This window comes from Nothobranchius furzeri, chromosome 7 (genome assembly GCF_043380555.1).
Source record: "Nothobranchius furzeri strain GRZ-AD chromosome 7, NfurGRZ-RIMD1, whole genome shotgun sequence".
Lineage (NCBI taxonomy): Eukaryota > Metazoa > Chordata > Actinopteri > Cyprinodontiformes > Nothobranchiidae > Nothobranchius > Nothobranchius furzeri.
The window spans coordinates 73,477,289-73,542,536 of NC_091747.1; the positions used below are offsets into that span (position 1 = coordinate 73,477,289).

Here is a 65,248-nt window from a genome sequence, read left to right on the forward strand (position 1 = left end):
CTCCACCACTGCACCTCCGCCATCTGCTACCGCTTGTGACAGACAGTCCTTTTCCACGCAGTGGGTGGAGCCTTACCCGTCCTTTTATTCTGACATGAGTTCATTCATTATAACTTACACCTGTAGACACTCAATCCAACACCCCCACTTGTATACAGGTTAAGAAAAGGCAAGGAAACCGAAATGTGTACCGATTCAATTTCACATTCCAAACATGAATACAGAGAACTTTTCCAACTTATACTTTGTTACTGGTTTTGTCATCATATCTGCGACCATTGATTCAGTTGGACAAAACTCAATAAGTACTCTTCCTTCATGTACTGCTGACCGTATGAAATGGTACTTTACATCTATATGTTTGCATCTTTGCCTGTTCACTGGATTTTTTGACAAAGCTATTGTCCCCTGATTGTCCTCAAATATCGTAGGTGTTTCATACTCAAACACATCAATGTCTTCAATCAAATAAGTACATGCATTCCTGAATTGTTGCCGCTAATGCCATGTATTCAGCTTCACAAGTTGATAGCGCTGTAGTAGTCTGCTTTTTGGATTTCCATGATATTAAAGGGCCATTTCCACTTAGGCTTATACAGTACCCTGTCATACTACGTCTATCAGAAGCGTCAGATGCCCAATCCGCATCACTGTATGCTTGAAGACCTAGTTTTCCACTTGAACATTTTCTGAAACACAGTTCTTTTTCTTGACTACCCTTTAAGTACCTCAGAACATGCTTTACTGCTGTCCAATCATCAAAAGTTGGCGCATTAAAATGTTGTGACAGTTTACTAACAACATAGCATAGATCAGGTCTGGTACCGTAACTCAGATAAATAAGACATCCAACAGCTTCACGATACTTTCTCGGATCTGCTAACGTCTCACATGCATCAGAATGAACCCATTTCTGCTCACAAGGTGTTGACCTCGGCTTACAGTTTTGCATATCAAATCTTTTTAGAATGTTCTCCACATATGTTTTCTGTGACATCTTAATACACCCCGCTTCCTGAAGGAAATCTATTCCTAAAAAATTATTAAGCTTTCCCAAGTCTTTCATTTGGAACCTAGAAGAGAGCGTTTCCTTTACATCCGAGAGCACTTTTTCATTGTTAGCTGCAATAAGTAAGTCATCCACCCACACCAAAATGATTACTTTTTGGCTTTCAGTTTCCCTTGTATAAACACAATTATCAGCACGATTTTGTCTGAATCCACAACTGTGTAAATAATCATGCAATGTTTGATTCCAATTACGTCCCGATTGTTTCAATCCATATAGTGATTTCTTCAATCTATAAACCAGTTTATGTTTCTCACTAGACTCTGTTTCAAAACCTTCTGGCTGTTCAATGTATACATCTTCATCTATTCGTGCGTGTAGATAAGCCATTTTTACATCCATTTGAGACAACAACATGCCTTCCTGGACGGCTTTTTGCATCAGGATTCTCACACTAGCTAAATCGGCAGTAGGTGAAAAAGTCTCTCCATAATCAACTCCCATTGTTTGACTAAAACCTTTTACAACAAATCGAGCTTTGAATCTGTTTGAGCCATCGGAGTTTCTCTTAACGGTGTAAACCCACTTACCCCCCACTGCCTTTTTACCCTCTGGTAGAGTGGTTACAGAGAACGTGTCATTTTCCTTGAGTGATTGAATTTCTTCTTCCATTGCTTTTTCCCACTGTTTTGACTCGCTTGACACAATAGCTTCAGAAAACGACTTTGGTATATCACACAACAGTTTATAACAATAATCCAGGTTAGTTAGAATTTGCTCGCTTCCGCACTCTTTTGCATCCGAGACATAATCACTTAAATAATCAGGTCTCTTTCTAACTCTGGATGGATAACGCTTTGCTCCATCGTCAACGGTTTCCTCAGTTTTGACTTCAGAATCCGTTTGACTGCTTTCCATCGGCTCTGGAATTTCCACATGCGAAGTGGTTTTTTGTTCTTCTGTCTGTTCAGATTCACTTTGCTTCATAGATTCAAAGATCTCGTTTTCAAAAATGTGGTCACTCTGCGTTTGTTGATCTGTTGTGGATTGATTTAATATCTTAATTAACCTGTGTTTTTCGACTTTGCCAGATTTCGGAAAATAGACGAAATATGCAGGACTATTTCGATCATATCCCAAGAAAACCCCTTTATCACATCTAGAGTCCAGCTTTCCTCTGTTCTGTTTATAGGCATAACACAATGACCCAAATTTTTTCATCCTGGAAAGATTGGGTCTTTTCCCAGTCAGCATCGTGTACGGTGTCAGCCCTGTACGTTTATTAAAACATCGATTTCTGATCACTCCCGCTGTTTGGACGGCATATGGCCATAAAGACTTTGGCAACTCGCTCTCAATTAACATGCATCTTGCCATATCAAAGAGCGTGCGCCAGTTCCTCTCTGCCGTTCCGTTTTGATGCGGTGAATACGGCGCCGGCGTTTCATGTCTAATACCGCTTCTGCTTAATAAATCTCGGAACTGCCGGCTTGTAAATTCCGTTCCATTATCAGAGCGAATGCATTTGATTTTCCCATATGAAGCCATGTCTGCAATAAACTTTTCGGTTGCTTGAGTTGTATCGCTTTTTTGTTTCAAATTAAACACAAATGTCGCACCCGAAAAATCATCAACAAAGGACAAAACAAATTTGAACCCTTCTTTAGAGTTTGGTGTAATCGGACCAGCTAAGTCCGTGTGCACCAGCTCTAAAGCTGCGCTGGCTTTTTCATCTGGTTCTCGATTCCTGGTTTGCGTAAACTTTCCTTGAATGCACGCTTCACATTGTAAATTTTTGTTCGTTTTACCCGTAATTTTCATCCCGTCAACAACATTTTGTAGGTTTTGAACGTCATCATAATTACAGTGGCCTAAAATTTCATGCCATGTTTGCATATCAAAACAACCATTGCATTTGTCTTCGCACTCTTTCACAGTGTTCATAAAGAACAGTCTCTCTTGTTCATAAATTGGAAACTTTGTTCCGTCGACATGTTTAAGAAAACTGTCCCCATGTTTGAAAACCACCGTGGCTCCGTTACCAGTCGCTGCTTTAACTGACAGAATGTCTTGAGGAAACGATGGGATGTACAGTGCTTGTTTCAGTGTTACCTTGTGACTGCGTCCTCTGCTGTCCAGCATACTTATCTCGGCATCTCCACGCCGTTGCGCAGCTCCTCTGCTCCTCTTCCCGTCAGCCAACTCCACGCAGTGAGCCTCCGGTCTAAAAGTCTCATCAAAAGTCTTAAAGCTTTCAATCTTGGTGATGATGTGCGATGTCGCTCCCGTGTCCACCAGAAGCTGTGTAGTCATCATCTCTGGTCCGTCGTCCCGGATCCTCTGGAGTCTGGAACCGATCTGGAACGCGTAGTCCTTCTCCTTGTCCTCCGCGACTCCTCTTGCTTCATCTCTTTTCACTCTCCTTCTGCAGGTTGCGTCTTTGTGTGTATTACTGCAGCAATAACTGCACCACACTTTGGATCGGCACATTCTTGCTGTGTGCCCCTTCAGTCCACATTTAAAACACACAATCTTTGATCTTCCATCCACTGTTCGCCATGAAGCGGATTCCTGGTCAGGATGCACTTTTGTCCTCATTACGTTGTCATCAGTTACCGCTGCACGCATTCTCTCGGTGTCTTCATAGCTTCTCAGTTTTACTTTAAATTCTGGAAATGTGATTTTTGCATCACTCTGGGTAATGTGCACAATAAGGGGTTTAAATGTCTCTGGTAGGCCTTTCATTATCATTGCGATCAGAAGCCCGTCACTCAGTGACTCTCCAGCATTTTTTAGCGCTGTAATGATTGCCTCTGCTCGGATAATATAATCCGTCACACTCTCGTTCCTTTCATTCGTGAGAGAAGTCAATTCTGTGTACAGACTTATGATCCGTGGCTTGCCCGCTCCAGCATAATAATCTCTTAATATCTTCAGTGCTTTCCGACCGTCATCAACTGCATCTCTCATGATTAACGATAAACTTTTATCATCCAAAAATTGGATCAACTCCGCATACGTTTCGGCGTTCTTATCAGCGTCTTCGTCATCTTCTTCCTCACCTTCAGGCACCTCCGACTTTAAGATGACATCCTTCAAGCCTTGCAATCGGAGATGACCGAGGAACTTAGTTTCCCATAGTTCATACTTTCTTTCATCTCCATCAAATTGCAAACGGGAATATCGACTCCCCGACTCTGCTGCATGTCTCCTCATGGTGCGTAAAGATGCTCACTCACTCAATCTGTGTCAAACTCCTCACACCTGCTGGTGACTCGCTGATTCAGGTACGCCGCCCTTCCTCCTCTGGTCGCAGATTCCTTCCGCCGCTCATCTGGGCCCATAACCTGTTAGCAGAGTCGCTTTCGGGCTGCGCCCTTGTACTGGAATTTGAGTGGTAATAAATGAGAGAATCATACAGTCTTCTTTCATGACGGGGGACTCCACCACTGCACCTCCGCCATCTGCTACCGCTTGTGACAGACAGTCCTTTTCCACGCAGTGGGTGGAGCCTTACCCGTCCTTTTATTCTGACATGAGTTCATTCATTATAACTTACACCTGTAGACACTCAATCCAACAATTTCCTAACTTTTTCAGAAAGTATTTCCAAAGAGCTCTCTTAACAAAAGTTAAGAAATAGTGAAAAAACAAAATAATTTGCTGGGTTAAATTTTACTGCTGGCGGGCTGGTTCTGGCTGACAGAGATGATTTGGGTGTCGGTTGTCTTTTTTGTTGGGCTGCACATTTTGGATCTGTTCTGTTAATGTGGGCTTTACCTCAAAAGAACCTTGAAATCTCATCTCTAAACAAGTCCTATTTCACAAACCAGGAATATATATATTGCTATAGATAGATCTATATAATATAATAGGCTATGTATACTTTAATTTACTGTAACTTACAATTAAATGTGTTATCTATGAAAGATTAAATGCTTTGTGGAGTGAAATAACAGGCATTTTGGGGTCAACCCCATCCTATTTCATAGACACATCTCTGGCGTTTATAACAAATCAAACGTTTTGAAAATCAGTTCAAAAATTGAGCAAGTTAGAGTCGTTTAAATAGTACATGCACCATACACCCCAATGTCAAGAAAGGGGACAGCTGACTGAGGTAAGATGGCCGCCACGTTCCTACGTCGCATCCCATTGGTGAACAGCGGGGACGAGGCATCTAGTGTTTACAGAGCTATAGACAGAGCATTGTTTATTTCTATAGTTCTGAGTATTTATATACATATTTAAGGTTACACTCTCTCTGGGGCGTCTACGTACGCTTGAACCTTGGACGCTTTCTGGACCACAACCCCGCACATGCTTCGTCTTAATGAACCGCGCAGCTCTCTTGCGCATACCCGGAAAAATAGAACTCCTCGTGCGGAGTAACACGTGCTGCGTTCACTTCATCACCATTAGAAATTCCTATGTAGCGGAAGACTCTCCTGCTTTCAAAATAAAAGATTTCAAACACTTGGCTCGGCTTGGACTCGGTTGAAAGGGGAGGTTTGGATCAAAAACTTTTCTTTTAAATCTCTGTCCTCTTTGTAGTATAGTAAAAACTGTATTTCAAAAAAATGTGATACTATAGCATGTTTTGGGTCAATAAAAATAACCTAATATTTTTACCTTGACTGTGTTAGAATGCTTTAAAATAAAAATTGTGAACTGAGCTACACTGGGCTGTAGTGATATTTGACGATATTAGTACAGCTTAAACTAAAGAACAAAAAACTTTATTTGGACACCGATTTCACAGTTGATTACGTCTAGATTAAGTCCACAAATTGAAGTCCGCTTTGCGTTAAGCTTTTATTTTGAAAGAAAGTTAAGGAAGTGTCCTGTGATTCTACGGAAGCCGTAGGAGTTTTCAAGGGTTCTTCCGGAAATTCACTCATCAAACAGGTAATGCTAAAGTTTTTCTTACACGTTTAAACTGCTTTTGGTGACGTTAACTGCGTGTTCGTGCTCGCTCAGCATTAGCCATTCGTCGCTCGAGCTAAACGTGGATGCTAGCGTGTTTGTCGTGTTCCTTTATGTGAGGTTGCTGGCTTTTCGGCCAGATTTTTAGAGAAGTCTCAGACGTCTAGGTTTAAGTATTATTTAGATGTTGTTGATTTCGCTGTTGGTTAGCTTTCATGGTTGCTTCCGAGTGTCAGAATTACTTTTTTTTAATGAACCGACGGTGATCGCTTTATGATGCAGCATAATGATATCTGTTTATTATTCTGTTTGTGTGTGTTCTTAATTATCTGGTTGTGACAGTTTAACATAGCTAAGATGGACCAAAGCCATGCAGAACAGCATGAGCAGAAACCAGCACTGGGAGAGCAGGAGGAGATGGACATCACCATGGCAACACAGTTAGAAAGCCTCATCGTGTCTCCACATGTTGCAATGGCAGCAGGAACTCACATGTGCAGAGAGGACACTGCATCAGCAGCACTGCCTGTGGAAAGCGTGTGTGAGACAGCAGGACCAGGTCCCGCTCACACTCAGTTAAGTGTGTGTGAGACTCCTGGACAAAGTTTCGCTCACACTCAGGAAAGTGTGTGTGAGACAGCAGGACCAGGTCCCGCTCACACTCAGTTAAGTGTGTGTGAGACTCCTGGACAAAGTTTCGCTCACACTCAGGAAAGTGTGTGTGAGACACCTGGACAAATTTCCGCTCACACTCAGGAAAGTGTGTGTGAGACGTGGGTAAATAGTCCTGTGACCCCAGATGACCCCATAGCAGCCAGCATTCAAACCCATGAAGAAGAAGCAGGAGGTGACCAAACCCAGGAGCCAGTGGGTGCTGTTTGTGAGTCTAGAGACTGTGATGAAGATTCAGACAGGTGCGCGCACACAAACACACACATCACTCGTTTAGCATCATTCCCTCTGTGTACTACATAACGCAACAGTAAACAGATGTGCTGATGCTCCTTATTTCCTTTGTTTGGTGACAGTTCCTCCTCCTCTTCATCTTCGTCTTCCTCTGCCCTTTCTGCCCTGGTGGTTGATGTTGATGTGGAAGAAGATGGAGGTTTCAGCCAACCAGTGCCTCTCAGAACCAGAGATGAGGTCTTGCTGGAGGTTGGTTTGTTTGTTTTGGTCCAGCTGAGGTCTTCTGTCCCACATTGTTGAAGTCTCATTAAGCCCAGTTTATGCTTCTGCTTCAGCTCCACGAGGCAGAGACGCACCCACAATCGATGTGTTTACACTACAAGAACTTCAGGGTAGATTTACAGGAACCTGCCGACGTGCGCGCGGCTCCACCTGACCGGGCCGTCCGAACGGCCATTTTTCGGACCGTTTTCAGGAACCATCTGAGTACCTGCTCTGGAGTAGGTACCTCGAACGGCCCGGTGGAGTAGCTGAGCGGAACCTCCGGTTAACTCACACTGATTGGTTGTAACTCATTTGGAAATGATATCAGCAGACGTCCAAAACAACCGGCAGCAGTAAAATTAGAAAAGCAGCTGGTGAAGCAAAATGGAAGCAAAAAAGAGCACCGATCGCATTTAAAATCTAACTCCCGACACCGGAGAACTCGGTGGAATTCCCCCACAGACTTAGTTAACGGGGCTTGTCTCACAAAACTCAGAGCTGCTCTCGTCCTCTGAATGGATTAAATTATGATGTATTCTATAAAATAAATGCTTTCAATATTATTCATGTTACTTTGGGCGCTTTTTGGGGCTGATCAGTGACATCACTCACTGCCAAACAGTGATACGCTGACGTCTGTGCGACTTCTGAAAGGGCTGGATTTGAATAGAGACACAACAGCTGAGAGGACTGGGACGTCCTGTCCCCTGGTCAAGTTCCCCGTCTCAGGAACTAGCCTGGACTTCTGGTAATGGAAACATGCCTATTGATGGAGACATTTTGCCTTCGGACTTCTCCGTCTCCCGGGGAGCGTTACAAAGCAATTCCCCGCCAGGACAACAGAGGGTGTAGCGCTGTTCTGGGGTATCCTGTCATGTATAGACCCTTTTACTGTTTGTAAACAATATGACATCAGCGCGAATGCGCGCGCAGCTTGGCAACAGAGAATGGCGTTGTTTCAGGCTTTATCAAGCTACGCTGCGGGGTAATCACCGGCAAATCTTGAATGTTATATTATTAAACTCACTTTAACGAATGGCAACAGACTCCCGGATCCCTGTGGCATTACGGAATGGGTGGAAGATGTAGGTGCGTGGCCAGAAATCCAGTGGCCCGATATGTATACATTTTTAGTGGAGAGGCCCAGTAAGTACACACGTGAGAAGCTACAGGCATACAAATCGTTAGATGCATACAACTATGTTGTCTGTGGCCACGTACAGAAAGTAAAATATCACGACATAGACTCTGAGTTTTGCATCTTGAAGGCAGAAGTCCTTCCTAGCCAAAGACAAGGACACAAGACTGCTATGTACGAGGCTTGGGTCATAGTAAACAAACCAGAGAACTACGTCTTCACAGCCAACTGTACCTGCATGGCAGGGTGAGTATAGCATAGGTTTCTTTTTTTAGCGTGCTCAGAGTACAATCGTGTTAATTTTAGAGAAATACAGTTTATACTAATATGCAGTGGGAAAATACAGATGAATTAGAATGAAATGTTAATTTGAAGCATGAAATAAAGCGTATAAATTTGTTTAATTCTGTCATTTTGATGTTCCAGACTTGGGTCATGCTGCAGCCACGCAGCAGCAATTTTATTCAAAGTTGAGTTTTGTGTTAGGATGGGAAAAACAGAAAAGGCTGCAGCTACATCTCAGACATGTGCATGGAAAGACCTGAGCAGGAAAAATGTAGAACTTCGGAATTCTGTAAAGTTTCAGTCCACCGCTTGAAGAGAAGCGATTCTGGCATCCATACACGCAACAACCCGACATTTTTATGTGCTCAGAACTTCAAAACAAAGGGTTTAAAAAGCTGTTTTAGTATCGAGTGTGAATGAGGAAGCCTTCACTCTCGTTGCCAGGCTGCGCGCGCAACTTTTGATGACGTAGGTAGTAAAAGGGTCTATATGGCCCAAGATTTACAATAGGGAGCCTAAATCACACCCATCTACTTCCGGACCATGGGTCTCCAGAAGAATGAAACAATGAATGCAAGTCAACGGGGCTAAAAACGCTATTTTCTAACTCCGCTTGTTTTGTTCCATGGATTTCACACATGATGTCCGTGAATTTTAAGGAAGTATTTTATACCAAGAAAGCGCTTACTATAGAACGGGGGGAAACGCTCTTTTAGGGTTTGTGTGAAAATAAGTCCAGGACTACAAATGCGCTTCACCAAAGTGACGTCATCGAACCAGACATGGAGGAAACAGGGAAAAGGGCTGTAAGTTCAGCAAACCTCGAGTCCTTCCTTCAGGAGGGAAGAGCCACCATAAATCTGGTCATGTGGTAAGCAGCAGCCACGCTAGAGGAGATTATGTGGTGAAGTCGCAAATGCGACGTGCCGAGGTAGTCACACCAATTACGAACTTTTACAAGCTGATAAATCTCCAAGTACGTGACTGGCGTGGTCGAAGCACCGTCAGTAGTTTTCATTTAAATTGTGGTACAACCAGTGTTGGGAGTAATGCGGTACAAAAGTAATTAATTACTGTAATGCATTGCTTTTTGCTGTAATGTGGTAATGTAAGGCATTACAGGGAAAGAAAATGGTAATATTTACTCGGTACAATTGTCAGTAACGCGGTAATTACAATGCATTTTTAAACCCAGAATCAAGATGTGTTCCTTAAAAATTCAAATTGCGGGAAACCCGAAGAAAGATCCAATATCTGCATATATTACGTCATTTATGGACTCAGCTTTGCGGGCAGAGAGGACGCCGCGGTAACGGCTTCAGCTGCATCCTGCACGCGGCCGCTGCAACATTCGCAAAATCGCTCCACTAAAACAAAATAATTCACTTGAGATCGTTCATATCAGCGCATATTCTCTGGTATTTTGTGCTTTTCGGACGTATTTTGCCTCAGCTGAGTTCATAATCTGGGCCCCGGTGATTTCAACTCATTGCTGCTGGAGCGCCGTGCATGTGAAGATCCCTTTGGCTGATAGTTAGAAAGTAGGAAGTCTAGGAAACAGTTTTTTCTGGAAGACGGAGAAAAGATGCAGCATGCAGGAAGGTTAGAGAGAGAAAGGGCAGGAAATTATTCAAATAAAATCAAGAAAAAAATAAAAAAGTAGGTAGATTTACCCCCATTACACATTTTTACCAGTGAAAAGCAATAATATATAAGCATTTAATATTTATACATGTGATAGAATCAGATCACCCCAGAAGTCAGTCCCACATCCAGGGCCGTATCAAGGCATTTGGGGACCAAAGCAAATATGGGCTTGGAGCCCCCACACTCCCTGCTCAGTTAATCTAAGATGGCAGCATGCTGAGAGTACAGATTGTTGTTGCTTTTATTTAATAAAGCACTGTTATTATATCTGACTGTTTTTAACAGAAACCCTAGCTCAGACACCACATCACCTTCCACATATATGTCATGAGCTCACTGAGCGTCACCTTACCAGATTCATACTGAAGTTGTATTGGTGAAAGTAACTTAAAGTAATGCAAAAGTAGTGTAATGCCTTACAATTTAAAATCAGTAATATTGTAATGTAATGAATTACTTTAAAATGAGGGTAACAAGTAATAAATAATGCATTACAGTTTTGAAGTAACTTGCCCAACACTGGGTACAACACGTGTGTGATCCCTAAGGCTAAGCGGATCAGAAAATAACGTTTTCAGCCTCGTTCAGGGACCCTCGAGCCGGCAGGGAGGAGACTTGCGCTCCCTGTTGTGTCCATATTCTGTTCATGTATTTAAGAGACGTTCTAACACACATTTGTCTCTCGTTCTCCTCCACCTCTTCATGCGCTCGCCCCCTCTAAACCCACGTTTCCCATCATTTGCATCCATCAAAAATAAGCTTGCTGCATATTTTTTACTGCTCTAGTCAGGGGTGAGTAACGACTTTGTATTTTTCCACGAGGTATTCTTTAAGCAGCGCCATGTCTGTCGCTAGACATCTTTGGCTACCTTTGCGTTTTTGAGGGCACAATGGCAGTGCTGTTGACAAAAGCGACCCCCCTGACCAATCACAAGCTTGCGTTCTCCGTCTTGTTTGACGGTTGCTTAGAAAAGCGGGCTCGACTTCATCCGCCCCTAGCAAGGAGGGATAATGGCGTTGCCACGGCGACGCAGAAGCATAAACTAGGCTTTGGTCATCACACACTGGCGAAACTACATCTCTGCTTGTGACCCGTTCCTGTTGTGGTCATCGCTGCTAGCTGGTTTAACCCCCAATCCAACCCCTGACGGCGGAGTGTGAAACAGGGAGTCACTGGGTCCCATTTCTAAAGTCTTTGGTATGACCCGACCGGGATTAGAACCCCGACCTCTCAGGCCCACGGCGGACACTGAGAAGGTTGTGGTGGAGGAAGTTGTGGGCAGAGACAAAGATCAAGTCTTTTCTTTAAGCCGTTTTTGAGTGTATGTGGCTTTAGACTCTCAAACGTAGAAACACAAAGGTTTTATTTCTATTGTTTCAGGAAGCACGCGGTGCTTGCTGAAACCGGTTAGTAGTCATTGTATCTCCTAAAGATGAAAACTTGCCTTCAGTTATTGAAACATCTGGATGTGTGTGAGCAGGAGCTTCCCCCTGCAGAGGAACTGTGTGTGACCCTACCGGACGAAGCAGAGCTGCAGCCAGTGGGGACCATCTCCAGTATTCTACAGCAGCTCGGTACACACACACACACACACACACACACACACACACACACACACACACACACACACACACACACACAACCTCATTCTCATCAGAGGTCATTTACCTTTGACCTCTGTGTTGGGTAATTTTATCAATCCAAGATTACCTTAGGGAAAGTTTAAAACACGGGGGGTTACAGTAACCAATCAATCAACACCAATACCAATCATAAACAATCAATTTAGACTTTGCAAAGTGGAGAGAAAAATCAGTACACACCAAGACTGAAACCAGTTCGTTCTCTCATCAGACTGACGTCCTCCGAAAGCATTTATTGAAAACACCAGCACACACACAAAAATGAAGCACACACACACACATTCCTTAGACTCTCAGGCGGGAAAGCTGTGGAGGGAGTCTAAACTTCTAAAGCTCCAGGTGCACCCAAAATCAACAGAAGCAATCGCTAGACTTTCTCAAGGGAGTTTTACTGATAAAGGTCGGTTCCGAGGCGAGGTCAATCCTCCGTGTAGGAACTGGTGGAGCCTGGTATCTGTCAACAGGATGAAGCTGCGGTTTAATAAGGAGCAGCCAAGACATTAACTCACTCACTGCCATTGACGACTAAAGTCGTCATTTGCATTTTTTTACTGTTTGAGCATCGGAACGAGCCCCCGCGCTGAGAGAACAAACATCTCAGCCCTGAAGCCGATCTTCATCCGCATACGTCACAGATCACATGATCAGGAAGCAACACATCCATGTGTTTGGAGATCGTTTTGGGCCGTTCCTGTAAAAAAAGTCAGGCGCGAACCGGAAAAGCGTCTGCCGATCACAATTCGACAACGGATTATGAAAGAACGGATAACGCTCGAAACACGCGGCTTCTTCCTGATGTAAGAGGTGAGTCTCCGCTTTGTTTTGGTTGTTTTGGCGTCGACATCATGCTAGCGCGCAACGTTCTGTGACTCTTAAAAAACAGTAAAAACAGTGAGAAACGCTGGCAGCGAAGGCCGTTAGGGATCAGGAAACGGCTGGCAGTGAATGAGTTAATATTAGTTCAATAATAATAATATCAGTTTTTATCTAACACTCTGTGTCCTTTGCTCAGTGATCATCCAGTCTCTGAAAGACACGCCTCCTCTCAACGACAACAGCATCCTCTTCACGTCTGATCGGCAGGCCGTGGCGAAGGTGAGTTCGCCTGCACTGACCTCACGTTAGAGGCGTCTGGTAACTTCCTGGGCAATAACAATGTTCTCTTTGTGTTGGAGGTGTTCGAGGTGTTCGGCCCAGTCTCCAGTCCTCTGTACATTTTACATTTTAACTCTGCAAAGCAGATCAGCAGCAAGGGGCTGACAGAGGGCCTAATGCTTTACTACGCGCCAGCCATGGCAGAATACACAGAGTACATCCTCACACAGCAGCTGAAACAGTAAGAACACACTCCTCCTGTCCACAGGCAGGGACGCACCCGTACCGTTGCTTTTGAGTACTGCCAATACCGATACGAGTACTAATAAATGTCAGTACAGTAATCCCTCGCTACTTCGCGGTTCGTTCATCGCGGATTCGCTGCTTCGCAGATTTTTTCTTTGGAGCATTTTTCAGGGGAAATTCGCAGATTCGCGGTATTTTTCTATGCGAAATATCAAGAAATTCTTGGGGTTTTTTTCATCAAAAAATGCACTTTTTGTAATAAAACTAAAAAAAACCAAGTAAAAAAAATTTTTTATTGAGTTTTACCCACAAAAAGAGAACGTGATCATACGATAATTCAATATACAGGGTGTCCGCGGGGTTTTAAAAAGTATTAAAAAGTGATAAATAAAAATAGTCAAATTTAAGGCCATTAAAAGTGTTAAATTTGGTCACAGAGGTATTATTTTTTCCAAATTAGGTATTAATTTTTTCGGACTATCAGGTGTCGTATTCTGAACATCGACATAAAAATATATTCCGAATGAAATGTTATGAACGATTATAAAAACAAAACAAGCCGATTATGTGCTCCTCCCACTTACGCTGCCCTGAGTTGCAAATGAAGCGCTCCTCACAGTGTTGCCAACTTAGCGACTTTGACGCTATTTCCAACAGCTTTTCAGACCCCCTTCTTGACTTTTTAAATCTTAAAAGTACCTAGCGAACACCTCAGAAACATCTCTGGTAACCCTTAGCTACTTTCTGGATAACTGTGGTCGACATTTCCTGCAGGTTAGCTAAACACTCCGCCTGCGCTGCGGACCGTTCTTCAGGACATTAGGAAAGGGAATGATGTAGTGATGTGTCAGTCGCTAAAGACAGCTCTCGGAGCCGGCTTCTTGTTGGATTAACCAGAGCGAGTGACACACACACCGTACCTGCGGACTCCTGAGCCGCTAAAAACGGCTAAATGTGCACGTGCGGCGCGTGCAGCTTGCCCCTGATAGCTGTGAGACCGGGTTGGGGGGTGGGGGGTGCAGCTGTGGTTGTGACAATTATTACATTAACTGATGGACGACTTGTAAATAAATAGTTTATAAATAAGGTAGAAATGAGTTCATCACGCTGATAACTAATAACTAATCTCTCTGAGGACATGGTGCTAGTGCACGCTCCTAGAGCACCTTGACAGGACTCAATAAATGTTATGCAAAATTTTGTGAACATCAATTTGCATGTATTTGTTATAAATGCCATTGTATAATTCTTGTTGTCAGTATTTGCAAGATATTGGTATTTGGGTCTGTACTGGTTAGACTTAAATGAGTTAAACCAAGGTCTATAGCCCTTGGATCATAAACTATGAGCTATAAGTATGTGGCAGTGTGTGTCCTGTCACAGTGTCCCGATAGATTATGCGTCCTGGCTACTTGGCCAAGGGGATGTCTCTTTGGCTGACTGGTTAGAGAGTATGACTCTCACCTGGGAGTCTGGGGATCGAATCCTGCCTGGGCTCTCGTTTATCCACCTTGCCACAAGTACATTGGTCTTTTTATACTGGGAATCGGGAGTTATTTTAGTGATCATCTTGCTTCTTGTTTATTTTTGCCCTGATTGTGCCCTGAGCAGTTTTATGACTGAATAAAAACAAAAACAAAAATCTACATGAATTGAAAAATCGTCTTAAAAAATCGAGATCTCAATTTCAGTCACAATAATCGTGATTATTGTTTTTGCCATAATCGAGCAGCCCTACTTTAGCATATCCGGTCACATAATGATGACGTCATATTCAGTGGTCGTTCTGCATCATTTCAGGCCTCGTGGTCAACTGTCTGGACCGCTGAACAGAAGTGCCTGGCTTATTTTCTAAGTAAAATAAATATGTGCAATACGTTGTCAACATCAGTGAGTCTCTAAGTCTATTCTTTTTGTATGTTATATATGTTAAAATATGTGTAAATAGGTCGCTGATTAACACTTGCAATTAAGTGTTGTGATGGTTTTAAAAAAATTCTGAAGGTAGTAAAAAAAAGTATTAAAAAGTAGTAAATTTTACTTAAGGATTGCTGTATATACCCTGATATAGTACTGTATGTCAGACAGGTCGGCTGGATTCGGGAGCTGAGCTTGTAGGGAGCGTGGTTTCACAGACGCGGAAGTGATAGCGTCGGTGAAACGCCGGCTGATCTAGGAAACCCCCGAGCGTTCGAGCGTCAACGAAGTGACACGTAAATGCCGGGCTTTCCAGAAGTAAGTAAGATAACTTACTATGAGCTGATAGTTCGTTGGATTGATCGGTAGGTTGGAAACTCTGATCGTGAATCTGAAGAAACGATGACTGAGTGGTGAGCTGGAAAGGCGACTTCCGTTTATAGCCGCGGTTTGTGACGTAGGTGCGACGTGGAGGGAATCTCCGCGAGGGGCATGCTGGGAGTCCCTACTTTGCGGGTTTTCACCTATCGCGGCCAGGTCTGGAACGCATCTACCGCGACAAACGAGGGATCACTGTACACTCCTTAAAGCTGCTGTAGCAAATCTGCAGAACAAGCTTTACTAGTGACGCGCCGATGTGAAGTTTTTGGGCCAATACGACGTCCGATATTAATCCCACCGTTATGGCCGATAACCAACAAACTGACATTAATGCTTCTAAATCAGCAGATTTTGTATAGAATGAAAATTATTAAAGCTGAATTTACGTTATTATGTACACACACTTACGCTTCTGAGGTGATTACAGTCACTGACACATGACTAAACAGATGCACATCACCCCCTGAAACAGATAAATAAATGGAAACAGGATGGAAGAAATATCAGTTGTCAATATCAGCCAAGTTTTATTTATCAGACCGATACCGATATGTTAAAAAATGACTAACATCGACCGATACCGATATTGATGCCGATATATTGTCCATCCCTAAGCTTTACCACTGCTTTAAACACAAACAGTCACTTAACTCTCATCCCTCCCTTGAGTATCGATGCCAGAGGAAACGAGACAGTCGCCGTTTTCTAGGTCCAAACATCTTTAGTCGTCCGAGACTTCAGATGGTGTTTTTCTTTTTGGGACTCTGGTAGTTTGTCCTAAAGCCGAAGTGGTAGCAGCCGGCTGTTTCTCCTTCTCCGATATCGCTGAGCGGAGAACCTCTCACACCCGTGGTGTTCTGATGCCGAATACGTGAGTGTGTGATGAGTGGAGGGCCCAAGGAAGTGTGGCGGATCGGTGAAACCGACAGCCGGATGGTTCAAGAGTTGCTTTTGGTCCGAATCGTGTTGTTGGTGGAGGTTTTTACACAAATATCAGAGAACAACTTTAATCTTTTTTTTTTTTTTTTCAAATCTCCACAATATATTTGTAGCTCTGTGATGTCAGAATGTTAAGAGGCATGAAAAAATGTTTAGTTTCCAGTTTATTTTCATCCGACACACTGAACATACAAACACTCTCAGGGCCCGTTTCTAGTGTAGAACTATCCTCCTGTTGTATTTTACCACCCTAGAACTACTCTCAGTGTAATGTTACATTAATTTCCCTGGAGACGTGTGTCTTCACTAGTCTCACGATTCAGTTCCATTACGATTATTGTGTCAGCAATTCAATTTGATAAAATGGATCACCTTACAGTAATGAATGAATTGAGCATAACGTTTATTGTTGAAAACCCTTATTTCAGATCTTAAATTCACCAAACGAGTCTACCTGATCATCGTTTATGTCACATAACATTAGTATATTAACAAATGTTATTTACTTCACATCGTAAGTAAAAAACAAACCTTTTTCAGTTTCTTGGAAAAGGGCGTGACGTCTGAGGACTTCTGTTAGCGCCTCTTCTGACGTCTGGTTGGTGTAAACTTAGAAAAAACAGACCTCTAAAACAATGGTCTGAGACTTCAGTTTAAGCTAGGTGTCGCAGCCTTCATGCTAAATAATCTCTAGTTGGGATCAGACCAGCGGCCTCATGTATCAAACGTTCTTAGAAACTGTCCTATATTCCCTCCTACGCCCGAAATGTAGAGTGTGTGTACGAACAGTGAAAAGATTGATTTATGAAACGTGCGGTGGCCTCCTACGTACGTTCCTCTGCAACTGTCTGGTGGTAAATCCCACCTGTGCGTACCCACACGTAGGCGGAGGTAGGCTACCCTCTCATTCACTGGGGTAAACCCCAACATACAGGCACCAAGATGGGGGGCAACTAGTATGCCTACCCCTGCTCGGCGCCTCTCAGTGGGAGCAGCACCAGAGTGGTAGAAGGTCCAACCCTTCTCAAGGAAACTGGTTCCAGAGCCAGAGCCATGCGTTGAGGTGAGTCCGACTACATCTAGTCGGAACTACTCAGCCTCACACACCAACTCAGGCTCCTTCCCCACCAGAGAGGTGACATTCCATGTGCCTGTTAGAAAGTATCTGAAACACACAAACACGGAGTAAACACAATAGTAAACACGTGTAATGGTGGCAGGATTCCCCCAGTAGCGCTACGCCTTACGCGGTGGAGTTGCTTTGGACACACAAACACAAAACAGGTACTTTGTCCCAGCTAGAAAAGGTTGTTGTTGTTTATGTTTGTCCTTCTGGCTGTTTGACACACGAGCTGTCCTCATGTTTAAAACGTGACTCTACAAGAAGAAAGCAATTATATTTGCCAGATAAATCTTTTTAGCAAAGTAGAAGTCAAAGTCCCATTAGTTGTCACACACACACAGGTGTGTGTGCGAAATTTGTTCTCCGCATTTGACCCATCCCCTGGGGGAGCGGTGAGCTGCAGACACAGCCGCGCTCGGGAACCATTTGGTGGTTTAACCCCCCCAATCCAACCCCTTAATGCTGAGTGTCAAGCAGGGAGGCATTGGGTCCCAATTTTTCAAAGTCTTTGGTATGACCCGACCAGGAATCGAACCCTGATCTCCCAGTCTCAGGGCGGACAAGTAGAAACCCAGCTACAGCCCTAACCTGAACAGAAGACCTTAGATCACTCATTACCAGCACCATTAATCTGTTCAAACATCAGACTATGAGCTACTGAAGTATGAACTTGATTCTCCTTAGTCCACCTGGCAGCACCTCCACATTGCTGATGTAGCTCTTCCCCTAACACCCAGCTGAGTAAACGGTTTGTTCAGCCTGCTACCGTAAACGTCCGCGGCTTTGTCTTTTATCTGGTTTGGATGAATTTTTTTAGGGTGCATCTCTGCTGCTTACTGGGGGGTTGGTTAGACGAAAACAAACTTCCCATCACGCTGGTATCAGGGCCTGTAGTATTGGAGCACTTTTATAGGAGTACACATATGCAGTAGCAGCCCAGCACCAGGTGCCGGTATCGTCACTAGTGCGTCCCTATGATGAAGCTGCGCCTGTCGAGCAGAGGTTTAGCCTGTTTGATGTGATGAGCTGCAGCTGCCTGTAGGAGCTTTAACTGTTGTGTTTTCCACAGCGTAAAAGGATCCGATGCGTCCTGGAAGAACGATGATGAACCACCAGAGGAGGTAACCAGTAGAAACAGGTCCTGCTTTAGAAAAACTAAACACAGAAACGTTCAGCTGGACTGGAGTCTCACTGTTTTCCTTTGGTTGATTCAGACATGAAAGCATGTCCTCTGAAGTGGTCCTACCCCTGAGTCATGTTGTTTAGGAAAACAGAGGTCGTTTTTAGCCATTTTGTCAGACATGTTGGGTATTCTAAAGCACCTTGTACACATATTTCCATTACTTAAGAGTTTTCTTTTATTAAAGCTGTTCAGTCAGTCAGGGTCCCATCAATTACTTTCTATTAAAAACGGGATTATTCTAATTATTCTCTACTAACAAGATTAGACAGAATAAAGATGAACAAAGTGGAAATCTGTACAGACCACATTTTAGTTTGGTCAGTTTTATTTTCTTGTTTGTTTTTGTGCTTTTTAATCCAAAAACAGTCTATAAAACACACACACACTGCTGGGTGATAATCGGTCTGTTCTCTTCCCTCCAGGCTTTAGACTACAGTGACGATGAGAAAGAGCAGGAAGCAAAGAGGAAAATTAAAAATGCCAAAAGAAAGGAAAATGGCCACACAGGTAGGTCCAATGGTCACCTGGTCATGATGTCATCACTCAGGCATTACATTCGCATCAGAAAACCAAACCGTTTCCATGACTAGACTGACTTTTAAAAATGCACGTAAATGCGTTAGTCTTGCTGAAGACACGCTGGTTCTTAAAGTAGGGACTCGACTTCATCTGCATGTACACAGCTCAGTTGAGCTGATACTGGTTACTTCTGGATGTGACGAGACCGCAGGAGCGCTCTTCTGATAATATCGTCGCCACAAAATAACACGTGTAACACCGTCAAACCGGACAGTACGTACCAAATGAGCTGTGTTCATTCCGTCTGCCGTTCTGCATATCCTGTTTTAACTTCTGCTTCGTTCTGCCAGCGTTTGTTTACCATTTGTGTTGCTTAAAGCTAACCGGAAGTAATCCGACACAAAAGCATGTCGCCACCTACTGCACCGGAGTGGAACAAACTTCGTTTGAGAGTTTGGTTTTCTAACGTACGTGTAAACTAGGATAAAGACTCCCAGGTTATGAGTTTTAGACTCTGACCTAGATCCACTTAGATGTGCATGTAAACGCACTGACTTACAAAACAAACAAGCAGACAGGACCAGGTCTGCTGTTACCTGAAGGTTCTGGAATGTTTGCAGCTTCAAGAGCAAGTCACCCCCTACCAGATTCTTACTCAACTCCCACTTCCTGTTTGAAAAATGCAACAAATGATGTTGCCTAGCAGACCGAGAGGGCGGAGCCGCTAACAAACACACACACACAGGCTCACAACGACATTGTGACATCATATGGTACCAGCTAACATTCTAAGGTACCCCTTAGCCAATAGCGATAGCAGATTTAAATTCAAATGCAGTGCAGAGTTTTTACCCGACAACGGCACAGCACTGACAAGTTTTAGGCAGAGAATTTTAATTTTAACTAAAATGCATTAAAGTGCATTTAGACATGCATTTATATAGTTTATCAGAAAAAAATAAGTTGATTTGGGGTGACTTGCTCTTCCAGGATTAAAGCTAATTTCCATTCTGTTACTTCCATGTCGTTAGCCCTTTTTAGAAGATGCGCATGCCGGCAAATCAGCATTGTGTGTCTTATGAATGCGGCGTTAAGGAGTCTTTCTGCATTAGTGCCGCTGTGCTTGGTAGTAACATTACTGCAACGCCAGACTTGTGAGTGCATATTACGCCTTGGTGCAACAGAAGGAGGTGTCATGATCACGTGTGGAGTTACTGCCGAGCTTTGGCTGGCAACTATGTTGAAAATGAAAGTAAAAACTGGCCGTACGTTTTGCTTTTGTTAAGAAAACCAACTGAAACCATAAACTGGAGTGATGCAGAGCTCCAGGAGCCTCTCTCCATTAGAGATGGAGCTCAGATCACCAGAGACTACCCAGGGACTGTGGGGGACAGACACCTTTGGGAGCAGCTTGTCAAAAAACCCAAAGAGCACGGCTTTGATGGCAATAAAAAACAAGTAATGTCCAAGATAACCAGAAGTCCACTGCAGCGCAGAGACTGCCCCCATGTCCCCTTTATACCGCCATCGCCACAGACTGACCACTTATAAATGACCTACGGCTCCCTGATGCCACCGCGGCATATTGGCGGCGCAGTTTTCTAAAAGAGGCTTTCGTTAATGTGTGAGTCAGCTTGAGGCCTGGCAGAGTCCACACCGGCACTCCGGCCAGCTTGACTCTGGGTCAGACCAGCAGAAACTAAACCAGCTGTTTTTCTCCTTTCAGATAAATCTGCTCAGATTACCCAGAGGTCTTTGCAGCAGCAGAGACATCATAGAACACGGGGTTTCCCACCGCGACACGCAGGATCCCGAGTCAAGCAGCAGGACCCCAGAAACACCCCCCCTCAACATCCCCACTCTTTCCTTCCTTCTGCTCATCCCGATGTACTTCCTGTGTACCTCCCCCCTTCCTGCCAGTACCCTCCTCCTCTTTTCTCCCCACCTAGCTTCCCCTTCTACCCCCCTACTCCTCCTCCTCCTCCTTCCTTCTTCAATCCAGCATTCTCCTCCTCTGTTTGGCCTCCAAACTCTGTCCCCTTCTGCGACTTCTCCCTCCCTCCTCCTCCTCCCCCTCCCCCTCCCCCTCCTCCCCCATCACCTCCTCACTGACACACCACTGTCCCTTGGAGGAGAAACAAATGGCCTCTACCCTGAGCTGCAGCTCCTCCTCAGTCAGAGATGTTGACTAAGTCTGAGCCCGGGTCATTTGGACTAAGAACTAAAACCATCTGCTTGTTTTGCGTTTGTTGGCTCAGTTTCATCTCAGTGACCCAACAACAACAACAATGATGGGAGTTTGATGGACCTTTACCTGCGAGAGGTTCTTTCCGTCTGAGGTGATAAGTGTTGAACCACATTCCTGCTTCCTGTGTGTGTGTGCATGGATAACCTGGATTATTAATGTAAGCTGGTGTTTTTCATGTGCTGTTTAGACCTTTTGTTCTGACTGGTGTACATTTATTCACTGCGTTTCAGAACCATGGTCTTCCTCCTGGACATGTTTGTGTCATAATCTGCACATGATGAATAAACAACAAGTGAACAAGTTTGCTGTGTGTCTTTGCTGAGATCCACATGTGATGCTACTGCTGCCTGAGTGTAAACAAAAACGTGTTTTCGTTTAACTGGAGACTAAATTGTGCTGCTGTGTGATGGGTGGCAGGGACATTGGCATTTTGATCCTCAGCTTCAGAAGCTGACCCTTGGTATGTGGAACGTCACCTTGAGAGGTTCTGGCTAAATATAGTCTGACTCACCTTGAGGCATGGCTCTGGCTCCAGAACCAGTTACTTTGAGAGGGGTTGGACACAACCGCGCTTGAGTTGCCTCCACTGAGAGGCAGTGAGTAGGGGTGGGCAAACTTATTGCCCTCCATCTTGATACTTGTACATTAGGGTTAATCCTGATGAACAAGGGTAGCCTCCCTCCACCTACACCACCAGTCCAAAGTTTTAGAACGCCCCAATGTTTCCCATTTTTTATTGGAAATAAACGGGAACTGAACATTTCCAATTTGGATTAATCAGTCTATAAAACCTTCTTCCAGTCTTCAGTAGTCCTATGGAGGTGTTTCATGGCCCAGGCAAGCCTCTTTCTCTTATTCTGACGTCTAAGCAGTGGCTTTCTTGCTGCAACTCGTCCTGTCAAACCTGCAGCTTGAAGTCTTCACTGTTTAAACTGAGACTTGCTTACTACTACGACCGCTATTAAGCTGTGCTTGAAGCTGTTGTCCTGTGAGCCGCCTATCACGCAAGCTGTTAACTCCCAGAAACTTGTCCTCTGATGCAGTTGTGGCTTTGGGTCTGCCAGACCGCTTCCTGTCAGAGATTGTCCCAGAGTGTCTTTTGATGGTGAAGGAAACTGTACTCACTGACACCTTGACTTTTGTTGCAATTTCTCTGTAGGAAAGACCTACATTAATGTGTTATTATGGTCTCTCTCTCTTCCATTGTTAATTGCCTTTTTCTCACCATTTTTGTAGCACCACACTTCTATCTGCAGTACAATGCTGTTCAACTGATGCTCACGAGGGTATGGTACCACAGTATGTTCCAACCATCGACATAATATACGTGGACATCTTCTTTCCATAGGCTCCAATATCCCTTTTTGAGGCCAAATGGGAGGTGGCCACCACCGCCATTTTGACTGTGTCACAGGTTCCGTCAAGCCCAGACAATTCCATAAAAGGGAAGAGAGGAGGAGCTGAGGGTGGGGCTGTAAGGCTGGGATCAACCATTATGTCGATGGGATCAACAGACGACACCCGGTCGAACTAGCTACAAGCTAACCTGAACCTAACCCAAAGCTAACGCGGAGGTGGGAGCCGAGCTGATGGATGTAGCCACCTAGCTACATGCTGACCAGTAGAGGTGGTTCACCTCACTTTGCTTCCACAGTCTCACATCCTGGGTCGTCTTTCTCTTCCCCAGCTCTTCGATTTTCTTACCAATTCATGGAGAGCCAAATAGACCCACATTTTTAAAAAAATCCTGTAATATTCACTATATACATCCCCAATGATTACCTTTTCCCATGTGCCAGGGGTCAAAGTAGTGACCGATTTCCTTTTTTTCCTCCCGCAAATACTTCTGCACTCCTGTGTGGAGGTCAGTCACAACTTGCTGCACATCGACCCCCCTCTCCAAAAGTGTGCTCAGACTTCGCACACATCCCTTCTTCTCCATTGCATACTATTTCCAACTTCATTGATCTGAAAAAAAAAAACATAATTCTCCATTGATCTGTGAATAATTAACCATGAAATGTATTGGAATCATCAGGTAATGTTGTACCTGTACGAGTTGGATATCAATAACTTAGTTTCTTTTGAGCTCCATCATGGTGTAGCTGCCATATTTGGCTGAGTGTCCTTCAGAAATGCAAGTTATTACTTAATTTACATTTGATAGCAAAGGAATAAAATAAATAAATTTAAACGTATTCACCAGGTGAATCAGCTCGCATGTCACCACCAAGGGTCACAGGTCCAGATTCCGAAGCCTCCTGGATGATATCAGCTTGCTCTAGCTGCCACTGCCAGCTCACTGTTGGAATTAACAGCTTTGCCTGATGTCGATAGAATGTCTGCTTGGACGGTCCCTGCACATTGAAGGCGCCCAGGAACTAAAATATGAAAAGTTACATCAAGAAATGAGAGATGCACAGACCTTATCGAAACTAACCTAAACATGTTTGGCCTATACCTTAGCAATCTGGCTAAATGATGAGCCTGACTTTCTGGAAGATGAATTTCCGTCATGGTCCCTGTGTCACAAGCATGGACGTAATTTTTTTTTTGGGGGGGGGGGGGGGGCGGGGGGGACATGCCCCCCCCCCCCATACACACACACACACACACTTTTTCCAAAGTCAAGCTTTGACCCCTGCACTTTTTACCATCCAAAAACAATATTACACTATTTTAAATTGACACTGGTTGAGCTCTAGGACCAAGCAGAAAACAACCATTTGTGTTGAAGCCCGTTTCCCATTAGAACATACTGTAAAGATACCCCCCCCCCCCACCACCACTTCTAAAGTGAAAATTACGTCCATGGTCACAAGACACACAGCAGCTGGGAGCTCTAAACTGGGTGGCTATAAAATACAAAGAACCAGCACATTTATAAATGTTTAAAAGAGCATAAAATCACGTGTAACAATAATCTGTAAAACAAATTAAAACTAGAAGGTAATAAAATGTTTACATAGAAGATTATTAAAAATGATTCACCTTTGCTACGGGTAAGGCTTCACGTCAGGCTGGACAAATGCATTCTTGCAGACTAAATCAGTCTGATAGCCAATGTCTTGGGTAGATTTAGCCTGAAAAAAAAAATAGAAGCACATTGTTGTTGGAGTTTATAAAGTCAGACAATATACAAAAGAAACTGTCAGATATAGGCGCTTTATAACATTCCTAGTGTGTGATCGTTGTTATAACGTAAAAGTCAGTCACACATGATGTGGAGAGCCTGAAATGCGACCTCCTGAACAGAATTCCTTACAGAACCGGGTCACGCTGTGCTGGATTTCACGCTCTAATGATGTCTGTCAACTAGTGCTTCGTTAGTTAGAGTCACTGTTGCAGAATCGACTGACACAAAAACAACCCGAATTTTCTCCGAGCCTGACAGTAATAGTCATGTGGACCGTTTCGTCGGCCAGGGCTTCGAGATATGTTCCGATCCGCCGCTGATTCTAAACTTACATCCCGTTCCACATTTTGTGAACTTGACAAATCTGCCCGAAGGCAGTGCAGACCTAAGTGAACCACGTCTCTCAAACTTTGCATTTAGGTAGGGAATTGAGCTGCAGTACTTCTGCGGTCAGGTCTCTCTACGAGTCCGAGAGCTCCACAAGCGGTCAGCCCCGTCCAAGAGCTCCACGAGCGGTCAGCCCCGTCCGAGAGCTCAACGAGCGGTCAGTCCGCGCAGCAGCTAGTAGGCGCCGCATCGGTCAGACATGCACCGGGCTGACCGCCGGGGAGAACCGGGTGGAAGAATGGAACACAGAAGTGTCCCTCCAAGAGCTCCGTCATATTTCAACCCATTTTTATGTTAAATGCACTGGGTTTTACCCTTGTACCCATCGACATATGCCCTATTAATTATTTTACCGTGTTTTACATCTAAATTTCATGGTTAAACAGTACATGCTACATGTTAAAATGATAGTTAGCTAGCTACTTCGATAAACTCAGCTAGTTTAAAGGCGGCAGTGGCCTAAAATACATACATATAATTTAACTTACCGAAAAAAAATGAAGTGGAGACTCCTTGGACGCTCTATTAATGCAATTAATGCCACAGCAAGTCATTTTGTCCAACAATTGCACAAATAATATCCAAAACAGAATACACAAACAGAGAAACTCAAAATCCCGAAACAGTTTTCAGGCCAGACCGAGGCTCACCTGAGGCCTTTCCACGGAGCTAGCTCTGTGGTCACGTGGGTCTGAGGCGGCGGTGTCGGATGCTCATTAATTATACAGAATTTTAGGCTTTTAATACACTTAAACAGAAGAGTGAGAAAAAAATTCACCCCCCTCAGAGTTGTCATGAGTGTAAACTAGATCATTTAAACCAAAAACATGTTTTGGTACCAGGCTGTAAACATGTTTATTTCTGCTGTGAAATTGGTATTTTTAACATGGGAGTCAATGAGGATTTGCTCGCTTCTGACACCAGCCCCTAGTGGATGAGGGTGGAACTGCAATTTTTGGTACTTCTGGGTTCGCCTCAATTTTAAAGCCACATTGTGGGGGCCTGGTACACACACAGGTGCTCACATGGTGCTCTCATAAGTATGGACTTGGGCACGTTCAACACAGGTCTTAAGGCTACGGTGGGCACTTAATGCACTGTGATTTATTATTGTGTGATTGTTCAGTTAAACTATGTTGATTATGTATGTCTTCATCAAGTTGACGCAGTGATAGCTTGATCTTGTTGTATTGTTGTTGTGTCCCTTTTTAAATTTTTTTTCTTCTCTCTTTCTGCAGGTCTAGAAGCAGATTCTTGTTCATTATTGTTTATTTTTGTGGAACCCCCCCCCCCCCCTCTTTTGTCTCTTCCTTTCTCTCTCACCTCTGTCTCCGTGTCTGGTCAGAATTAAAAAGCATTCAAAAGCAATAACAATACAGTTTTAAGTATCAAGCGCTTTGATGCTCCACCTGAGAGTAAATCTGTAAGGCTTGTCACCAGCATTCAGACATCAATTCTGTTTGCTTCACAGCCAGACAGGACACACACACAAAAAAATAAAATAAAATAAAATAAAGAATAAAAATATATAATTTTACTTACCGAAAAAAATTTGGTGGAGACTCCTTGGACGCTCTATTAGTGCAATTAATGCCACAGCAAGTAATTTTGTCCAACAATTGCACAAATTTTCACGTATTCAGAGATAGTTCTGAAATTTGACTTCTTTTTCCCATTTTCTTTGTTTCTCAGGAGGAGATCCAGGGTCCTGATGACCAGCCAGGATACCAGCATGTCCTGAAGCTGGCTCAGGCCCTGGTGGAGCTCTGCCAGAGCGTGACAAACAACGGATCGTCTAACCCAGGGGTGTCAAACATGCGGCCCGCGGGCCGGATCTGGCCCGCAAACGGGTTAAATCCGGCCCGCGAGATGGTTGTGTAAACTTTATTTTCATACTTTACAATGTAGAGTGAAAATAAACTTATCTTTGTGAGCAAGTTTCCTCTGTAATGAGTATAAATAAAACAAAGCTGCGCCCAAGGCTCACACAAGAACTCGAATCACACCCTGAAGTTGGCCGCCACTCAGGATGTGACTTCTGATGTTGATGTGCTGGTGAAAGCTAAAAGATGTAAAGTAAAATGAGTCAAATATACTTTAAGTGCTGCATGAAACTGATCTAGCCATGTGATCTGTAAACTCTTTGAATCACTAAGGAATGTTTATTTTTTTATTTTTTTATTTTTCCAAATTTTCAAGTACACTTCAGGTGTTGTACTTGTACCACACTGTCCTCAGGCTCCAGCTTTGTTTTATATTGATTGTATTAAAACAAAGAAAACAATCTGAAGTTGTTTTTAATTTACCGGTCCGGCCCACTTGGGACTAGATTTCCCTCAATGTGGCCCCTGAGCTAAAATGAGTTTGACACCCCTGGTCTAACCTAGCAGATACCGGGAGAGGCAACCAAAGGAGCGGTTCAAGGCAGCAAAGGTTACTTTTGAACAGTCAAATGACTGGGTTGTTCCAGTTTTGAGAATTACAGATTCTGAGCATCCAAAGCTGGATTTTGTTTCAACTGTGAAATATCCTCCGAGCTGTGATATTAATTAATTAATTTATTTATTTATTTATTTATTTGTTTATTTAACTTATGTTTTTCAGGAGGATAAACTGCTTGATATGTATGATAAAATCATCTTTCACCATAACCTCAGTTGGCAGTTATTAAGTTTTCTATTTTCTGTATTCTTCTTGTATGTGCATGTTTTATAACTGGATTTAACTGTTTGTGTTCTTAATGTTATATATTGATCTGCTCCATTGGAATATTATTCTGCAAGTGCACATTTATGTCCCATTTATACTTGCATTTAAATAAATAATAAAACTTCAACAGAAAGAATTAATTTCTTTTAATGTTTAGCTTTGGATTTTTTTAATGATAAAGCACTTAAGAAACAGCAACCTGATGGTTTTAAAAGTTGTGCTATGTTCTGTGGTTTCAGAGGCAGCGTTCGTGTGTCTTTTCTAGGATTTATAAATTATAGCAGTCTGACCGCGACCTCTGGTGGTTAATCAGCTCAATTACAGTTTTTGAAGTCTTTTTTTTTTCTTCCCCATCTACGACAATCCACGTGAATAAGCGCTTACTCTTCGGGTAATTAAAAGAGGGCAAACAGCTGTTATGCGTTTTATTCAAACGATATAGTAAAACAAGCAGGTTTCTTGATAATGGACCAGACAGATCGTGTGAGTACTGTTTAAGACTGCTGAGAGGTTGGTCAGCGGGACTAAAACCAACGAATACCATAAACATTCAGTGTAACACAACGAGTTAGGTGTTAATGTTTATCAAGAGTGCAGTGCTAGAGCCACAGTGTTTTCATAGCGTTACTGAGTTAAACACATTTATCCTCAACGTTTTAGTCGGCGCTTCCGCTTGGTCCGCCCACTTCTCCCATAATGCAGCTGGGTTCTTTGATTGGCACCATAAGTTAGTATGCTGCCCAATCATTGAGCTCTGAATACGGCTCAGAAATTAGCCGGTCGTCGTGTTAGCTTGCTAACACATATGCTAAATTTGGAACGATACAGAGAAGGTTAGCATGGACCCCTGCGCAAGGATGACACGCAAAATCGTGAAGCGTTCCTCATTTTTTTTTAAATAACATAACCCTAACCCTAAAGTCACTAGTATGAAGCAGTTAGGGGCGTGTCCCCCTGTTCAGTTCCAACATTTGACCAATCAAATGACTGGGTTCCCATTTTGAGAAGCACTGGTTTTCAGCAGCTAATCAGAGAGCTGGATGGTTTCAACTCTGAAATAGACCCTCTTTCACTCCAAGCTGGCATTCCTCCGCTACTGAACCAGTGGCGTGTCCAGATCTTTTAAAATGGGGTGGCCCAGGTGAGGCACAACTTTGTGCATGGGTGGCACCAATGGTTATGCTTTTTTTTTTTTTTTACCCCCAAGCCTTTTGTGGGCAGTAAAAAAATCCTATTTAAAGGTAAATTAGTGTGTTGGCACTAGAGCTGAGGAAAATAATCAAATAATCGATGCATCGGGATGCGGACATAAACGATTCTGCATCGTAGAAGAGTACGCCATAATCGATTATAGTGGAATGTAGTTTTGTTTTTTTAACGGCGGCATCAGCGCCGCATCCAATTCTGTCAGAGTGAGCGTCCTCCACATTTACCTCCGCCTTAATGCGGTACTGCAGGGCTGAGCGCTTGAGTTGTCACCTGAGACCGAACCGGAACCGAATCAGCCCGACCGGTTCTGTTGGATTTGGGCCGTGAATTATGCTAATTGAGCGGGTTGTCATGCGGCGCGCTCCGCTCGCTCGATCAGCGACCGAGAGAGAGAGAGAGAGAGACACTGTCTGCTCACACAAGAGAGACGATCGGAGGACGCTCCTCCAAACCGATGCTCCAAACACGCGTTATTATTTTCATAATTTAGTTATTATTTCTCCTGGAAGCGCTCATTCAGACGACTGCTTGTTGTAATGTAGGGAGATCCGGTCTTGGGGAGGGGGCGGGGTCAGTGACGGCGGCTGCAGCGTGATCGTCTTTTATTTAGGGACACGGAGAAGTTAAAATGAGAGAGAGAAATGGAAGATAGAAGTTCTTGTTCCACTTTATTGTTTGGTTTCATGATGATAAACTGATGTTAAATTCAGCTTAAAGAGAAACTGGGAGGAAGCTTTGGTTCATTTTAGGTTACAGGAGGTCTTATTTCCTATCTGCTCCTCCAGAGACAGCATGGACATGAGGGTCACATGGTGAGGGTCACACAGGACAGGTTAGTGAAGGTTTGTAGTTATCTGGTTAGTGAAGGAGATCCATCAGCTGGGTAATTTAATCCTAATCCAGTCCACAGCCTTCTGCTGGTGTTATTATCAGGAAGAATAAAACACACATCTTAAATATTATTGGAAGTGTAGAATTTGTTTTGTGTTTTATTATTTTCTGCATCAAACAGAACTTGATTAATTCTCCAACATTGCAGAAATGAACCACTGGGTTCAAATAAAATAAACTAAGTCAAACATTTAATTTGGTGTTATTTCTGACACCCTTCAACTGTGGCATAAATATTGGACTCTAGAGCTGCTCAGAGACATTAAACACTCACATATGAACCCATTATGGATTTTATTATTAATTACGTGTCCTGTAGGTTTTCAGTACTTTTTTAGATTTTGTGAGTTTTTGCAAAGCGTGTTTTTCTCAGCCTGAGGCGTGGTGTTGAACGAGGAAACAGATGTTTTACTTTGTTAAATCTTCTTAAATGTTTAAAATGTTTTGTCCTAACCTGTTGTGAATGGAGAGCCTTTGAGGGATGGCAGATTGTGTCAATTACGTTTTAGATTTTGAAAAAAGCAATTATCTGACATCTTCTATTTATCGATGAAAATAAATCAATATGATATAATCGTGATGCATCGTGATGCATCGGGATATCAAATCGAATTGAATCGTTGACCCAATAATCGTAATCGAATCGAATCGGGAGACAAGTGAAGATTCACACCTCTAGTTGGCACCTGGGGTCGCCAATCAGATTCCAAGGGTGGCATGTACTACCCCAGGCCACTCCCTGGACACGCCCCTGTACTGAACTGACTGAGACGTACAATTGTTACTTAAAAAAAACAATTAGACTTTTAGCATGTTAAAAAAACTGTTTGTTGTCTTACGGGTGATGTTTAAGACATGGTAGTATTTTCTTCTGAACTAACGAGGAGGAGAGTAGTGTGAAATGATCTTTCACCACGTCCCCAGTTGGCACAAAGTTCTCTATTTTCTGTATTCTGCGTGTAAAAGCATGTTTTTAACTGGTATTTCCCTGTTTATGTTCTTTGTTTAATGTTATATCATACTGATCTGCTCATTGGGAAAATTATTCCACAATTGTACATCTGATGCCTGTACACTGCTCTCACCATTCCTTTTCACTCTGTAGACTTCCAGAACAAGTCGGAGACCTGTCATCTGCAAAAAGACTCAGACGGCTCTGCAGTCGTCGGGTTTTTGAGAGATGGTCAAGAGTACAGAGAGCTGGTGGACCACTTTGTGGCGTGGTGTGAGGACACTCACATAATCTTGAATGTGAACAAAACAAATGAGATGGTTTAGAAAGAAACGGGAATAGCTCAACATGCATTATTGGGGAGTTGGGGGAGGTGGTGGAAGACTACAAATAGCTTGGTGTTCATCTGGACAACAGACTGGACTGGAGACACAAGCGTGAAGCCATCTACAAGAAGGGACAGAGTGTCTTGAATGATATTTTAGATCCTTCAAGGTCTGCAGCAAGAGGCTGCAGATCTTTTACAGGTCTGTTGAGATCTCTTGGGCAACCAGCTGCTGGGGCCATGGACGTAATTTTGGGGGGGACAGGGGGGACATGTCCCCCCCACTTTTTCCAAAGTCAAGTTTTGACCCCTGCACTTTTTACCATCCAAAAACAATATTACGCTATATTAAATTGACACTGGTTGAGCTCTAGGACCAAGCGGAAAACAACCATTTGTGTTGAAGCCTGTTTCCCATTAGAACACACTGTAAAGATATACCCCCCCCCCCCCCCCTTCTAAAGTGAAAATTACGTCCATGGCTGGGGCAGCAGCATCAGAGCCTGCAGGGGCCTAAAAAGGCTCAACAACCTGTCAAAAAAGGCTGGTTCTGTTCTGGAGACAACTGAGAACCACTGGAGATGATGGTGCAAAGAAGGATTTTTCATAAAATCAATAACATTTTAGACAACACTGAGCATCCGCTTCATGCAACAAGCATCTTCTTCAGAGCTGCTGTGACACAGGAGATCCTTCCTGCCCACAGCCTTCAGCATCTTTAACCACTCAGATTTCCAACTGAGCTTATTATTATTACTAGTATTTATTTTAATGACTGCTTTGAAGAATTAGTTAAGACAACACTTAACTTCCTTCTGGGATTAATGAAGTCATTTTGGACTTTAGACAGAGAACCTTAGTTCTGTGGAGTCGATGAAGAAACCCAATAATGAACCGGTGACACTGCTGAACTCAAACATATTTGTGATGTTCTCTAACGTGTATTAAATGGGGCTTGTATAAAATCCATTCCACTGCCTGCTGCTCAGCAACAGAGTTTCTCCTCACACGTGTGACAAGAGGTTTTCACTCCACGTTTGCTGGCTGTTTACCTGTGAACCACACCTGGTTTGTTGTTGGGATTTTTGTCCTGTCACACTAGTTCTAACCTTCTTCGTCTTCAGTGGTTTATTAATTTCCTCACCCAAGCTTCTGCTTCCCTGTAAACTCCTCCAAAGATGTGCTTTCTACGCCTGAATAGGACGGGAGATTGGATGCATTGAGGAGCTGAGGGACCAAGCTCTTTTCTTCAGTTAATAAATGATCCAACAAGAATACCAACAATCTAAATGTGTTAAACAACAACCTGCTGTACACATGGACATGTAAAGAAAGGAACTTCACAATAAAAGCTCATTGCAAGAATTTAAACACTTTTATTTGAAGTCATGAGCTCCAAAGATAATTAAGAGAATGTCCATGCCTAGGTCGATTTCATTCATAGAGGAAGGTAGCGGAGGTTACTGCTGCAGCTGCTGCTAGCGTGCAGGCTCCACCATCAAAGACAGCCCGCCTGCAGTACACCTGCAGCAGATGTGGTCAGCCCAAGCGGCTGGACACTGGCCACACATTGCAGGCGTGTCCTACTGGGCATCTGTTGGCGGAAAGTCTGTAGAGGAGTGGAGGGAGGAGATGAAGAATAACATTAGAGGGAGATTGGATGTGTTGAGGAGCTGAGGGAGCAAGACAGAAAAACTGTCTTCACTTTTTTGGATTTTTCTTTTTAAAGACTTTTTGAGACTTTTTCTTTTATTATATATATATATATATATATATATATATATATATATATATATATATATATATATATATATATATATATAAACGAAAACACTTTAAATCTTTGAATGTTTTTATGATCCTGGACACAGATACATTTATTACATGTGTTTTATAACATCACAAATATATTTCAACACAGATGCATTTTTTCATATATATTCTATAATTTTACGTGTCTATTATCACAAATATATTTCACAGCTCAGTGGTTCTTCATCACAATTATAATTAAATTTAAAGTGGTAATAGTGAAAAATTATTTACATAATAATTAGTTTTATCAGATTTCGCATACATTAATACTTTTATATTCGCACTGAGCGGGAATCGAACCTACGCACTTCGACTCCCGGACAAAACAGTTAAAAAAAAACGAGAAGATCCGTTGTTTGTCAAAGCTTTTTTTTTTTGTTTGTTTGTTTTTGGCTCCTGGTTTTTTATTTAGTTTTTTGTTTAAAAGCAATCGGTTTTGCTTCACCATCTTATTAATGTAAACCTTTGTTAAATTTAGTACGTTTCCTTACTCGTGTTGTACATGCTATATCTTTCAATAAAGTAAAAATAAATAAATAAATAAATAAATAAATAAATAAATAAATAAATAAACCTGCAGCGAGGTTTCCTCTGAAATAGAGAGCCCTTTCAGCCAATCAGACGCGAGAAAGGGAGAAAGGTGGGACCTTCCTGGACATACTACGGTTCCAAATGACGCGCGTGGGAGGAGGCTGTGGTTGCGAGTCTGCGCCTGCGCCTGCCTGCCACTGAGAGGCGTCGCGAGCTCTGCTGGAAACTATACGGTGCTCAATTTTTCAAGATGTCGTCGTTGGAACAGAGGCTGTCGCGAATCGAAGAGAGACTAAAGCAGGAAAATGAAGAAGCTCGCCGGAGAATCGACCTTAACATCGACATGAGCCCGCAGCGATCACGTCCAAGGCCAAGTGAGTGTCCATCGGGGCGGACCGGTGTGTTGGTAACGGCTAGAATAGCAGGAAAGGTCTGAGAAGGGGTGGGCTACCAGATGCATGCTAACTGGCTAGCTACGTAAACAAACATCGGCTGACCTCGGTTATACTACCAAAAATCCAACTTAATAAGTGGAACAGCTCATGTGGGGAGAAATGTTGAGCAGAGTTCAAACCCGGATGCAATGTTATACTAGTTGTCGGTGACTATGTCATTTCGAAATATGTTCATTTCAGTCCTGTCAAACATGCTAAGCTAACAAGCTGTACGTTTTGTGATAGTTTGTAGCAGGCCTGGCGTCCGTTAGAAAAATGACTGTTTTATTCATTTTTGATATAAATTTACGGTCGTTTCAATAATGTAATTTTAAAGGAATGTTTGTTCTAAATGTGAGTGGTGTGTTTGGATGTGACTTTTGGGCATAATAAGTCAGGTCACTTATGCTATTTTTAATGTCTCGCGCTTAAGGGTAATTTAAACTGGTTACTTTTATCCTTAACCAACACTGGTTGTGGTTGGAGCGGATGTTAAAGCAACAATCAAACAGAAATTCTGAACAGGTTGTCTGTTTTTTAGAAATTTGTGAGTTTGGTCAAACGTTTTAATAGTTATGTTGCTCTTTTTGAGGTTGTCTTGTAATTAACCTGTTATGATTAAATGTTAGGTCTTTCTCGTAGCTTTACTGCATCTGTTTGGTTAAGATTTGTTAGTGTAAATGTGTCAGAAAGGCATACGAACTTGACTTGACAGGAGATGCTGTAATTATGGGCCATAGAGGGAAAATCTCTACAGAAATGCTACGCTTGCTACAGCTTCGTGACATGTAACAACGAGACCCTCATTGCTGTAGTAAATAACAAAAAGCTCCATATTGACTGCTGTAAGTTTGCTATTGAGTGATAGCTTAAAAATCTTTCATTATTACTGAATAGCATTGTTTTGAGCCATTATACCTACCTTTTCTAATAGTTTTCTTTTGTTGAGAGAACAGTGGTCGTTTGATCCAGCTAACAAGTGCTGATGAAGGTCATTTGACTGTCACAGATGCTTCAAAAATTTACAGATGAGAAATGCATCAGGTCCAAATAACTCAGATTTGTTGGAGCCATGATACTGCTCACAATTATGCAGAATAATCATTTAAATGAGATAAAGATTGACCTTTGTTTAATCATAATATTTCCATAAGACACAACAGAGTTCATTATTTTGCCCAAGGACACTTTGTCTTGTGGAGAAACTGTAATTATACTACCAGCTCTCAGATTGGAAGTTGACCGCTCTACCAGCCGAGCCGCAGCTGTCTCAGACAGGGCAGTAACATGTTTCACATCCTGAGACCTCTGACTTTAAAAAAATCTCCTCTTGGTTTACCAGCTGGTGTTGAGCAAATAAGCTTGTAACTGAATATTTGGTGTGGAGAACTAAAAGGTCAGACATCAAATGCAACTTGACTTCATCGAGCTCTAAAAGTGAGAATATTTAAATCTTTTTTTTAATCTTTTTTATACTTTGTTTGGTTTTTTATTTATTGTTTTGTTTGTTTGTGAAGCGCCTCACGATTTTTATCTCAAGATGCTGTTTTTAAAAGAATGTTTTTTCTTTCTAACATTTTTATAGCAAAGAGATCAAAATGGATGTAATAGGGAGCCTAATGGGCCATTCCCATCTGTACCGGGTAGTCCCAGTCGGCCCCAGCCTGGCCCGGTTGATTCCACACATCCTTGCCTTAAGCCCATGTGGGCTGATTCTACCCACCAATCAGAGGCTTGCTCTAATGGAAGGTGTGAATTTGCTGTCAGCAGTGGGTGTGTTGGCCCTGGTCGGCCTGAATCAGACCCCTCGAGAAGAGGGCTGAGAATGAGCCTTGGTTTGCCCGGGAAAATACCAGGCCACCCAGATATGTAAACAACCTACGCTGCCTGGGCCGACCCGGTACAGATGGGAATGGCCCATAAGTCTCCTCCTTGTCCGGTTAGCTCATGGGTCCCTTGAAGAATGAAAAAATGAATGCAAATGAACAGAGGTAAAAGAACTATTTTCTAATCCGCTTTGCCTTACGCCCTGGATCACACACATGTTGCACTTCAATTTAAATGAACACTATAGGTGTTTCAACCAGCTTGTAAAAGTTTGTGATTATTATGATTACAAAAAATATGTTGGCACGTCACATAGATGACATCATCACAGGATCTCCTCTGCCCCAGCATAGCCGTTACTTACCCCATGGTCAGATTTCTGGTGAATTTCTTTCCTCCTGAAAGAAAGATTTGAAGTTCACTGAACTATAGGGCTGTCACAAACAACTCTTTTATAGTCGACTGATCGTGTCATGCATTAAAGTTTAGGTTTTTGCACCAGGATGCTCTTAATATACCCATTGTTAGCTTCTAGTTTGAAGTGTGATCAGCTGTGTGGCATCTAATGATAAAGACAAGATGATAACTTATCAAACAACTTTTAATTAACTTTGTAACCTATTAATACAAATGCTATAGTCAAATGGAGGTAGGCACCTAAAACCAAAAATAAATTGTACTCAAAAATGACTTGTGTTCACAAAAGGCATGGTGACAAGGGTGAAGCGCTTCGTCTTCTAATCTTAACTCAGGAAATGGCAGGACACACCAAGGTATGCCTCTGTAGCACGGCTGGTCCGCGTCAGCAGTCAGGGGACCATCGTCAGCTCTGAGGGTCTGCTTTACCGTAAAGATTAAAGTTAGTTTATTTACCAGATTAATAATTCTGTTATGTCAGAGGTGAACTCACCGATGCAATTCTTTGTTCATGCGCCTCGAAGCTGAAGGCGGCATCTGACCTGGATGGCGACCATTATGCATGTGCGTTGAGCAGAGAGGCAGGAAGCAACTGCCGAACGTGCTGCAGCAGGCGATATTTAAAAAAGTATTTATAGAATAAACGACACATCAACTATTAAATTAATAGTCAACTAATTTGTTTGTCGATGTCGTGACGAGTCGACTAATCGTGGCAGCCCTACTTTTGAGCTTTGTTGCGTGAGCATCATGGTGTCTTTTTTTTCTCCGGTGGTTCTGATTCAAAGGCTGATCTGGATGGCGAATACTGCGCATGAGCCTCAAGCAGAAAAGCAGAAGGTGCTGCAGCAGGCAAAATTTTTAAGCTCATATAATAAATAATGTGTCGACTATGAAATTTATTGTCGACTTTTTTGTTTGTCAGCATCATTGTGACGCGTCGACTAATCGTGGCAGCACTGGTCTTCAGCAGGAAGCATAAAGTGCTCTAAAACTTCTTGCTAGTCGGCTGCGTGGACCTCAGAAAACACAGTGGACCAACACCAGCAGATGACATGGCACCCCAAACCATCACTGACTGTTTCATTGTGGAGGATTTGCGCACGTTCCGCTGCTGTTTCTCACCAGCATCAGCTGATGGAGGGCTCTAGTTTCGTTGCGCCGTTCGTGTCAGCGGACATGGGAGGGGGGTGGGGCATGACGCTTAGTCTGGCGGGCCGCCAGGCTTATAAAGCGCTGGGGGAAACCATCTAAAGGCATTTGCAGGCGTTTTGATTAATTAGCTGATTACCCCGGGTTTCCACGGGAGCCGTCAGCAGCACGTTACTGCAGCAGCACGTCTTGCTCGCGTAAGCTGCTGCTTGGCCCTTCCCACGAGACGCAAAGCAGCAGGGGAGCAGCTGTCACCGACAGAGCACGAAGTCACACGAGTGACTTAGTCAGTAAACACAACAACAAGCAGGAGAAAACTACAACATGGTTTGTGTTTTATGTTCTGTCCGTTTCATAATCACCAATACGGACCTGAAAAACAAAGGAGACCGCTAGCTAGGTGATAACTTCTCACGGGGCCGCACAGTTAGTAACTTTTTTTAAAAGTAAAGCAACTGGAAGGCAGTACGTTCTTTATTCTGAAAATCTCGGGAGCTTCTCCCCATTTCCGCGTTCGATTTCCTGTCTTTCCTTCCCCAAAAATGTCGAACTTGACCCGTTTCAGAGGCGTCGCGCGTAGAAAATAGAACCGGCGCGTAAGGGCCGCGACATGCTGCTCCTGAGACGCGGCCGACTCGCGCTGCCGACGGCTCCAGTGGAAAAGGTTCTGTTGACCACAGCGGTTCCTATCGGCAGCTATGACGTGCTGCTGACGGCTCCTGTGGAAAGCCGGGGTTAGAGTGTGGCGAAACTTTTCATAATTTTCTAATATTCTGAGATACTGAATTTCGGACTTTCATTAGTTGTCAGTTATCAAAGTTAAAGAACTAAACATATGAAATATATCAGTCTGTGTGCAATGAATTAATCTCATACCGGTTTCACTTTTTGAATGGAACTACTAAAAATCAACTTTGTCATGATTTTCTACTTTTATGACCAGCATCTGTCTGAACACAAGGAGGTAAAGGGATGACTTTTCAGCTACGTGTTGTGAATGACTCATCTACTACCCTGTTGAATTAGAAGACTGACTGATGTATAGTAATTGTTGTGTTAGCTAATGTCAGTCTGCTATAGCGGCCATCTTAAATGAGGTTCACTCCAAAGTCAAGTTATAGATGTACATCCAATGAGTTTTTTTTTTAAATCATCCAGTGTTTTATAAGATATTTAACTGAAACTACCCAGTACAAATGTCTCCACTTTGATTGTGCTCGCTTTATTAGGAGTAGTGTGTGTTTGTGTTTTATGATCGTCTACCAATGCTCTACCGAAGTGAGCACATGTTCAGTGTGAGTTGCTTTGTTGATCATTTTGTGGAATAGCTTGTTCTTACATGTAATAGTTTATGATGACAGGAACTTCGGACGGCCTTTAGAGCTGCGGTGAAGCAGCTTTATCTTTAGGTTTAACGGGTTTCAGTATCTATAAGAAAAAGAACATTTCCACCTGTTTTTGATTAGAACATTTTTTTGTTTTTGTGTTTGTTTGTGCATGAAAAACAGAAAACATTGTTGATAGTAGAAAGTTTTATTGCTATTTTCTGTCATTTGCCAGAATGTGTGTGTGGACGTGTGCGTGTTTGAGTAGAACAGTGCAGTAATATGTATGTGTGTGTATGTGTGTGTGTGTGTGTGTGTGTATTTTCTTTCTTCCGTCTAGTCATCGTGATCCAGCTCAGTCCTGCTCCAGCCCCTTCCCAGCGTGCAGGTATCATTCAATCCATCGCTCCTTCTGCCACTGCACCTCCCCAACTCCTGAAACATACACCTCCTCACCTCTTCTCTTCCATACTGTCATCTCTTTATTTTCCCTCCAGTTCTGCTCATGGCTTAGATGGACTCTTACTTTGTCTTGAGTTGAGGTTTTCTCTGACAATGCAAATAGACCCCAACACAACTCTTATGCATATTGTTTTTAAACATGCAGTTAGCTGCACATTTTTACAATTTACAGCCTTTAAACATCAGATTAGAAATATCTTGTTTGAGCTAATAATAGTGTTCTATCCCAGTGTGTCCCTGATAAGTTTGAGAACATTTCAGTAAAACAAGCGTATCTTTTTTTTTTTTCTGTTCGGCTGTAAAGCAATCAGAAATGATTTCTGAGTGCTGAAAATGGGGGTGGGTAGAAGAATCTGCTTCTAGACTAGGGATGCAACGATACCACTTTTTTCCAAACCGATACGATACCGATACTTGGATCTGAGTACTCGCCGATACGGATTACTACCGATACTTCTACCATACAAAAAAAGGCAATGATTTGGAATACAGATTTTATTTTCTTCTCTGCTTTCAACAGGAAAAGACTGTGAGGTAGATAAAAAGTAAAATATATGAATGGAAATCATAACAAAACTAAAATATTAGGTGAACAGAAATGACAAGTTACAGTGAAGCCATTTTTAAGCAACTGCATTGGTATCGGTTCCTGGTATCGGCTAACTTTTACCGATACTGGCATTGGTATCGTATCGTGCCGATACCGATACCAGTATCGGAATCGGTGCATCCCTGTTCTAGACCAGAGAGAGGGGAAGAAAGGGGGCACACAAAATACAACAGCACCAAAATACCACTGTGCCAACAACATGAGGATGTATAACAGTAGCACTTTTTGTTGAAAAGCACAATGTAATAATTTATAGTGCATTTAGTGCCAACCACAGCCTTAGGATATGTAAGAAAAACAATTCCATACTTGTGTGAGCACCTGTTTGCATACATACACTTGTGTTTGTAAGGTTTCTCTACAGGAGTGTGGAATAGTGAGTTATAGGGGGCACAGACTTGCCCCTAAAGACCCACGGAAGACAAAGGAGACCCAAGCCCAAGTGGTCTCCCCCGAAACGTGGAGAACCAGGGAGACTGCTGCCAGAGCAGCTTCACTAACCATAGCGCTGATTTTTTTTTTGCTTTTCGGGTTGTTGAGACAGTATTTTTTGGTATGCGTTCTGTTTATTAGTGGGAGTGTACACAGAGCCCGCCATGTACAACAGCTAGTAGACTTGTCTTTATGTGATCATCACAGGAATAATGTACAGTCAAACAAATCTGGAACAAGTGGATCTTAGGTGGTCCCATGAAAGGGCAACTAGCACAATAACAGGGGGAAACACTTTGTGATGAGTTAGTAAAAGTATGGTTTTAAAGTCATTGCATTTCTAGATATTACAGTTTTTCTCGATTGCTTAAACATTTCTTTAAACTATGCTTCGTATTCTCAAAACGGTAAACACAAATCCACAACACAAGTTCTGTTGCTTGTGGTTGTTCCCCACTTAAACCTTCACATGATGAACACAGAAGATGCAACCAGTGTAAATACAGTGGCACATTTTTATTCATATACCCTACAGTACATCACTTTGGTCTGGATCAGGCCAAAGAATCTCATCCACATCACAGGATGTATTGGCCCTAGCCTGGAGGGGTTGTGATGATGGAGGTAACGGTTGCTTTTATAAGACACACCATGCCGGCAAATCGCCGTAATATTACCGCAATGGTATGTCTATAAACGCGCCATGCCAGCATGGCATTGCGTGAATTTTGCGGCATTCGTTCCGCCTCACTTGGTAGTAATATTGCTGTAATGGTCTGTCGTATGCACCCTGGCGCAACAAGCAGATGTCATGATGACGTGGGGAGTTATTACTGAGCTCCGGCTGGCAAATTTATTGAAAATGAAAGTACACACAGGCAATAAGGTTTGCTTTTTGAACTAAATCAGCTGAGATGGCAAACTGGAGCGCCGCAGAGCTCCATGAGCCTCTCTGTTAGAGCTGAAGCTCAGATCACCAGAGACTGCACAGGGACTGATGGGGACACCTTTAGGAGCTGCTTGTTAAAAAAAACTTAACGATCACGGCTTCAATCGCAATAAAATGCAAGTTATGTCCAAGATAGACGGAAGTCTGCGGCAGCGCAGAGACCGCCCCCATACCCCTTTTATGCCGCCATCACCTAATCTTTTATAAAATTGCCACGATTGTGCCACATTGCTGCTACGTTCTGATCTTATAAACAACCTATAGCTAGTGAAGCGACTCACATTTGGCTGGGCTCGTGGCCCCGCCTCCCTCATAGTCATACCATAGTCAAGGAACAGGGTCAACTAAAGCGGATCAAATTTCATCTGCGAACACTTGTCTCCTTGCCCAGGCTCTTCCCCTCCTCCTCCCTGGTGTCCTAGACCTCATTCTCCTCCTCTTGCACCTCCTCTTTCACTTGCACTGCCTCCACCCTTGTGTCCTAGACCTCCTTTTCCTCCTCCACCCTTGTGTCCTAGACCTCCTCCTCCTCCTCTTGCACCTCCTCCACCCTGGTGTCCTAGATCTCCCTCACTTCCTCCACCTCCTCCACCCTGGTGTCCTAGACCTCCTCCTCTTCCACCTCTTCTTGCATCTCCTCCTCCCTGGTTTCCTAGACCTCCCTTTATTCCTCCACCTCCTCTGCTGTGGTGTCCTAGACCTCCTCCACCTCTTCCTTTGCATCTCTTTGGATCTATTGTTTCAAACCTGAATGAGCTGGATTAAAGCTTGGTTTATGCTTGACGCATTCACTTTCCGCGCGGTGATGCGGCTCGCGGCTGGAACGCGCTTCACAACTCGCAGCGTTTATGGTTCATGCGGCTTGTCTCTGCGGTGAGCCAATATTCTCCCAAACTGTAGGGGGCAGCATGGAGCTCTACGGTATGCATTCAACTCTACACCATAGCAGAAGCAGAAATTACTGTTTACAACACGGCATTCCAGCAGTTTTTAACAGCGTCCTCGTCTTTTCCGACAGTGCGAGCTATTTCTCTCCAAGATTTATTAACAACATGTTGATCACGGTGATCTCTGAGAGCTGAATCATACAAATGTCTGTATTTACGAACCTCTGCCATACTAGTTCTAGCCGGTCCGCCATGTTTTTCCGCGTCCGACCGTCCGCGTGGTTAGAAATTTTCCTAGGTGCGCGTTGTGGAAATTTTGGGCCGTGCGGAGGATGGGAGTGGTTGTTAAAATGACGCAATTTCGCCGTGCGGAGCCGTGCGAAACTCGCGGACGCGTCAAGCATAAACCAACCTTTAGCCCTTTAATCTACCCATCAGAGTTTCTGATTGGTGTGTGTTAATTGGTTAATTGTGTGCTGATTGAGCTCAAGCTGTGCTGACTTCAGTTAGCATTATTGACTGCTAGTGCTTTCTAAATGACTGCATAGTGTCGGCACTGAAAATGTAGGGATTTGTGTGTCGAGTTTTGCAGTAACAGTTCACCAAATCTGACTCATGTTAAAGCAGGGAATAGTGTGTATGCTTCAGGGGAATGGGTGTGCTTTTAGAAAAATGGCATTATGGTTTTGGAATTTGAGTTCAAAAGGTTGGTTGTAGTGTTTAAGCAATCGAGAAAACCTGTCATATATAGATTTAACCAAAACAGATTTCCTATAAACATAAGTACCTAGATAGGGTTTTTCTTTCCAACCTTCAGTACTTTTGTCTCCCAACAGTTTTACTCGGGTACAAACCAAGTTTCTGACAGCAGGCCCTGACTGGTGTCGACATTTCAGCCCAGGAGTTATTTTCTCCTCCTGTAAACTCGCCACATCTCTTCCATCTTTCCCCCTCTCCTCCTCCATGTGTCCTTGTGTGTCTGTGCCAGTGGCAGGGCAGTGTGTGTGTGTGTGTGTGTGTGCGTGTGCGTGCAGGACTATTAACCTTTGTTTTGCTGGAGGCAGAGAATCACGGTGCATGTGGCTTTTTCTGCACGGCGATATGGACTGGGTTGTCTTATTTATTTATTTATTTATTTATTACATCGTCTCTAATCCAGCATCCCCACTGGTCCATCTGCAGGAGTGCTGTGGACACTCTGGCCTTTATTCCTATCACTTTCCTCATGTGCAGACTGAAGACTTGCCTTCCTGTCAGACTGTCTGACTTCCAGTTTAGTCTGTGCTGTGCAGTTTTGGCTGAATTGTTTTCTCACACACGTGTTAAACTGCGATGTTGTCTGGTTTGTCTCATCCCTGCACTCTCCTTTTCCTCCTGCAAAGGCACTATGCGCGAGAGGAGGTGGGGCAGCAGTGCCTGCTTGTATCTGTGTTTTCACTTTCTTGTGCTATGTCGTCCTGCCCTCCGCCTGGAGCCGGTTGAACCTTGGAGACGCAAACCGCCTGAGTCTTCCTCTCCACACTAACCCCTCCTCCGTTTCACTAAGTGATTCTGTTCTTACAGGCTCATCCATCCAGGTGACTCGTGGAAGCAAACACCCTCTGGAGGCGCTGCCAGCCCACTTCTGTCAAACCGAACCATTTTAATGAGATAGTGGCACACTCTGCTCAAAGTTTAAAGGCATTTTAAATGCTGATTGTGTAATCGTGCTAACACTAAACTGACTGACTGGTAGTGTGGTGCTACCACTCACTGTAGCAGCTGACCTGTGTGAGTTTTTAACAGCAGGCCACCACTCCCACAGCTAAACGTACCAAACACGTTGTTTATTACACTATGACTGTCTTTGAAAACCAAGTGTGCACAAACCCAAGCCCTGTGCGCTCTCTCTGCATGAGAACAGTGTTGCTTTTGCTCCGAGATAACGGCCCTGTTTGTTTTCATTTTGGGTCGGGACAAAAACAAAACTTTAACTTTGAGAGGGTGGGGTCGTGGGAGAACTTCCTGACCGGGTCATGGGCAGCTTCCCTGAACTTGATCATGTTGCCTCCCTCATCGGACCCTTTTCATTACCTTTGTGAAGAGAGAACACAGGCACCATGAAACGGAATGCACCAGCATCATTTTGTTAAGCCGGGCGTACACTGTGCGACTTTTTCACTTTTTTGAGCCGATTTTCCACTCGTGCGAGAATCCACGAGATCGGGGCGAGTTTTGCGCCGAGCGGTCGTGTAGTGTACAGGGGGTTACGAGAGGCGATTAACACCACGTGACCAGCTGCCGATCAGCAATCGTGAGCTCGCACGGACTTCTGGCGTGTTTAATATTTCGCTCGTCCCTCGTGAGGGTATCGCACTGTTGAAGCGGCGCTGCGAGCAGCTGCGACCCAAAATGTATCAGAACCGCTCACGGCGCAATCCTGCATCAACACCGCTCGCCCGCTATTTCCCTAATAACACACGTTGTTTGTTTTTATTCCTACACGTTTTTTTACTCACAAAGATTGTCAAGAAAGCGTGTTTGTCGTGTTCGTGTCAAATTAAACTGATCACAAAACACAGATTTACTTTCTTTATTTCGTTTTCCTCATCCAACCCCCATAAATCCCTGTGTGTCCTCCTGCAGCACTCCCGAAGGACAACAGGCAAAACAAGACAAAAAAGTCTGACATGTTGTGTAAAAACTGCTATTTTTAGCATATTTTTAGGTCTGACGTGTTGCTACCATACGTACAGTGTGAGCGCCTGGCTCGTGAGATCTGCTCTGCGAGGAAGTCGTACAGTTTGAGCTGAAGCTGAACGCTGCGAGTGAAAAAATCACACAGTGTACGCCCGGCTTTAGACATGCGTCTGACTCACAGCAGGAATGCATGATTACATAAAACACACCATCGTGGTGCTTCTAACTGGTCCTGTCCCACTTCAACCCAGCTCTTCAGCTACCTCTGGCCAACGATGGAGGCAGCCGCTCGTCATCGTCTGAGAGCTCACCTCAGCATCACCCCTGCCGCCCACGACACATGCTCACCTTGCCCACCCCCCCATACGGCCTACAGAAGAGCCTAGAAAAGTATGTCGGTTCTCTATTACAGCTGGATTTTTCATCTAGGAGGCCTTTTAATGTTACAAGCCCCTCAGTTGGGGTAATAACACATGAATAAAATCTGTACGTGCAAAGATGGGCACATTAATTAGAAAGTGTGTGTGAGAATGTTGAGGCGTAGTTGATATAGAGTTTACATGTTGGATGTAGAAAAACAAAGTTTCTCTCTGAAACACGTTTGTGTAGCGCTCCCTGATTCTGCTGTTCAGTGTGTTTTACGTTTTCATCCCATAGTGTAGAGATCGACCAGAAACTGCAGGAGATCATGAAGCAGACCGGTTATCTGAAGATCGACGGTCAGGTGAGGTGCTCACGTTAAGCTTTAGTCGCAAAGAAAATGAAGATTTTTTTTTATTTTTAGTAAAAATTAAAATAAATAAATATTGAATTTAAACTAGAAAATGTCCAATTAAGTCAGCTCAGGTTTAAAGCATAGTATTTTTTTACTATTGAGCTTTTTTTCATTGAACTTTTATACTTAGAATTGTAACAACCCACCCCGCCACGCTGGATCAAACTGGAAAAAAAAAACGAAACAAAGACACAGGTTTCTAGACACCAAATCCAAACACAAAGACCAATCTACAAAAAAATAAATAAATAAAACGATCACAAAAACATTTTCTAAAGGGTCACCATCAAACTGACATAAATTAAGACCAAACAACAGAATTTTCTGTTGAACCCTTCTGGGTGTGTGTTTCATTAACCCAGTGGCCGTACGCTGGTGGATGAGGGTAGCAGCTTTGTGTTTTGATGAAAGTAAGACTCAGATTAAGACTCAGTTATCTGATTCGTCGTCGTCGTCGTCTTCCTCCGCTTATCCGGGTCCGGGTCGCGGGGGCAGCATCCCAACTAGGGAGCTCCAGGCCGTCCTCTCCCCGGCCTTGTCCACCAGCTCCTCCGGCAGGACCCCAAGGCGTTCCCGGACCAGATTGGAGATGTAACCTCTCCAACGTGTCCTGGGTCGACCCGGGGGCCTTCTGCCGGCAGGACATGCCCGAAACACCTCCCCGGGGAGGCGTCCAGGAGGCATCCTGACCAGATGCCCAAACCACCTCAACTGGCTCCTTTCGATCCGGAGGAGCAGCGGTTCTACTCCGAGTCCCTCCCGAATGTCCGAGCTCCTCACCCTATCTCTAAGGCTGAGCCCGGCCACCCTACGGAGGAAACTCATTTCGGCCGCTTGTATCCGCGATCTCGTTCTTTCGGTCATTACCCAAAGCTCATGACCATAGGTGAGGATTGGGACGTAGATCGACCGGTACATCGAGAGCCTGGCTTTCTGGCTCAGCTCCCTCTTCCCCACGACAGATCGGCTCAGCGTCCGCATCACTGCAGACGCCGAACCAATCCGCCTGTCGATCTCCCGATCCCTCCTACCCTCACTTGTGAACAAGACCCCGAGATACTTAAACTCCTCCACTTGAGGTAGGACCTCTCCCCCGACCCGGAGGTGGCAAGCCACCCTTTTCCGGTCGAGAACCATGGTCTCAGATTTGGAGATGCTGATCCTCATCCCAGCCGCTTCACATTCGCTTATTCTCTTCTTTAAATGAATCTGTTTAAATTAGGGCTGCACGATATTAGGAAAACCTGCGATATTCGATAACAGTGCTTAATATTGCGATATCGATATTACCCACGATAAATGAACAAATACCAAAGTATGCAGTGTTGATGTCTGGCGTGTGACGTCTGCTCTGGGTTCAAAGCAAACAAAAACTAATGCATGAATTCCATTACAACATAACATTTTTATTGCAAAAATATGCAGCTGCACCTGCTACTGTATTAGCAGCTGCACCTGCTACTTTATTAGCAGCTGCACCTGCTACTGTATTAGCAGCTGCACCTGCTACTGTATTAGCAGCTGCACCTGCTACTGTATTAGCAGCTGCACCTGCTACTGTATTAGCAGCAAAACAACAAACTGCATGCATGCAGTTTCTCAGTGACTTTAAAACATCACCTCCACCATAAAACTGTTTCTGATGATCCAAATACAGAAAAACATCCCTTACCAGGGTTTTTGAATAAATAAAAAAATCAGAAAATAAGTTTAAATGTTAAATAATAGTTAACATCACTTAAATGCAACAGCAAATTCTCTCATTGCTACTGAACATTTTCTCCACTTATGTGGTTATGATATAAGGCTGTTGCTGTAATTGGGAAGTGATCTGTGCTGGGCCAAACTAGGAGAATATTAAGATTTTCTGAGGGAAAGAGAAAAACAATTGTCTACCTTTCAGAAGAGGAACTGGCAAAAAAAAACTACATGGAAAATATGTGAAAACGTTTGTTTTTAACCCCGAATTGAACAAGTTTACCTAGATCTTAAAAAGCAGCTCAGATGATGAAACTGCAACTATGATTCTGGTAACAAGCTAACAAATTGAACTAGCTCCTCTTAAGATAACCGGCTAGCAGAGCTTCTGACTGACAGTTTATGTGCAGCAGCAAATCAACTATCCTGATTAACAAGGTTATAAAAGCTCATAAATGAAAAATCACTTTGATGGGTGGGGGAACTTTTCCAGGCCCTCTTTAGCAGGGTGGGACTGGGAGGAGAGTGCTGTAGCCTTTTAGCTGGAAGCTAACCGGAGCCTGGGGCTAACATCACCACCCGGTGGAACACTAGCGACATGGAGGTAGGTGGGTTGGTTCACCGACACGTGTCGGAGTCAGCCCGGTTATTATCAGCTGCTTAACGACACCGAGCGGACTCACGTTCACGTTTGAAAGCAGCGCTGATTCCAGAAACCTCAGCACAAAGTGCGTTCGTTAATCTGAGCCAGCATGACGAGCAAGGGAAGCGAGCGGCAGCAGAAAGCGGGCTACTCGAGCAGAGATGGTGGAATTTTGGGGTAAGGGTCTACGTAGGGGGCGGGCGTATTACGTGAACGGACCCATCTGATTGGCCGCATTTCAGAAGGGCTACATTTGATTGGTCAAATAATACTTCCGCGTAAAAAACAGCTGGTTTACAAAAAGTTGATGTATGACACGGATGGAAATGTTTGAACCAAACCTTTATCGCCGTTTTTGACGTACTTTGCGATGGGCCTATCGCACGTCCTGTTATCGCGATGACGATCATTTTTCGATATATTGTGCAGCCCTAGTTTAAATGTCCTGTTGATGCTTTAGAAAGAAAAGTTAACAGGTCGTTCTACATTGTTGCTGAGTCATGAGATTGATCCAAGTGTCCTTCAGCACATCCCAGTGGATGACTTCTAATACAGCAAGGTTTTGTTCATGCTGCTACTGTTAGCTGGTATTCTGTAGTGATGGTGGTAGTATTTCAGTAATAATAAGTGTATTTGTGTTTTTTGTGTTTCCGCAGCGTTATCCAGCAGAGGTAACAGACCTCATCAGCGAGGGAGAGATTGGCAGTGGGACTTGTGGACAGGTCTTCAAAGTACGATTCAAGAAGACGGACCACGTCATCGCTGTCAAAGTAAGACCACCCCGCCCCGCCTGTGTTCCTCACATCTAAACCGTAGGGTCCAGCTCTGTCATGGCTGCTAGGCAGGATCTGCTGTTGTTTGAGTTTGTTAATGCAGGAAAACCTTTTAGATGTTTATATTAGGGCTGCAACCAACGATCAATCGGATCGGGTCTCGACTCGATTAATCGGATTCAACGGGAAAATTTTAAAACTTCTAGGGAGTCATTTTTCTTTTCTTCCTTTACTTTATTTAACAACGGAACATGATTAGAAAACAGTTCAATAACGTGCAAAACAACATGCTATCACCTAAATATATTCAGTAAATTTAATGTATTTCATTAACAAGTTCAGTAGTAAGCTACTGGAAATGCTAATGACACTGCTAAAAATGTATTGGTGACATGTCTGTTATGTACGGGTTAACAATAATCCAGTTTAAATTATGTTCACAGATAGAAGCATTTGTGGATTATATGCTACAGTGGCTTGCCTTAATCCTGCAGCGGTGTTGAGCAGAGCCGACTTGAAGCAGCAACCTGACTGCAGCGGTTCTGCTCCATAGAGCTGCAGACGGCTAAGAATGAACAGCAGGGTATCCGCGGGTCCTTAAAAAGTCTTAAAAAGTCTTAAATTAGCTTTTCCTAATTTAAGGCCTTAAAAGTCCTTAAAAATGACAAATAATCCTTAAATCCAGTTTCCAGAGGTCTTAAATTACCAAAGACCCAATAAACAAGATTCTTTTATTTCTATAAAAATTTCGTGAATTTCTAGTTAGTGTTCAGCATTTTTTGTGTATGACGTTGACGTAAGCGGAACCGTACGCAGTCAGTTGGTTGTGAAAGGGGGCTATTTTTCTAGATGAGCACATTAGCTGGTTAAGCTAGTGGGAGCTTGCGCCATGGGGAAGGGCAAGTTTAATGGTAACTGGATGGTTAATCCCACATTCGCGAAGCGGTTAGCACCGGTTCCAGGCAATAGCTGGAAATTATCGCTTAAATTTAATTTTTAAAATAGCTTAAATTTGGTCAAAGTGGCCTTAAAAAAGGTCTTAAAAAGTCTTAAATTTGGCTCCCTTAAATCTGCAGATACCCTGGAACAGGATGGTGGGGACTGCTCTTCTGCTCATAGAGTTGGACATTCATCGTGTTTTTATGTACAGCCCTAGCTTATGATTCAGTTAATCCGGACCTAGGGGTGAATCACTTTATTAAAGTTAACACAGAAGAAGCCCAAAACGTTGATATTTTTTTAGACAAGCGCAGCACATACGTTTGCTGGAAGAGGAATTTATCATTTTCTTTTTGTTTAATTTTGTATTTGTAGTTTGGTAGAGTGACGTGTGAACGGCCCGTATTAAACACGGTTAAAATGTTAAAAAGAAGCTTCGTCTTTGTTTCCCTCTGATGCCCACTGTTGTGGTTTTTATTTAAGCAAAATGTTTCTTTATGAACATCAGTGGGGGATGGAATGAGTCGCTGTTCCGTTTGGACGCACTCTGAGGTGGCAGCTCACTGCCAGAGGTCACATGATCCATTTATCCCTGTCGCTTTAAATTATTAATCATTCGCTAAATTTCCATTCATTTTAATTAATATTTAGTCCAACCAAGCTGATCAGAATGCCTCAGTAACACGAACAATGCAATTCATCCATTTCACTTAAATTAGGAATGTTTCACCTGCTGCGGCTCGAACGCACATTCCTCCTGCGCCGCGTGAACCTGAACTGGTCACCTGCAGCTTGTGTGTAATCAAATGAGCTTCTAGACTTTAGCCTCAGACAGACTCTTGGCTGTTAAAATAATGTTCTGGATGGATCCGTGCTCTGCTGACACACTCGACGCAGGTGCTGAATAACGAGCGCTACTTCAGCCAAAGTTTTAAATCAGGAAACATATCTCCAAATGAAATAACCAGAAGTCTTCCAGACTCTGAACGATAGAGTTTCCACGTTCCACTCAACGCCGCGCTGTAGTGCACGATGTCGAGTGCGTCACAGCTGCTCTCCAAACCCCTCCTCTGCGCGCGCACTGTCAGCAGCCAGAGGCGGAGGAGGTGAGATGAGGCTCAGATGCGCTGATGGAGATCTTTCCTTGATTGTTAGCTCCGCGATGTTCTCTGTGTGTAGCATGTAAAACATTTGTCAATAACAAACAAATAAATAAGTAAATAAACAAATCGCCTCCTGTAAAAAACAACCGTAACAGCTCAGCCCATTCGTCCCATCGCCCAACCTTAATATATACATAAATGTTTATGTTTATTTATTTAGCAGACGCTTTTATCCAAAGCGACTTACAATTTATAACCTATAGGGCATGTTGTGATCTGTGGGGGAAACCGGAGTACCCGGAGGAAACCCACGCATGCATGGGGAGAACACGCAACTCCACGCAGAAAGGCCGCAGTCGAGTTTCGAACCTGCGACCTTCGTGCTGCGAGGCAACAGTGCTAACCACTGCACCACCATGCAGCCCATAAATATCTATATGTGGACAGAAAGAAGAAAAAACACAAAAGGAATTCCTTCTTTCTGTCATAAGTTGTTAGCATGATTGTTCTGCCAATTCTGAGCTAAACCCACTGCAATAAAAGGATGAAGGCACAGCAGTTGTGGTCAAATCTTGTAAATAACATTATGTGCTGTCTCACACACAGCCTGTGTGTCTCCGCTGCTGTCAGATCAAACCGTGGCTCAGGACCAGGGTTATACACTGATAGATGGGGGGTTAGCATGAGCCTTACAGCTGTGGCTGATTATAAATGTAGATCTTATTGTGAGGTAGATGGTATTAACATTTAAAGCGACCGCAGCGGCCACATGTCGTCAGTCGCCACATTTAAATAAGCGTTCGTTTAGGTTTTTATTTGAGTAAAGTGTAAACAGATGTAAAGCTGGGGCGCTGCTCCTGAGATGTTTCCAGAGAACCGGAGGTCAGCACAAAGACAAACTGTTTCGTTTGAGCATCGACTTCACAGTGTGCGTGTGTGATGGTCACATCACAGGTCCCGCTGCCGTGTCAAAGGTTAATGAGCTCAACGGGAGTCGGCGCTATAAAAGTCTGAAGCTGATATGAGGATGTTAACGGAGGATACGATGAAGCTTTTGTAAAGCCCTTTTCAGACAGACATTCTGGAACATTTGCGGACAATTCAATCCGGTTTTTAACCAGAACTGTGTTTTCAGACACACCACTTTTGTACTGGAACTTGTCCTTTCGGCTGCGTTCACACAGCAGGGAAAAGTTCCAGATGTCTGACGGCAGCGGGGGGTGGGGTGGGGGGGGAATCGGACTTATGTTAAGAAGAAGAAGAAGAAAATATCATTTCTATAGCGCCTCTCAAGATAAAAATCACGAGGCGCTTAAGCATAATTCTGCGCACACGAAGACACATAAGAGACCTGGATGGTGAAGCTCAATGGTAGGGCTGGGGGTAAACGATTATTTTTAAAACGATTATTCTGACGATTATTTTATCGAATAGTCGACTATTCTAATGACTATTTAGAAAATTAATCTAATGATTATTTTTCTATTGCACAATTAACAAAAACCAGAAAATCTCAAATAAATTCCTCAAAAAAATTGATAAATTCTTACTGTAAGAGAATAAACACTACAGGCCTTCCATTTTGTATTACACTGCTTTTATTGTGTTGTGGTTGGTTATGTTCTGGTGACGTGTAGAACTTGGGAGTGCAGGCTGCTGCCTGAGAGGTGGTAGAAGATGGAGTGTCTCCATGCTGCTTTGTTTTGGTCACTTATGTGCGTGAGGCGAGTGGTCTTACGGGTTAAACCAAACTCAAGGTGATATTTTAAACTAAACCGAAAACCCACAACACTCTAAATGTAATAAAAGGGAGATCTACACCACAAAAAAGATGAACTCTAAACCAAAACGTAACAGCTTATTCCAACGCAAGAAGCTGTTAGCGAAGATGCTAACAGTAGCTTTACCAACATTAAGTTCAAGTTACCAAGTTTAAATAAACCAAAAACACCCGGCAGCAAACAGACCAGCATGGAGGAGAGACTGCTACCACCAAAACAGATCTCCTCATGTCTGAAAGAAGCTCCTTAATGAAGGGAGAAACGCTCCCGGTGATTTTCTACATCTGCGATAGACACGAAGCAGCGCGTCTGACCCCGGAAGTTGTTGTCCGTTGCCGGGAGACGAAGGGGCAAAACAGGAAAATAATCTAGTAGTGGACGGACGTTGTTCCGGGTCTTCGGTATTTGGCGGAGATGTTAGTGAAGGCGGAGAAGAGGGCGAACTACAGGAAAAACAGGCAGATTCCTCCTCTATTTACAAACTCCTGGGGATGCAACAAGTGGGCGCGGTGCGTCGACTTCCGGATCTGACGTCGACAAATTTTTAGAATCGAGCCGTCGACTTCGTCGAGGCTTCGCTACAGCCCTACTCAATGGTTAAAGGAATCACTGAAGCGGTGTGAAGCGCTCCGTCGCGCGTCTAGATGGTACCGTAGGAGGCGAGCTGCTGTGGTTCGCATCCCCCGGTCCCCTCCTCCTCCCCCTCCCTCTTGTCCGGAACTTTACCTCACCAGTCTGAAGCAGCCACCCTGTCCGTAACAAGTCCGGACCTGTTACTAGGGGCTTCGTCCGGATAAATTCCGGAGCACGTTATCCGGATGTTTGTATTCAGACAGAAAGGTCTTACGGACAGATTCCGGAACATTTCCGTTTTTCATGGCCTGTCTGAAGGGGGCTTTAGAGAGTCATCTGAACACAACAGTCATTGTGTGACTGACTGACACAATTGGAAGGTTGCAGGTTCGAGCCCCGCGCAGTCTGTCGCTGTCGTTGTGTCCTTGGGCAAGACACTTAACCCACGTTGCCTGCTGGTGGCGGTCGGAGGGACCGGTGGCGCCAGTGCTCGGCAGCCTCGCCTCTGTCAGTGCGCCCCAGGGCAGCTGTGGCTACATCTTAGCTCATCGCCACCAGGGTGTGAATGCGTGTGTGAATGGGTGAATGACTGATTGTGTTGTAAAGCGCCTTGGGGGGTTCCAGGACTCTAGAAGGCGCTATATCAAATACAGACCATTTACCATTTTACCATTTACCATTTAACATGAATGTCATTTTCAGCGTGTGGATGTGAGACTTGTGGACTATTTTATTGGTGGACATTAATTGGACCCTTGTGGGTGTAAAAAGTCAGTTTTGGTTTGAGATGGTTCTGCTCTGAGTCTTTAAAGGGCCAATTAATTGAGTTTTCTGAGTTGTTTGACAGAATGTTTACTCTTTCTTCAGTGAAAGTGTTGAAGAAAACACAGATTAGACCCAAAAGACTGTAAATGACCGGCCACGGTACATAAAAGGCCAACGGGATCATTGTCGACACGTGTGTACACAATTAGATCACACTTATGATCTCATTACTGAATAAAATAATCAAAGGTACAGTTAAGCTGGCAGGATGGTAGCAGAAGCTAAATGCTGTTTAAAGGTAATACCACAGGGTTAGCAATAAATCACAGTGAACTTTTCCAGTACCATAGAGCAGCCCCAGTTAAAACAGCTTAGGACTCATGAAGACTCACCCTAATGGCTGACAGGCTCCAGGAGTGTTTTCACACATTTACTAATGAAATGCTGCTTATTTCTTTGTTCTGCATTTATTTTGTCAAAGGAAAGTGACACAATAGCACTAGACCATTAGTTTACATCTGTGCCAACAGCAAATGCGTCGTACTGGAAATAAGGATGAGAACAAGAGGATCCTGATGGACCTGGACGTGGTGCTGAAGAGTCACGACTGTCCTTACATCATCCAGTGCTACGGAGCCATAGTCACCAACGTGAGTCTCCTCTGAACGCTCCTGCTTCGTCCTAATAAATCCAAACTCAGTGTGTCGTTTTACACACCGCGTGAGTGTTTTCAGTCTGACTGAAACTCCCGATGAAGGTCTGAATGAACAAACTACTGTCTTAATCACAGCTGGTGAGCCTGACATCAGTTAGAACTAGGGATGGGTACCTTTGACATTTGAATCGATCCGGTACTTAACGGTACCAATTTTCGATACTTTTGAGTGTTTAATATTTTTAATTCTCTTTTATAATAAAAATATATATTTTTCTCATTATATAACAATATTTGATAAATATCACGATAAATAACATTCAACTGTTTGTATTTTAACATCGTCCTTGTAGTTTTATAAGCTGATAATTAAACTGAAGCAAACATCTTTACTGTGAACTAAATTTACTGTGTATCTTCATTCCTTTTGCCATCCTTTTTCAATTGATTTTTCCTACTGGGAAGTTAGAATTTCCGAGGAGAAAGCGAACGCACCATTAGCTGATAACAATGGTAGCAATGGAAGCTAACATACCAAGCTAACGTTATCTTAAACAGTTTATTTAACTGCTGGAGCAGATTAAAACGATGATGCCTCACACTTAGATCGTTGTCACTGGCTTCATCTTCACCCAATCACCCGTCGCATTTAGTAAAGAGAAGCCAAACTTTAGAGCACGTTCATGTTCTTCTAGTCGGAAATTCGGAGTTCCGAGGAGAAAGCGAACGCACCATTAGTGAAACGGAAGCTAACAAATCAAGCTAACATCATCTTAAACATTTTATTTACCTACCAGAGCTTCTCCGTTTACATCTCGCTCGCAGCGACCGACGACATAACGCTCTTGCGCATGCGCAGCTGTCTAGGCAAGTTCTCGTTAAGAAGGACGGGTACCGAAACGAGGCACCGTTTCAAATGAAGTGAATCGGTGCTCGGTCGGTACTATGGAATTCGGTCGGTACCTTAAAAAGTACTGAATTCGGTACCCATCGCTAGTTAGAACCCCCCGCTATGTTAGACTCCTCTGGTTAGACCAGGTGTGTGTAAATGGCCAGTGAGTATTTATGAGTTTTCGTTACATTTACATACAGACGGATGTCTTCATTGCGATGGAGCTGATGGGGACATGTGCAGAGAAGCTGAAGAAGAGAATCCAGGGTCCCATCCCAGAGCGAATCTTGGGGAAGATGACAGTAGCAGTAAGACACACACACACGCGCACACACACACACACACACACACACACACACACCAACGTGGGATTGTGTGTTTCTGCTGTAGATAGTGAAAGCGTTGTTGTACCTGAAAGAGAAACACGGTGTCATCCATCGGGACGTCAAACCCTCCAACATCCTCATCGATGCTAAAGGTCAGATCAAACTGTGTGACTTTGGCATCAGCGGCCGTCTCGTCGACTCCAAGGCGAAGACTCGCAGTGCTGGCTGTGCTGCCTACATGGCTGTAAGTAAGCACACACACACACACACACACACTGTAAAGCACTTGAGTTCAATTATGAATTTCTTCAGGCTGTCGGCATTTAAGAAGCTACAGGAGCAGAATCAGAATACAATCAGCTTCAACTGAGTTATAGCCAAGTTCGTCTCATCAGAAATTCAAGTTCACCGATGAAACTCGCTCTGATGGACTGTCTGCTTTTCTGCAGCCTGAAAGGATAGACCCTCCAGATCCCACCAAACCAGACTATGACATCAGAGCAGACGTGTGGAGCCTCGGCATCTCTCTGGTAGGTCCTTCACCTGTTCTTAGCACCTGGATTACCTCGCGTTGGGACCGGTGTCGGTACAAGGTCTGCTCGGGTGCAAGATCGGCTCGGGGTCCGTCGCCTGCCGATGACGTCAAAGTAGTTGATTGGCTGAACATGAACCTTACGGAATTACGTAATCACGTTACGTTGGTCCAGGCAAATCTTTCTGTTGGAAAGATGGACGACTTTTACAAAGTCATTACCTCTTTGAAAATACACTTTTAGCATAGAGCTGCATGTATATTAGGGCTGAACGACTAACTGCATGTGCAACTAAACTGCGATGTGACAAAAGGAGATTTTCTAATCACAAAGGCTGCAATTTGGCAGCGAGTGGCTAGCGCAATGCTAATATACATGGAAAAACCCATAGGAATGCTAATGCTAATATCACCGATTACATTCTTACAAATTATGAATTAGAAACATGCCAAATGATTACATTTGGAGTCTAATAGAAAGTAAAACTACCATCAATCAAATAAGTACAGACAGGTATTTTAGTAAAGCCAGAAAACTTAACTCCAGAGTTTTGGCTAGCAGCTATGAGCGTACCTGAACTACGCATGGACAAGATGTCAAAAACTCTAAACACAAAATACTTCAATAAACGGGACACACTTCTTTCCTGCAAATACAATTTCACAGGTGTTGCTAATACCTATGATCCTTCAAGGGATGTGCTCAAAGAGGAGTTCAACATTATGAATAAAATAGTGTTTTATTTTACAAATACCATTATAAACACAAACTTACGTCTTAAGAAACATTATTTTAATAACAAAACTGCTAAAGTCTTTCCAACAGTATAGATGTGTAGTGTATTTTGTCTGAGTGGGTTTGCCGTACTTTGACGTCATCGGCAGTCGAAGGACCCCGAGCCGATTTTGCACCCGAGCAGATCCTGTACCGACACCGGCGTCCCTAGTTCTAAGATTAAAAATGACCTGGTCACTCTCATAAACAAGGACAGAGTGGAAATGATCTTTAAGCAGCCAGTGTTTTATGTGTAGCTTTAAAACGCCCAGAAAACTGTTAAACCGACTTTTAATTGTTAGTTGAAATGTTTGCTCAATGGATGAAAAACATAAATAATAAATAATTGCAGAGGTAAACGCCAGAGTTCACCTGCTCCTCGGTGCTTTGTGAATGATCCGAGCTGGGACGCTGTCTCTTCTAGGTGGAGCTAGCTACAGGACAGTTTCCCTACAAGAACTGCAAGACTGACTTTGAAGTTCTGACCAAAGTGCTGCAGGAGGATCCTCCCCTCTTGCCTGTCGGCATGGGTTTCTCCCCTGACTTTCAGTCTTTCGTCAAAGATTGGTGAGTTGAGATCGCGCTAAAGCTGACGCGCCTCAGAGGCTCCAGTGCAAAACAGCTGTGGTCCAGTCTGTTTGCTTTAAATGTAAAGGCAACGATACGATTTCACTGTAAGAAATAAATGAAAATGATTTTATGCTAATTATTTTCCAGCCTGACAAAGGATCACAGAAAAAGGCCAAAATACCATCAACTGCTTGTAAGTGAAGAAGCTTTTTTTTTATTTTTATTTTTTTTATTTATTTTTTTTTTACCCAAAAATCAAACACTGCATCCACTTATTGTTTGCATGTGTTTGTGTTGCTACAGGAGCACAGTTTCATCCAACGTTATGAAGTTCTGGAGGTGGATGTTGCTGGCTGGTTTCAGGCGGTGATGGATCGTACCGAATCACCTCGCAGCAGCCAGTGTTACACCCATCAGCACATGCTCCACTCGCTCTTCAGTAGGTAGCCTAGCCTTCGCCAGCACGGCGTTAGCTCCACCCTACGCTAGACTAGACCAGACCGGCTTTAGCTCGGCCTAGTGCAGGCTAAGTCTGTTTCAGGCTAGCTGTTAGCAGCTGCGCCCAGCTCCAGACCCAACCTGTCGATCCATCTGTCCACCAGAACACCTGAAGAGCCCATAGAGGAGAGAGACGGAGACTCAGTGGAGGACTCTAGATGAACAGATGGAGAGATGGATGGAGGTCCACTGACGGATAGATGAAAAAGTGTTTTTTTTTTTATTTAGTCGTGTGTAAACTTGGACTGACAGACATGAGGAGGAGGGAACATTAGAAGAATACACTTTTAGTTACCTTCACTCACACTCACACACACACTATCACACACTCATATTGTACTTCTAACAGTCACATGTTCACACAGATTCCAGCATGGATCCAAGCAGTTGGATCAACAGAGTAGTCACTACACACTGGAGTACGAGTCTGCTACTTTAGGACGCAGAAGGACAAAGTATGTCTGTGCAATTAAGATTCTTCAAGTGTTTCTATTCTTCATCCTCAGGCTGAGTCTAAATGTTGTTCTAGGTGTGTGTGTGTGTGTGTGTATGGACAAATACCTAAACACTGGCTGTTTTTATCGGTGAGCCACTCACGATCACACTACAGCTCTGACACGAGGGTCTGCTCATTGGCTGGCTGTGTGTATGTAATACGTGTGTAGGCAGGCTAGGATGTACACACTTTGCTCTAAACGAGTTCGACTACAGGTTGCTTTATTTACAGTTGTTCTAACGGAGAAAACACAAAAAAATTAGTGTCGTAGCTTTGCAGTGATGTGTGTTTTTGTTTGTTGTGTATTTAGTGTTTCGTGAAAAGAGTGGATATTGAGAAGACGAGAGATGAGGTAAGGCGATGATGTCATGTGTTCTGGACCTTCCACTCCTTTTAGGAGTGGAAGACGGAAGGTCAGAGGTCAAAGTAAGACTGACTAGCTGTGTGTTTGGCACAAAGAACACGCGCTACATCGTTGTGGAGCCATTTCAAACACAAATCTCTGTCTACCTCTTCTTTCTTGTCTGTGGCTCTTTCTGTCAGCTGTTGAGCAGGATGTAGAGCTCCTCCGTTGTCAGACCAAAGGCTGGACGCAGGCTGCTGCTGGAGTCCAGGAGACACTGGGGGTGTCTGGAGTGTTGGGATTGGTGTGGTTTTGGTTTGGATCCTATAGACGAGGTGTCAGCGCCTTGCCCGGATTTGCACGCAAACTCGCTTCTGACAGTCTTTTTATTTATTTATTTTTGTAAAACCAGATATGAATTCCCCACACGGGGAAACTTGCCTGGTGTCATGTCGTGTCATCATGCTGCTCCGGTATTTTAACATTAAAACATTCACCTGAAAGCAGCTTGTAGGACACCTGTCTGTAGGACCTGTCTCTTCTTATTGGCTACTGAGATCCAGGGACACGGACAGGTGGGCTGGGGATGATATCTAACCTGCAAATTAGCATCAGAAGGAGCTGCAACTTGTTGCTGCACAACAAATGTAAAACCTTTGGTTGGCACGTTTGGCTTGGTTTTGACACCTCTGAGGACAGAGGCACAGCTGAAACGCAGACGAGCCCTTCTGCCTCCCCTCCTGCAGGCCCACAGCCAAAGCCTACTAGACGTAGAAGCAGCCGCCATCGTGTCACACACACCGAACCAAACCACAGCGAGAGGACGTAAACAGTCGGGGAGTGAGGCCGAGAGGAACAGGCATGTTGTCAGGGTGGGAGAAAGGACGAGAGCAAATGAAACGGCAGGAACGTGAGAGGAGAACGTGGAGGGAAACGAGAGGGGTGATGGCGAGTGAAGGAAGTGAGAAAGAAAAAGACAAGTCCGAGACAAACGAGTTGAAGGGATGTTGAAGGTGTTGAGACGGGAGACGCCGACACAAAAACCAAGTTTCAGCGGCCAGCTGAGCTCCGAGGCCGGCTGGTTCCTGTAAAAAGCTTTCGTGGCGTTACACCGACCTGTCGGTAGGGTCTTAGTGGTGGTGGTTGTTGTTTACTATTCTGTGTTGTTTTCAGTTTTTCTACTGCTGCTTTTGTTTATCGCTTTAGACGCTGCTGTCACTTCTTTTCCCCAAAGGAGAGAAATATTTTATTCATGCTTTCTTTTATTTCAAGCCAAAAAAAAAACCATCTAATAATGCAAAGCCTACACATCTTACCAAAAACAGAAGAGCAAGTCCGAGGCAGGTAAACGTACGTGGGAGAGGGCTGAGATGTTCAGGGAGGCTCAAGAACTAACACACTTCTCACCTCAACTTTTAGCTCTGTGTGTTCATCATTAGCAAGGACACCACATTATGACTCTGTACAGTGTAGATAACACACTCAGGGGGTCTGTCTGTCCACAGTCCGTCCATCTGTCCATCCCTCCATCTGTCCACCGGTCGCCTGCAAGCTTGACAACCTTAACAGTTCACACCAAAGGTGACCACGACTCAGCAGAAGAGCTTTGTTCTCATCATGTTTGTGACTTTAGAAGTGAATGCTCTATGTGAAATCTCTCTAGCTTGTGTGTGTGTGTTGGGGGGGGGGGGGGGGGGGGGTGTTATAGTGCTCAGGGGGAGACTGGTGATAAAACCAGCCGTTTAACCAGTCCTGTGACAGCCTGTGTTCCTGACCAGTCAGAAGTAAACAACCACAGCTGTGGTGACTCGCTTACGTTCATTTAGACTTCTAGCATTGATGCCAACCAGGAGGTGTGTAGTTTTAATAGTGAGTACAGGTGAAACCTAAGTGTCTGATGTCATGGGCTAACTGGTGCTGTAAACTGGTTTTGTCTAAAAGCCTCCAGCTTTGTGCTTGGGTTAGGGCTGGACTCTGTTAGTTGACCTTTAACCTGGTGTACATAAACCAGGTGCTGCTGTCCTGCTCCGCTAGGTTAGCCTAACCCACTGGACCCAGTCTCCCACTGAGCGCTCCGCGTTTAAAGCTGTGTATCCACTCACACACACGTGTGTTTTGGTTTGTGATTGGACCGGGCATAAATCTGATCGTGAGCAAGTGTGTGTGGATGGACAGTGCTGTAAACTATATCAGTTGCATGTTATTGTCACCGCTGTAACTGCCGTTGTTTTTGTTATGTTCCAAGACGATGGCCTGTTGGGGCGGGGATGCACAAAACTTTATCTTATTTATGATTTTTACATATCTGGTATGTTTTTTTGTTTTTATATTTGAAAAAAATGTTGAACTATTGTGTATTTTAGAAAAACACACACTTTGCCTTTTTATGTTTTCTGTCAGTTCTTTACAACATACTGTTTCACTTTGGCCCCATCACATGATGATGATGAGGAGGAGGAGGAGCTGTACCTTTATTAGCCAACAGTGTTTGTTTGTTTGTTTCTGTTAGCGGGGCTGTTTGTTGGTCCCGTTTCCCTCCTTATGTGTCATACGTGTGCTGTGTGTGGCGTCTGTCCACCCAAAGGCTTTTATTCATGATGATTATTATAATTAGCTTTTATTTGTGTTATTTTATGGTTTGTTTATTATAATGATTACAGATTTGTTTTTATTATTCAGGGCAATGTTGACACCAAATTGAACAAAGACATAACGATCACACACTCTTGTATGTTTGGTAGCGATTTAGATGGAGCTGTAATCAAACGGCTGCATAAGGATGACCTCTGACCTGAAAGACTAATAGTATTTTTTAATTATTGTTATATTTTATTTTCCTTTGATGATCAACTCTCTGGTTGATTTTTTTGTCCTTGTTACCCCGCACGGGTCATAAACTGTGTGCTGTCATTATATTTTCCCTTCACCTCCATTTGTTTTTATTTTCTTACGTATATTTTTAAAGTCTGTCGTGTTTTGTCTGATGCTTTAGTCATGAGCTTCTGGACAAATACCAGAGCGTTAATTTTATTTCTGATTTTGTATTTTATTGTCGAGACTGTGGTGACTCATGTTGCACTCGTGCTGGGGTTCTGTTATGTTTTGTATCGTCGATTATCGTGCGGAGAGAATACTTCCTGTTTTCTTAAAGTCACAGCTGTTATTTTATCAATCACACATCTGTGACACAAGAAAATGATTTGACAGTGTATTTTCCTCACTCATATTTATTTATTTGTCCTTTGTGTGTGTGTGTTGAATGATTTTGCGTGTGTGTTGAGACTGTTGGAAAAGGAGACTTTCTTTGGCATTTTATTTTTGTGTACAGAAGTTTTATTATATTGAATCATCCAACTAACTTGCAGTCAGTTTCATTAGATTTATCAGGTGAAATCGACACCAGCGGTTCAGTTTACTGTAACTGTCTATAATATTATTCTGTTTATTGTTTACCCTCTCCAAAGGCCCAGATAAACAAACTGCTTATGGTTTAAATCCACATCCAGCTGGATTATCCGCATTGTTTGAATTGTAGGTGGTGAGTGTTCACTGCCACCAGTTTATAGATATTAGAGCTGATAACTGTTATGATGATGGACCCTTGTTGTTACCCCCTCACCCCCTGGCAGCGAGGTGGAAGTCTGCAGCTTGGTTTAGCGATGTTGGTCCTCCCGTGTGAGTTTGGCTGGTTTGGGGTGTGAGGAGGGCGCCCACCGCTGTTTAAAGGCTTCTCACATGTAAGACACACCAATGTCTAAAAGTTGAGTCACTTTACCGCCCCGTCTCAAGTTGTTTTTGCTTTTTGGCTGTATTTAAACACCACCACCCCAGTGATCCCTAGTCTCATTTCAAACTGATCAAATGCCATTATATTGTGAATACCTCAGGATTTTTTTTTTTTTTGAGAAAAAATATAAAACTCTTAAAAATCAAATAAATAAAAACTCTGGAAAAAAGAAAGAACTTGTCATTGTGGCTTTCTTTTTTAATGACCAAAGACTGTTCTGGCCTCAAAATGTTACTAGATTAGAAAAGCCTGATTTGAAAAGATACATTTATTATTTTAATGTGACATCAGTCAGTTTTGCTTTTGTCCACCTGATGAAAATGTGCTTCTAGAAGAACAGACCCATGCCAGCAGCATTATGAATAAGCTACTTGTGATATTCTCCAGGATCACCTTTAGGGTTCAGTGGGTTTTCTTCTCTGTCCACCAGGGGGAGCCCTATATGACTTAAGATTAATCTGGATCTCACTACAAATGTATAAACTACTTTAATAAAATGAAAACCAAATGTAAAAGCAGTTGTTTTTCAGTTATTTTATTGGGGGGGGGGGGGGGGGGACTCAAACATTTTCTTCTGCTTGTCCGGGGTCAGGTCGCAGAGGCCCACACCTCTCTCTACCCAGTACTTGGGCCAGCTCCTTCGGGGGAATCCCAAGGTCTTCCCTGGCCAGCTGAGAGACCTAGTCCATCCATCGTGTCCTGGGTCTTCCTCCTTTAGGGGGCAGCAGTAGTTCAGGAGGTAGAGTGGGTTGTACAGTAGTCAGAAGGTTGCAAGTTCGATCCGAGCTCCGACCAGAGAATGGTCAGGGACTGGTGGCGCCAGTGTTTGGCACCTCCGCCAGTGCGCCCCATGGCAGCTGTGGCTACATCGTGTGACTGATTGTGTTGTGAAGCACTTTGGGGGTTGTAGAACCCTAAGAAGGCACTATATAAATACAGGCCATTTACCATTTACAGCTAGCAATGCTGACCAAGCTCTGACACTGGTCATACAGGGACCAGCATCAAAGGGCCTGGTACCACACACCCCCGGGGTCCAAGTCCCTGGACTCTGGAAGGCATGCCGGTGGGATTGAGGAGGTCTTCAAAGTAATCAGCCCACCGATCCACAACGTCCCAAGTAGACCTCAGCAGCACACTGTCACCACTGTAAACAGTGTTGGTAGCGCACTGCTTTCCCCACCTGAGATGCCAGATGGTGGACCAGAATCTCTTTGAAGCCGTACGGAAGTCTTGCTCCATGGTCTCGCCAAACTCCTCCCACACCTGTGTTTTTGCCTTCACGACCACCCAAACTGCGTTCCGCTTGGACTGCCGGTACCCATCAGCTGCCTCTGGAGTCCCACAGGCCAAAAGACCCGATAGGACGCTTTTGTCAGCTTGACAGCATCCATAACCGCCAGTGTCCACCAGCGGGTTCAGAGGTTGCCACCATGACAGGCACTGTTCTCGGTAGTTATGCTGCTATAGGCTTAGACTGCTGGAGGACATACTGACCACTTTCCACACACTACTACTTTCTTCTACAATTTGCTCTTTAACTGTATTATTTCCTGCTCCTTCAGCTGTTAACTTTAATTTCTCTCTAAGTGTTTTTCTCCTCAGAAGAAGCTACAATGATGATCTGCTGAGCTGTGGTGGCCTCATGGAGGGGGTCATCACCTTGAACACTGTTGCTAACCATTTAAACATTCTCCCTCTCCTGATGATAACATTTTACTTTCTTTGACATTGGATGTGCTACTACTAGTTTACCCATTTAATTATAGATTCACTATAATAAATACAATAAAGTTTATCTCTCACCAAATAGAATATTTACTAATAAATCACAATGTAACCATAGAAACATTACTTGGTGTGTGTGTGTGTGTGTGTGTGTGTGTGTGTGTGTGTGTGTGTGTGTGTGTGTGTGTGTGTGTGTGTGTGTGTGTGTGTGTGTGTGTGTGTGTGTGTGTCTGCTCTGTCTTCTTGATCCCCAGTGAGTCATGGTGGATGGCTGCTTCTACTGAGCCAGGATTCTCTGGAGGTTTCTTCCTGTTAGATAGATAGATAGATAGATAGATAGATAGATAGATCAACTTTATTGTCCACCTCGAATTGAGGCAGAAATCCGCCTTTGACATGGCTCACCTTACAATACAATCCATATCGCATTCACACAAATATATAAAAGACAATTAAAAGGTATTAAAATGTTATCATCGTAAAAAGAAAAAAAACTTTAAAGAGCAAGTCACCCCCAAATCACATTTTTTTTGCTGATAAACTATATAAAGGACTGCCTAATCATGCTACAGACAAGTGTAGTCAATAATTTGGCAGTTCAGTGCATCTTGGTTAAAATTCAAATATTCTGCCTAAAACTGTCAGTGTTGTGCCGTCGTCCGGGAAAAATTCTGCACTGTACTTGAATTTAAATTTGCCACCGCTATTGGCTAAGAGGTATGCTATGATGTCACCTGGTACGTTATGATGTCATAATACCATTGTGTGTTTTTGTTAGCGGCTCCGCCCTCTCGGTCTGCCAAGCAACAGCATTTGTTGCATTTTTCAAACATGAAGTGGGAGTGAAGTACGTTTCTTGTAGGGGGTGACTTACTCTTTAAGAATTCAAAATTGTAATTGCGGTGGGAACAAATGATTTCTTATAGACACCTTTCTTGGCCAATGGAACTCTGTACCTCCTTCCTGATGGAAGTAGCTGAAAATGTGGGTTCAACGG

General features: G+C 43.5%; 2 protein-coding genes and 1 non-coding gene across 4 annotated transcripts; all 3 read left to right on the forward strand.

Moving 5' to 3' along the window:
* The first annotated feature begins 5,848 nt into the window (after positions 1-5,848).
* LOC107382266 (nuclear assembly factor 1 homolog (S. cerevisiae)) lies at positions 5,849-21,479 on the forward strand. Its single transcript, XM_015954348.3, has 9 exons — positions 5,849-5,917; positions 6,278-6,849; positions 6,964-7,090; positions 11,657-11,750; positions 12,832-12,914; positions 12,995-13,155; positions 18,590-18,641; positions 19,126-19,210; positions 20,949-21,479. The coding sequence occupies exons 2-9, from the start codon at positions 6,293-6,295 to the stop codon at positions 21,332-21,334; spliced, it is 1,545 nt and encodes a 514-aa protein (XP_015809834.3). The 5' UTR covers positions 5,849-5,917; positions 6,278-6,292; the 3' UTR covers positions 21,335-21,479.
* A 7,008-nt stretch (positions 21,480-28,487) lies between these two features.
* Positions 28,488-28,594, forward strand: LOC129167270 (U6 spliceosomal RNA). Its single transcript, XR_008566093.2, has one exon. It is a non-coding gene; the product is annotated as a U6 spliceosomal RNA (small nuclear RNA).
* Positions 28,595-33,603: 5,009 nt separating this feature from the next.
* map2k7 (mitogen-activated protein kinase kinase 7) lies at positions 33,604-58,063 on the forward strand. Of its 2 annotated transcripts, XM_015954346.3 has the most exons (12): positions 33,604-33,799; positions 38,921-38,968; positions 44,851-44,989; positions 45,257-45,323; positions 48,372-48,485; positions 54,180-54,299; positions 55,397-55,504; positions 55,587-55,766; positions 55,972-56,052; positions 57,254-57,396; positions 57,547-57,592; positions 57,703-58,063. In XM_015954346.3, the coding sequence occupies exons 1-12, from the start codon at positions 33,676-33,678 to the stop codon at positions 57,844-57,846; spliced, it is 1,314 nt and encodes a 437-aa protein (XP_015809832.1). In that variant the 5' UTR covers positions 33,604-33,675; the 3' UTR covers positions 57,847-58,063. The 2 variants fall into 2 exon arrangements, with proteins under 2 accessions (XP_015809832.1, XP_015809833.1); XM_015954347.3 differs by lacking the exon at positions 38,921-38,968 and having other exon boundaries at positions 33,605-33,799.
* Positions 58,064-65,248: the final 7,185 nt, after the last annotated feature.

Excerpts from the sequence above, each read along its gene's own strand:
- LOC107382266 (XM_015954348.3), top strand. The coding sequence starts at position 6,293 with ATGGACCAAAGCCATGCAGAACAGCATGAGCAGAAACCAGCACTGGGA. Across the intron at positions 6,850-6,963 it reads TGTGATGAAGATTCAGACAG|TTCCTCCTCCTCTTCATCTT; the intron begins GTGCGCGCACAC and ends GTTTGGTGACAG. Across the intron at positions 7,091-11,656 it reads GAGATGAGGTCTTGCTGGAG|GAGCTTCCCCCTGCAGAGGA; the intron begins GTTGGTTTGTTT and ends GTGTGTGAGCAG.
- map2k7 (XM_015954346.3), top strand. The coding sequence starts at position 33,676 with ATGTCGTCGTTGGAACAGAGGCTGTCGCGAATCGAAGAGAGACTAAAG. Across the intron at positions 54,300-55,396 it reads ACGGAGCCATAGTCACCAAC|ACGGATGTCTTCATTGCGAT; the intron begins GTGAGTCTCCTC and ends ATTTACATACAG. Across the intron at positions 55,767-55,971 it reads GCTGTGCTGCCTACATGGCT|CCTGAAAGGATAGACCCTCC; the intron begins GTAAGTAAGCAC and ends GCTTTTCTGCAG.